The 71,339-nt window shown below is 46.9% G+C and overlaps 6 long non-coding RNA genes across 6 annotated transcripts; 2 read left to right on the top strand and 4 right to left on the bottom strand.

Moving 5' to 3' along the window:
* Nucleotides 1-6,241: 6,241 nt before the first annotated feature.
* LOC132245639 (uncharacterized) lies at nt 6,242-8,851 on the top strand. The gene is made up of 2 exons (XR_009457343.1): nt 6,242-6,448; nt 8,170-8,851. It is a non-coding gene; the product is annotated as an uncharacterized LOC132245639 (long non-coding RNA).
* A 14,319-nt stretch (nt 8,852-23,170) lies between these two features.
* Nucleotides 23,171-25,618, top strand: LOC132245665 (uncharacterized). The gene is made up of 2 exons (XR_009457366.1): nt 23,171-23,229; nt 24,722-25,618. It is a non-coding gene; the product is annotated as an uncharacterized LOC132245665 (long non-coding RNA).
* A 9,774-nt stretch (nt 25,619-35,392) lies between these two features.
* Nucleotides 35,393-37,151, bottom strand: LOC132245789 (uncharacterized). Its single transcript, XR_009457499.1, has 2 exons — nt 37,063-37,151; nt 35,393-36,054 (listed from the first exon to the last, which is right to left on the bottom strand). It is a non-coding gene; the product is annotated as an uncharacterized LOC132245789 (long non-coding RNA).
* A 7,536-nt stretch (nt 37,152-44,687) lies between these two features.
* On the bottom strand, nt 44,688-46,420 carry LOC132245778 (uncharacterized). Its single transcript, XR_009457493.1, has 2 exons — nt 46,357-46,420; nt 44,688-45,349 (listed from the first exon to the last, which is right to left on the bottom strand). It is a non-coding gene; the product is annotated as an uncharacterized LOC132245778 (long non-coding RNA).
* Nucleotides 46,421-53,874: 7,454 nt separating this feature from the next.
* On the bottom strand, nt 53,875-55,649 carry LOC132245686 (uncharacterized). Its single transcript, XR_009457388.1, has 2 exons — nt 55,545-55,649; nt 53,875-54,536 (listed from the first exon to the last, which is right to left on the bottom strand). It is a non-coding gene; the product is annotated as an uncharacterized LOC132245686 (long non-coding RNA).
* A 7,529-nt stretch (nt 55,650-63,178) lies between these two features.
* Nucleotides 63,179-64,953, bottom strand: LOC132245682 (uncharacterized). Its single transcript, XR_009457385.1, has 2 exons — nt 64,849-64,953; nt 63,179-63,840 (listed from the first exon to the last, which is right to left on the bottom strand). It is a non-coding gene; the product is annotated as an uncharacterized LOC132245682 (long non-coding RNA).
* Between the last annotated feature and the right edge of the window lie 6,386 nt (nt 64,954-71,339).

The raw sequence follows: 71,339 nt of genomic DNA, 5'->3' as shown, positions 1-71,339 counted from the left end.
CTCCTCAAACCCACAGACCACTATCCCATGCTCCTAATTCATGTGGGCACCAATGACACGACTCGGAGTGCTTCCAGACGGGTCATGAGGCACTACAGGGATTTGGGAGAGGGGCTAAAGGGTCTTGGGGCACAGGTGGTGATCTCGTCGATCCTCCCAGTCTCAGGCTATGGGCCGAGGAGGGAGAGGAGGATCCACATGGTCAACCAAAGACTGCAGCGCTGGTGTCGTTGGGAAGGCTTTGGCTTTCATGACCACAGCCCGCTCTTTGGCGAGAGAGGTAGCAAGCTGCTGGGAAGAGATGGCCTCCACCTCTCTCCCCTAGGGAGGAGGCTCTTCTCAGCCAGACTGGCTGACCTGCTCCACCGGGCTTTAAAGTAATCCTGCTGGGGGACGGGGGCACTACTGCCACTGCTGGCCCGCTGAGCAATCCTTGCAAAGCCAGCAGGTCAAGGCACCCCTGTCCCAGCCCTGGCAAAATCTGTGGGCAAGGAAGGAGCCCCCCAGGGGGCACTTGCTTGCCTGTACACAAATGCCGGAAGCTTGGGAATAAGCAGGAGGAACTCATCCTCCTGCTCAATGCAAATAATTATGATGTCATAGGGATAACGGAGACCTGGTGGGACTCCACCCATGACTGGACCACGGGTATAGATGGCTATACCCTGTACAGGAGGGATCGTGTAGAGAAAAGGGGTGGGGGTGTAGCTCTCTATGTCAAGGAAAGCTACGCATCCCTGCAAGCCGATATTGGGGACCAGGGTGGATGGCTGGAGACCCTCTGGGTTAAAATCCATGGGGAACACAGCACGGGGGACACAATGGTGGGAGTCTACTACAGACCTCCCACCCAAAGTCCTGAGCTTGACCAGGAGTTTGCCCGGGAACTGGCTGAGGCCGCATGCTCCAGGACCATGGTTGTCATGGGTGACTTCAATTACCCAGACATCTCGTGGGAGGAAAGCTCAGCAAAATCTGAGCGGTCGCAGAGCTTCCTCTCGTGCGTGGATGACCTCTACCTGACTCAAGAGTTCTATGGGCCAACGAGAGGCAAAGCGCTGCTCAACCTGGTGCTGGCTACTGGGGATGACCTAGTCAGCGACCTAGTGATCGATGGGAAGCTGGGTGACAGCAACCACGAGCTGATCACCTTCACCATCTGCCGAAAAGCTGGCACGTCAGTCAGCAACACGGAAGTCCTTGACTTCAGGAAAGCCGACTTTGACAAGCTCAGGAGGCTTGTCAGTGAGGCCCTAAGGGACCATGACCATGGAGAAAGGGGAGTTCAAGAAGAGTGGTTGCTCCTCAAGGGAGCGATCCTCAATGCACAAACTAAGTCTATTCCATCTCGGAGGAAAGGCAGCAAGAGGGCACAGCAGCCCCCCTGGCTCTCCAGGGACCTAGCAGAGCTCCTGAGGCTAAAAAGAAAGGCCTACAAAGGATGGAGGGTGGGAGTCACCTCCAAGGAGGATTATTCTGCACTGGTCCGGTCCTGTAGGGAGCAGACCAGGAAAGCCAAGGCTGCAACTGAACTCCAACTAGCTTTGAGCATCAAGGACAATAAAAAGTCCTTTTTCAGATATGTGGGGAGCCGTAGGAAAAGCAGGGGCAACGTTGGACCCCTGCTGAACCAGATGGGACAACTGACAACTGACGGCCAGGAAAAAGCCAATCTATTAAATAGGTACTTTGCGTTGGTCTTTCATCAGTCCCATGGGACGCCCGTGCCCGCTACGGGACAGGGAAGTCCGGGTGAGGGTGATCCCCTGCCCTCCACTGATGCTGACTTCGTGAAGGAACATCTTGAGAAGCTGGATACCTTCAAGTCAGCTGGCCCTGACAATCTTCACCCCAGGGTACTCAAGGAGCTGGCGAGCATAATAGCCCAGCCTCTAGCGCAGATCTTTGAAAACTCTTGGCGCTCTGGTGTAGTGCCCGAAGACTGGAAGAAGGCCAATGTGGTGCCTATCTTCAAGAAAGGGAGGAAAGTGCATCTGGCTAACTATAGGCCCATTAGCCTGACTTCTATCCCAGGGAAGATCTTAGAAAAGTTTATCAAAGAGGCCATCCTTAATGGACTGGCCGATGCCAACATCTTAAGGGATAGCCAGCACGGGTTTGTTGCGGGTAGGTCTTGCTTGACCAATCTCATTTCCTTCTATGACCAGGTGACCTATCACCTGGACAAGGGAGAAGCGATTGATGTCATATATCTTGACTTCAAAAAAGCCTTTGACCTGGTTTCCCATAATCACCTCTTAGAGAAACTGGCCAATTGTCACCTTGGGTCCTCCATGATCCACTGGCTGGAAAACTGGCTCCGGGGTCAGACCCAGAGGGTAGTAATTGATGGAAGTCACTCATCGTGGTGTCCTGTGACCAGTGGGGTCCCTCAAGGCTCTGTCCTTGGACCCATACTGTTCAACATCTTCATTAATGATGTGGACAATGGAGTCAGAAGTGGACTGGCCAAGTTCGCCGATGACACCAAACTTTGGGGAAAAGTATCCACACCAGAAGACAGGAGGGTGATCCAGTCTGACCTGGACAGGCTCAGCAAGTGGACAGATGAGAATCTGATGGTGTTCAACGCCGATAAATGCAAGGTTCTCCACCTTGGGAAGAAAAACCCGCAGCATCTTTATAGGCTCGGCAGTGCTATGCTGGCTAACACTATGCAAGAAAGAGACTTGGGGGTCATCATTGACCACAAGATGAACATGAGCCTGCAGTGCAATGCTGCGGCTAGGAAAGCGACCAAAATACTGGCTTGCATCCATAGATGCTTCTCAAGCAAATCCCGGGACGTCATTCTCCCCTTGTACTTGGCCTTAGTGAGGCCGCAGCTGGAGTACTGCGTCCAGTTTTGGGCTCCACAATTCAAAAAGGATGTGGAGAAGCTTGAGAGAGTCCAGAGAAGAGCCACGCGCATGATCAGAGGTCAGGGAAGCAGACCCTACGATGACAGGCTGAGAGCCCTGGGGATCTTTAGCCTGGACAAGCGCAGGCTCAGGGGTGATCTGATGGCCACCTGCAAGTTTATCAGGGGTGACCACCAGTATCTGGGGGAACGTTTGTTCACCAGATCACCCCTAGGGATGACGACTAGGTCGAATGGTTATAAACTACTACAAGACCGTTTCAGGCTGGACATAAGGAAGAATTTCTTTACTGTCCAAGCCCCCAAGGTCTGGAACAGCCTGCAACTGGAGGTCGTTCAAGCGCCTTCATTGAACACCTTCAAGAGCAAACTGGATGCTTATCTTGCTGGGATCCTATGACCCCAGCTGACTTCCTGCCCTTTGGGCAGGGGGCTGGACTTGATGATAATCCGAGGTCCCTTCCAGCCCTAACGTCTATGAAATCTATAAAATCTCTGCTTCTTTCCTATTAGTGTTGCTGTATGTGTAATACATGTGCAAATACCTGCTGGATTCCTTCACAGGGTCAGTGGCTGGATTAATTGGGATTGGAAGGAAATTTGGATTTGATGAACTTGAACCTGAGGACATTCAGGAGTTGATCGATTCCAACAGGAAGGAATTGAGCAATCGAACAGCAAATTGAATGAGCAATTTGACCTCATTCAAATCAGACAGCAGAGATGCCGTGATGAGGAGGAAGATATTTGACCAACAAGGACCTTAACCAGCAAAGGCATGGCTGAAGCTTTCAAACATCTCGAAGCTTTTCTTTCCTACTTTGATGACAATTACCCTGACATGCCGCACAGTTCTGCAGTTGCAAGAGGAGTTAACAATGAAGTCAGTTGTTACAGGATGCTTTACGATGATGAAAAGAAACCCAAAGTGCAGCTATCAATGTATTCCTTCTTCAGGAAGTGCACAAGTCCGGCTTCAACCCCTACAGCCCCACATCAAAAAAATCCTCAGCCAACGCATTTTAAAATCCCCCGAACTGGCACGAACCCTGACAGCCCTGATCCGGAGTGCTGAAGGGAGCAAAAAGTGAAAGTGCATCTGTGCATAGAGTTCATTACTTTATTTTGTAATTTTATACATTATTTCAAAGCTCAAAATCTTAAATAAAGTATTTACATACTATTAGATGTTTGAATTAATTGATTTTATAATACTAGTGGGGGATTTCAGTGATTTCATAGTACTAGCAGGGAGCTTCAGGAACAAATGATCTCTACTTACATTCATTCCCATGGGACAACTGGTTTTACTTAATGCTGTTTTGCTTAGTGCTCGGTTTTTCCCTAACCAATTAAGAGTGCTAGGGGGAAGTGTCTTTCTCTCTGTCTCTGTTTCAAGAGCCCTACAAGTTTATTTCTGTGCATGGTGATACCACCCACAGATATGGCCCATGAACTTTGAAAGAAAATTGTTTACAAAAAAGAGCGGGAAACCACCGCTTCTTTTACGTGCAAATTAAAAAGCCCTAATTTCCAAGGCTATAATTCATGACCTAATTAAGGTCTAAAAAGCAGTGAGTTTGATTTGCATTTTTAAAGTGTCTGTATTGCTACATACAGGAGTGTCTTCCAGTAGGAAAGTATGAACTTTGCAGTAATGTAATGATTTGGCCCTGTAACAGCTTTAATGAGTCTTAATGAGGTGCTTTGATATGCTAAATTCTGAGAATACGAGAATATCCACTGTCTGTGACTAGTCTTGTTTTCTAGGCGATGGCTGGGGATGGCTGTAGGAGAAAAGAAAGTGCGGGGTCTTAGGAGAACTCTGGTTTACAGCCTTGAAGATGTATGGGATGAATGTCCTCATGTTTATCCTTGCAGAGCCAAGTCAGGTGTTGCTCCTATGTTCAAAAGACCAAGCCTAGGAAGATATGCAAGAGAGAGAGAAAACCAATCCTGGTTGTGTGGACGCTGCAGAGGGAGAGGGGCAGGGGAGAGAAGAGGGTGGTTTTGTTCTGCTTCAATATTCTTCCCTTTAACATGGCCTCTGCTGCTGTAACACTCCTGAGACCTTCTGGATGGACCAATGATCTGTCCCGTGTGGCATTTCTTGTATTCCTAATGAGGTGAAGTGTGCTGAGATGACTGAGCTAATCTGAACACTGACCAGACTTGCTGTGTGGTGGGAGCCATGTTTTGCAAAGAGCTTCCCACCTTTTACAGAACAACACCCCAACAAAGTTGTCTAATTTCAGAGAGAAGAAGAATCTCTCTCTCTCTCTCTTGCTTTTTAAAGTGTACTTGATTGCTGTGTTAGGCGATAGCACCAGCAGAGCTGTCCTGTGAACTTTTAAAGAAAATTGTTAACAAAAAAGAGAGCGAATCCTGCCCCTCCTTTTTCAATGCAAATTGAAGGTCCCCGATTTCAAGACTATCATTCATGACCTAATTAAGGCCTAGAAATGAGTGCGCTTGATCTACATTTTTAAAGTATCTGTATTGCTACATACAGGGGTTTCTTCCTGTAGGAAAGTATGAACATTGTAGGGATGTAGTGATTTGACCCTGTAAGAGATTTAATGAGCGTTAATGAAGTGCTTTTAGTTCCCAAGTTCTGAGAACAAGCGAATAACCGGTGCCCTCTTCTCTGTTCAACTAAGTAGTGGCACACTGAGGTGGAGGTCACTTTATTGGCAGTAAATGATTTTAGACACCCCATAGTCCTGACTGCTCCATGTGCAACTTGCAACCGACTGAGTGAGGCCTGTGAGATTGTGTTCAAGATCACTTTGGTGGTCTGCCCGCTTCATTAACATCTGGTATTTTGGGCTTCTAAATGTATCATGAACAAGATTATAATTATTTCAGAGCAATGCCCATGTTTGGCTTTCATGCTTCTTGGTTTTCTGGGCCCAGCTTCTTCTGGACCATCTTCTGAAGTACCCCGTGACCGCAGGCATCATGTTGCCATCTCCTTTCACTTCACCTATTTGTGCAGGAAGAGGAGAAATCTGCTGAGGAAAAAGCCAGTGTGGACATTTCTTATCTGCTAGTGGAGATGGCACATGGATAAGTTCAGTAGATAGTACAAAGTGGAAAGCTTTGTTATAAGAGGTTACAGGTTGCTCAAATGAAAAAATATATATATATACTTCTACTCTGCAGTTGACAGTTCCTAAAAAATCAAATCTTAATGGGAAAGTCCACTCACCTTAAAACATCGCAAACTCTGATTGTCAGCAATTTTGACCCTCCCCTCCCAGTGTCACCTCTCTGAAGTCATCTCCATAAGACCAGGAATGTAGTTGGCCAAGACATTTTTTGAATGGAAAACTTGGAATGTGCACATGGTATACCAGGAAGCAGACAACAGATACTGATCATGAAAAAAACAAGGAAAACAATTGTTTCAATTAAAGGCGTGACATCCACAACAGAACGTTTTGCATCTGATGAGCAAAAACAAGGGTGTTTCAGATGCAGCAAGCAGTGTAAGAAGCTATATAAAAGGACTTGCAAACCAGTGCTCTCTACTTGCCTTTTTCGTTCTACTCTGTAGGAAATCAGGTAAGTCCAATTCACCTCAATCTCTTTTAACTATGGGGATACTGGGTTAAACAATCTTTTAACATTAGGACTGAATCTTGTACATATACTCTAGGATATTTTAGGGTACTAACGGGTACTAAAGAACTGTAGAAGCTTTCAAAGAAAAGGCAGGAATTTGAAAGAAACATGGGAATTTGGGATGCTTGTTGTTATTTTTCTCACTAAAAGTTTTTGTGATTTAATCATTTTGACTGAAAAACATCACAACCAGCTTTTAACTTAGTTGTGTACAGAAGACATTCCACAGGGCATCCTTTCCATATTATCTGCCTGCTTTCGGAAGCAAGAGCTACTCGGTATTATTGGAGAAGGGATAAATGATGAAGAGAATCACTTGACCTGCTGGGTTTTGTGTGTGTGATTAGAAATATCAAGTACAAATTCTCAGATGCTCAGAGTCACTGAAATTGCTTTGAAACCAACTGCTAGCTCTGCCATTTTCCTCCCAGAAGACCCATTTTCTTATGTATTCCTTGCTGACCCACAAGGGGTCAATGTCTAAACATTTTCCTCACATGCCCCTACCCCAGCCTGCATGAAACATTTTCCAAACTTGATGTGAAGTGGCAATTTTCCCTGAAATGAAGGCTGGGTTCCCCCATGTCAGTAAGGGCTTTGAGGGTAAGGGGGCTGGAGAGGGGCTGGTTGCAGAGAGGCTTAAGGAGGCTGCAGCAAGGGACAGAGAAAAACTGGTACCCAGTTGGCCTTTCTATGACTGTCATTGCAACCAGCAATAAGGTTTGACTCTTAATGCACTTAGACCTCCTGTATTGCTCAGGGTGTTTCCCTTATTAATGTTGCTTTCATTGCAGTTGGCGGGTGGCAAGTATTAGGGAGCCCACAGCTGAAGTCGGTATTTCAAGGGCATCTGGGACACTAATGGCCTGAGTGCAAGAGGGACGCAGCTGAGGTGATGCTGTGCCATGTTTTGTGCAAAGTGTAGAAGTGCAAAGTCAGGAGTGACAAGCCAAATCCCGAGTCTGATATCCAGGGCATCCTTAGCTCAGTTGCAGAGACTCATGCTCCTTCAATCCAAACCAGGCAGCATGTGCAGCCTTTGCAAATCCCACAGGATATGGAATAATATCCAACATCCTTTCTTCCCAACTGGGGTGATTCCCTGCAGCCCAGACTTTGCCCAGGATTGTCGGAGCCATAACTGCAAACTGCCTAAACACAAATTCTCCTGCAGTGCAACAAGCATAAGGGGTGTAATCCACCTTCACCCCCCAGATCTCAGCAGTAGGAGACGGAAAGAGGAAGACTTGGGTTCTGGGTCCTGAAGTGAATGCACGTTCCCCACGTCCCAGGACTGTGCCTGCACCATCGGGCCAGGGGCTGCCTAGGCCTGGACTAAAGGCTCCCTCCCTCACTCCTGCTGCAGCTGCCCCACGCAGCCCTGGAGCCTGCTATCCAGCTAGCATTTTGCAGGCATAGGAAGACTTCAAAGTTGTTGTTTGGGGGAGAAGGTGAGCGCAAGTGGAGCATAGAGAAGAGGTGGAGGAAAGGAGAGCAGCAACACAGGCAGAAAGGAGGACTGAGGTCTGCATTTCCCTGCTCCATCCCCCAGTCTGTGGGTCCCTGCCAGATTTCCTTCCGAGTTGCAGCCAGGTTTTGACCCTTGAGTCTTTAAGAACTGCAGATGTGTCATGTTTCCCCTGCTCCCTGCTGTGTTTCAGGTTCGCCTCCAGCACAGCAAGATGTTTGACAGCCTGGACATGATTGAAGACCTGCATTACCCGGGCCAGCTTGACTGTAGACCCCCCTACCCAGGAAGGCGATATTGGTGTTGCTGCTATGACCGATACGGATGCCTAGTTTGGCAGGGCCCATGCTGTTATCCAGGCCCCTGGTGTCGCCGTTAGGAACAGCTCTGGAAGGTGGTGGCAATGCTGAATCCAGCTCAAGCATCCACTGTCCTGGGGGAAAGAAGAAATGAAAAGAAAGATACAGATTCACGGCTCACCTGAAGGACATGGCTTTGAGCAGTGCTAAGCACTCAGCACCTCCGTTGTGATGGGCTTCACATTGCTAGATGACTCCCTCCCCCACACATGTGTTTCCTACACCTCACTTTGCCACTCTAGGAACCTCAAATTCTCCGCACTGTTAAGCAGTACGACCTCTTCTTTGTGTACTGCCATTTAAAAGGAAGCCTCATCCTCCTTATAGTCCATTTGTAATCCATTGCAGACCACTTGACACAGCCACAAAGGCGTACAAGAGGTTTGGTGTCAACAGGCCTAGAATCCCGGTTGTGGCCCCTTGGACAGTCTTGGGAATATTGGCTCTCTCTTCTGTATCCCTTCTGTGCCTTTACACGCAAGTTCTTCTGTGCATTAAAATCCCTTTGTAGCATAATATTTGCCTCCTGAGTTTTTTCCCCTCCATTTCTTATTTGCAAACCCACTGGTGAAATTCTTCCTGTGCAGACCCCCACACCCAGCATGACTCAATTCCCACTGAAGAGTCCTACACAGAGATAACATCAGGCCTGGAGCATGTCTGTGTGCCCTGGTCTGTCCTCCTACCCCAGATTGGGTGTTTGCTATTCTTGCTCAGATAGAGCACCTGGTCCTTTTCCACCAGGCCGCATGACTGATAATACCTCACCTGTGCTACATTTCAGAAACATAATCCCAGCCCTCAAATCCCTCCAGCCCTTCCCTGCTATACTATTAAAAACAGAAAGCATGTCTCCCTTCCAGTCACTGTACCCACCTAACCTGGTTTGGATGAAAGCTTGTCAATATTAAGACAAATCAATCCTAAACAGAACTGATCTGCAATCCCGGATTTGAAACAAGTCTCTATGAAGAAGAGGAAGCCCAGGGCCTGTCTACACCCCAGTGTGTACATGCAAATGGAGGCAATAGTGCCCAATCCCATTTCCCCAGAACTCATATTCGGAAGGTCTGTTTCCCTGGTACAGTGACACCTATTTTCTACTTTGGTAGACTAATGGAAACAGTTCCTAAACATGAGTATATATAAGCCAAGTCTACCCTTTATTTTTCCGCTCTGCATGCCTAGACTCTCTGTGTTCTCCACTTCTTATTCTTATGAACAATTTTGCTGCATGACTATCTCCTGTGTCTGGTTTCTTTTTCTCAGTCCTGTCCCTTGTTTCTACAACACCAACTTGCATGCCATCTGCCCAACAGGAATCTCTGATTTTGAGTGTCCCTGATTTGGGTCCAATTTGAATCTGAATCGTATAGGCCCCGTTTCACACAGCCCTACTTAGCAGTAGTATTGGCAGATAGCTTTCATGTGACTTTAACTGTGCAGTTGTTCATTACTAGTGAACTGTGACATCGCGTCATGGTTCCTGCAACACAACGCCACTGTGCAGTAGTAATGCACTACTGCGCAGTCAGTATGTCATGAAGACAAGGAGTATTTAGCAGCTGCCAAGCTTATAAATCGGGAGCTTCGAGTGCTCATTATTTCAGACCTGTCAGCCTGTATAATTAGACCTATTTTCATATCATATTTGCCTGTCAAATTGGGAAAGTGAGTTCATTGACTAGGGAGGTGTCTCTGTTACCAGATCATTAAGAAGTTTATTCATCATTAGTTGTTGTGTCCACATGAGACACTAAATGGATAGTAGATTAATTTGCCTGCACATTAGCACATCCCAGCAAAAGCCGTGCTAATGGGCTATTGCACAGCAGAACCACCATAGTGCACATTCGGGTGACTAAGAAGGCATGTGCCACTACTACTGTGGAGTAGCGCCTGTTACTACGCTTTGAGTTAGTACCTGTTACTGGAGGTACTATACTAAATGTGTTGTAGCTATGGCACATTAATGTACATGTAGAGGTGCGCAGTTTGTCTTTTATGCTGCTGCTTCAAATGTATCTTTGACCCCTCTATCCTGAATGTCAAGGGGAGTGGTGTGTAGAGGAAGAGGAATGCCCTTGGTGGTGAAGAGAGAATGGCGGATGTGCAGCTCGGTTGTCTAAGTTGGGTTTTCTGTGAAAGTTCATAAGGGATGTAATCCTCCTGCTTCAGGGCACCACCCAGTAATAAGGCTAGGCCTACATCTGTGGCAGCAAGGGGAAATTATTTTTAGATTCAGATTATCCTATAATTATAATCCACAGGGCTTCTTACAACATTGCCTCAAGCACAAGGCATGAACACTTTCAGGATTACAGACCATATATTTTACAAGACATTACAACACCTTGACTCCCACTATCATGTGACTGGAGTTAATGAGTACTGTGTCTCATTTCCAAAATATGTCTGATATGGGTAGGCCTGTAATAGGAAAGTGGAGGAGAACACGACAGTTATTCTAGTTACAGGCTGGCCGTGAGTGACTTTATGGTGAAGATGCAACAGGATTTCAGTTTAGGGTGTACTTATTCCAAAGACCCAAAGGCATGTGCAGCAAGATTGGTTTGCAGATTCAGTTTATGACATAAGCTAGCAAGACGGATCCATGTGCTAACAGTTCCTCTACATTACATATAAAAAAAAGATTGGCTAACAGATTTTTCCCAGGGCTAACCTGTAATTACTATATTTCTGCTGAAGCAGGCAAAACATCTGGAAATGAAGCGTTACGGACCAGTGGTAGTGGCTTGAAGGTTTCAGGGTCAGAAAGAGTTTTTTTGAGAGACAAAAAGTGTCCACACACTCAAAAAGTCAAGTTATCCTCTGGACATCCTAGAAAAAACAGTAGGGCAATCTAAAGGAAGGAGATCAAATTAACGCTTCCCTAACAAAGTGTTTTGATGATGAATTTTCTTTCACTTGTGGAAATTTAGGATGTGCCCTGGAGATGATGTATACAGGAGCTGAACTAGAAGTATGGCTCTGAAGCTTTCACCAAGACATATTTTATAGGGAATACCAACAGTATGAATCCTAGAACAAGCATTTAGTCCTGAAAGCCCTGGACAGAGGAGTCCTCCAAGAGGACTTGAATTGTTCTTCTGTTCCACATGGAGTTTCCTGTTTTTCTGGGATCAGGAACCAGAACCTAGGGACCCCCCGCTCCAGCTTCTGTGCCTGAAGAGTGGGACCAAGGTCACCCATTGCCTGGGGGAATGCCTACCGCTGTTCATAAGGTGGGCACTAGCACCCTCCCTGCATGGGACATATCCTCAGAAGTAAGGTGAGGCAGTACGGAGGTGCCCTAGTGAGCTGCAAGTCACATGTGAAAGCACTTGAGATGGGTGGCAGTGAAGAAATGACACCGCTTTAGCATTTCTCTGGGTGATTTCTAAGTACTCATGGGCTGTCTAATTGGTTCCCAGGGCGGTGCCTACCATCTCCCCATTCTCTGCACACATACACTGAACCCCTCTTTACAGGCACCAGTGTCTCCGCATTGTCTGCATAAAGATCCTAAACCCATTCACACTGAACCACCCTGCTGGGATAAAGAGCCCAAGGTTTCAGTGATTGCCTCGCTATGCATTATGTAAAAGGGATATTTAGATGTGCATTAATGTGCTTTGTTTTGTGCGCATTAAATTTAGTACCTGTCAGGTACTAATTTAATGGGCAGTAATAGCAGTACTGAACAGTATTGCCAGCACACATCTTTTAAGTGGCGCATTAATGCATCAGTGCGGCTTTGACCATTCTGTGCTAATGTGTACTAGAATAAGTGCAGAGGCAGCACAGGAAATCTTCCAAATCTGAGATATGGGGCAATGGCATCGGGCACTGCTGCCTCCAATGACATGAAGACTCAGGGATCCAGAACGGCCGGGGCTCATCCTTCTGCTTAAGATGCATTTGTCTTACTAGGAAAAGGCTTTCAATCAACCTAGGGTGGCAATAGCTGGAAAGATTTGAGGATTTCCATTATTTCTCTGGAATGTAGAGAGCGCAGTATTAACTGTGCCACTTGGAGCCCAGCTGGAAAGGACCAGGTGCTGAAAACGAGAAACAATAGCAAAGCCCTCATGTGCACTAGGAGGAAAGACCAGGACACACAGACATGTTCCAGGGCTGAATTTCATCTCTCTGTAGGACTACAGAGGAAATGGAGCCATGCTGGGTGTGGGCCTCTGTGCAGGAGAGAATTTCACCAGCACGTTTGCAAATAAGGAATGGAGGGAAAAAACCCAGGAGGGAAATATTATGCTGCACAGTAATTTTAATACAGTGAAGAACTAGAGTTATACAGATACAGAAGGGATCCTGGGGAGAGAGCAAATACTGCCAAGGATTTCCAAAGGGCCACAACCGTGATTCTATGCCTGGCCCATTTTGTACAAGGTGTGCTAATTTCTTTGCAGCTGCTGACTTTTACTTCTAAGCTGTTTCCATTGATTTATTTACAACTTTTCTCCCTGAATAATGTCACATGAGGAAAAGCACCAGGTAAGGAGGAGAATAAGCAGCTTCTACATGATAAAGTTTCTGTGGCCAAGATTTTAGTTAGAAGCAAAGAATAAAACAGCTTCTCTTTGTGTTGATACCAATTCCCTTTCACACCACTGTGGCTGTGTCACGTGGTCTGCAATGGGTGAGAAGTGGATTCTAGGGAAGCAGACGCTTCTATTTATATAACTGCACAGCATGAAGAGGCCTTAATGCTTAACATGCTTAATGCTTAATGTGGAGAATTCAAGGTTCCTGGAGTGACAAAGCTAGGCATAGGAAACGTGTATAGGAGAGGGAGTTTTCTAGCAGTGTGAAGCCCTCCCTGTGAAGGTGCTGAGAGCTTAGCACTGCACCAAGCCATGTCTTTCCTGTCAGCTGTGAATCTATATCTGGCTTTTGATACCTGTGTTGTTCCAAGTGCCATGGATATTGAAGCTGGTTGTAGCATGGCCAGCAGCCTCCAGAGCTACCCTGATGCCACCACCAGGGGGGACGGACCAGCAGCAACCTTGCCAGACCAGCCTTCCGCATTGGTCACAGCAACAACACATATATCATGGTCTTCTACGCTGGTAGGGAAAACAGTCAGACTGGCCCTGGTAAGACAGGTCTTCGATCATGTCCAGGCTGTCAAACATCTTGCTGTGCTGGAGGTGAACCTGAAACACAGCAGGGAGCAGAGGAAACATGACACGTCTGCAGTTCTTGTGGGATCAAGGGTCAAAACTTGTGTGCGACTCTCTCAGACATCTGGTAGGGACCCAGGGACCGGGAGATGCAGAGGACCTCTCTGTTATTGTCAGTGCTCTCCTTTCCTCCCCCTTGTCCTTTGCTGCCCTTGCCCTCAGCCTCCCCCTAAACAAAAGCTTTGAAGCCTTCTCAATGTCTTTCCCTTTGGGACAGCTGCAGCAGGGACAGGGGAGGGAGCCTTTAGTCCAGGCCTAGGCAGCCTCTGACCCGATGGCGCAGACACAGTCCTGGGATGCGGGGAACGTGCATTCACTTCAGGACCCAGAACCCAAGTCTTCCTCTTTCTGTCTCCTGCCACCGGGATCTGGGGGCAAAGGTGGATTCCACCTCTGAAATTTTTTGCACTGCAGGAAGGATTATACTGTAGGCAGTTTCCTGTTATGGGTCCCACAATCCTGAGCAAAGACTGGGCCACAGGGAATCCCCTCAGTTGGGGAGAGAGGCGGGATGTTGGATATTGCTCCATATGCTGTGGGCTTTGAAAAGACTGAAGGAACATGCTGCCTGGTTTGGATTGGAGCAGCTGACTGTGCACACCCACACTTTGCACAAGACATGGCACAGCATCGCCTCAGCAAGTCCCTCTTTCATTCTTGCCTTTAGTGTCCCAAATGCCCTTGAATTGCCAGCCTCAGCTGTGGGCTCCCTAATGCCGGCCACCCACCTACTGCAACAAAAGCGTCAAAAAGAAAGAAAGACCCTGAGCGTGGCAGAAGGTGCCGTGCAGTAAGAGCCAGACCTTAGTGATGGCTTTAAAGACAGTCATAGAAAGGCCAAGATCAGGGATGTGATGACCTACTCCCTCTGCTTCTGGTCACATGTTGGGTCCCAGTTCTTCTTCTCTGTCCCGTGCTCCAGTCCCCTTAAGCTGCTTTGCTGACCAGTCCCACGCCAGCCGCCTTATCTGCTAATTTCTAATAGCACACACAAAAACCCAATGGATCAGAACAGCAATTCTGTTAATCTTTACGCCCCAGTATCACCAAGTACCACTTGCTTCTGAAAGGAGGAAGGACACTTGGGAAGGGTGCAATGTGGAAATTCTTCTGTGCACAACGAAGTTAAAAGCTGGGAGTGAAGTTTGTCAGTCTCAATCATTCAAACACCCAGTACTTATTATAAAAATCAGACTGAGCACCCCAAATTCCCATGTGTCTGTCAAATTGCTGCCTTTCCTTGCAAAGCTTGGGCAGTTCTTCAGTGCTTCTTAATACCCTAAAACATCCTAGAGTATATGTAGAAGAAACAGCCCTAATATTAAAAGATTATTGAACATAATATCGCCCCAGTTAAAAGAGATTGAGTTGCATAGGACTTACCTGATTTACCACGGAGAGTAAAGCAACCGAAGTGAGTAAAGAGCACTGGTTTGCATGTCATGGTGCATGCAAGACACCCATTTTTCCCTTATCAGATGCAAAACATACTGTTGTGGATGCCACGCCTTCACTTGAAATAATTGTTTTCCTCGTTGCTTGTGATTATTAATTTTGTCCTCTGCCTCCACATGCATATTGTATGTTTAACCATCCTAAACATTTCTGGGTCAACTACATTCCTGGTCTTTTGGGCATGACTTAATAGATGTATACCAGGAGGGTAGGGAAAACTGGCTGAAACTCAAGGTTTGCTTTTTGGGGAATTTCTTCAGCAATTTGAAATTGGCATTGAGAGTGATTCAGAACAGAAGCCAATATTTTCACTATTTACCACAAAGTTAGCGCTAACAGGCTGTTTTCTACACATGTTGACATTGAAATCTTTGGGAACATTTCCACAAAGACTCAATGAACTGCAAGGAAGGGGGAGGAGTGTCCAAGAGCTCCCGACACACACTCAGAAAGTGTTCAGGGTCACTCAGATGCTGGGTTGTACCTTAGAGAAGGGTTTTCATTGTCCCCGTCTCCTCTTCTGACAAGGCCACCGCACTCAAATTCCTCTCCATACACTTCAAGTCCATCCTCAAAAACCTGCACAGATCAAGTGTTCACGTTCCTAGAGGAACTAATGGGATGTTTTCAGGTGAGTAGGACTTCCCATTAAGATTTAATTTTTTAGGAACTGTCAACCGCAGAGGAGAAGTAGAGTTTTGTTTTTTTTCATTTGAGCAACCTGTAGCAACTTATAAAAAAGCTTTCCACTTCGCATTATCTACTGAACGTGTCAATGTGACATCTCCACTAGAAGATAAGAAATGTCCATACTTGCTTTTTTCTCACTAGAATTCTGCTCTTCCTGCACAAATAGGTCAAGTGAAAGGAGATGGCCACATGATGTCTGCAATAAGAAATTTCCACAATTGCTTTTTCCACAGCAGTGTTTTCCTCTTCCTGCACAAAGTAGGTGAAGTGAAAGAAGATGGTCACATGATGTACTTCCTCATCCTTTACTTTAGAAGATGGTCCAGGAGAAGCTTGACCCAAAAAAACAAGAGACATGTAAGCCAAACATGGACGTGGCTCTGAAATAATTATACCCTTGTTCATGACAAATTTAGAAGTCCAAAATGCCAAACCTTATTTAATAGCACATAGCGTAAAGTTATCTTGAGGCACAATCTCACAAGCCTCATGCGGTTGCAGGTTCACGTGTAGCAGTCAGAAATATCAAATTTATTAACTAATTTACTGGCAATAGCGTGACTTCACCTCACCCTGTGCCAACTTAGTTTCACTGAAAACAGGGATTATAACAGGCAGCGTGGATATTCTAATGGTCTCAAAATTTAGAAAATCAAAATGCTTTATTAACAGTCATTAAAGCTATTACAGGGCAGAATCGTTACATCACTACAAAGTTCATACTTTCCTTCTGGAAGACACCTCTGTATGTAGCAAAATGGCCACTGTAAAAAGGGCTAATAACTGAAGCACTTCATTCACTGTCATTAAAGCTCTTGCAGGACAAAATTGTTCCATTTCTACAAAATTCATACTTTCCTAGTGGATACACCCCTGTATGTAGCAATAGAGATATTTTAATTATGCAAATCAAATTGACTTGATTGGATTTTTAAATCTTAATTACGTCATGTGTTATTATAGCCTTGGAATTTGGGGCTTTCTAAATTGCATTTTAAAAGCAGTGGCCAATTTCTCTCTATTGTGTGTAAAGCAACTTTATTTTAATCTTCACAGGCTAGATCTGCTGGTGGTAGCACTCAACACAGCCATCAACTTCTAAGACTCTTGAAAGAGAGAGAGAGAGAGGCTTTGTTGGAGACCTGTTCTGTAAAAGGGTGGGAAGCTCTTTGCAAAACGTGGCTCCCACCACTTGCCAAGTCTGGGCAGTGTTCAGATTAGTTCAATCATCTCAGCACATTTCACCTCAGTAAGAAGACAAGAAATGCCACAGGGGACAGATCCTGGGTCCATGAAGAAGGGCGCAGGTGTCTTCCAGTGGCAGAGGGCATGCTAAGGAGAAGAATATGAAACAGAACGTAGCCGCACTGTTCTCTCCCCTGATCCTCCCTCTGCAGCTCCCAGATGAGCAGGAACGGGGTTTCTTTGTCTCTTATTGGTGTATCTTCCCAGGTTTTGTATTTGGAACATATGAGCTTGCCAAAAACTGTCTTGGCTCGGCATGGAAAAAGTCAAAGACGTTCATCTCATAGAGCTTCAAAGCTGGTATTCAGACCTTTCTAAGACCCCATGCTTTCTGTTCTCCTACAACCATGCCCTGCCATCACCGGCAAGCATCACAGCAATAGGCTTCTGCCGTGAACCCTGCTGTTGCTGCATTGGTGAAACCACTGGAGATTAATGAATAAATAAGAAATAAATCTCTAATTGACGTAAGGGGGGAATTCAGCCCAGAGACAAAAGCAAACCCAAACCCCCATCAAAAAAACGCTTAACTAAAAATTAAATAATACGAAGTCAAAGTTTAAGGCACTCCAGAATTTTTGATATTTGGTAGGTGGGTTTCACAAGACGTATGAAGTCCTTCCACGGGTCAATGGGCTGACATCCATGGGTTTTGGTGGGCACTGAATCAGAAAATTTCAGGTGCGCACCTGAGCATACTAAACTATGTCTCCTTCTCCTGTTCGAGTTACAGAAATGCCCCTCTCCCCACCACATAAAAGCATGAATCAAACTGGATTCATGCACATGAGAGCCAATGGTCCCACCAACGACTGCTGTGCGTACCCTGCAGACATCCCCCAAATCCTCCAACTCCAATGAAGTCCATAGAGCAAGACCAGGAAGAAGGTTGACCCATAAACTTTTAATTTAAAAGACACCTATGCAGGTGTAGTTTGCCAGCCCTAAGCTATATTAAAAAACACAATAATTACAAACATGGAACAAAACAATTACAGTATTTTTCGGGTTGGCACACACGACACACGCATGTTTTGTCACTAACAAGGACCTGAAGGACAGAAGATGCCGGAAATGCTCCCGGCGGTCTGAGAACTGTATAAAAGGTCGCACAAATGAGGAGGTTTTAATCACTTCTTGACTCCTCTCTTTGGTGAGCCAGGTAAGTCCAATTCAGCTTCATCTCTTCCAAGTATCTCTCTTTCAGCTGTAATATAAAAACTGATATTCTACTTCTGTTCATTGGTTTTGAGCATTGCTCAGGGTCTTTCTCTTGCTTATGCTGCTTTTGATGCAGTTGGTAGGTGGCAGGAATTTGGGAGTCAAAGCCTGTGAGGTTGGCATTTCAAGGGCATTTGGGACAGTAATGGCCAGAGTGAAAGGGGCTCCAGCTGAGGTGTGCGCAGTCAGGAGTGACAATCAAAATCCTGAGTTAGGTGTCCATGGCCCCCTTAGCTTAAAAGCAGAGACTCAAGCTCCTCCAATCCAAGCCAGGCCACAAGTTCAGCCACTGCAAAGCCCAGAAGGTAGGGAGCAGCATCCAAAATCCCACCTCTTTCCCCAACTGGGATTATTCCCAGCAGCTCTGACTTTGCCCGGGATTGGAGAATCCACAACTGGAGTCCACAATCCAAAACTGCCTACGGCTGAATCCCTCCTGCAGTGCAACAAGCATCAGAGATGCAATCCATCTTTGGCCAGCAGATCCTAGCGGTAGGAGACAGAAAGTGGAAAACTTGGTTTCTGGGTCCTGAAGTGAAGACAGATCTGCCACGTACCAGGATTGTGCCTGCAACGTTGCCTAGGGGCTGTCTAGGCCTGGACGAAAGGCTCCCTCCCCCACCCCTGCTCAGCTGCCTGACAGGAGCAGGGAGCCTACTTTCCAATCAGCATATTGCAGCCAAAGGAAGTGAGAAGTCTTCCAAAGTGTTGTTTAGGGGAGAGGCTATGGGCAAGTGGAGCAAGGGAGAGGAGCAACAGTGGCAGAAAGGAGGGCTGAGGTCAGCATTTCCCTGCTCCATCCCCCAGGCTCACTTAATTTTGGACCCTTCAATTATCAGAACTGCAGATGTGTCACGTTTCCCCTGCAGATGTGTCATGTTCCCTCTGCTCCCTGTTGTTCCAGGTTCGCCTCCAGCACAGCAAGATGTCTGACAGCCTGGACATGCTGGAAGACCTGCACTACCAGGACTCATCTTGTTGTTGGAGACCCCCCTGTAGAAGGCGATGTTGGTGTTGTTGCTATGATCCATGCACTGGACAGCTAATTTGGCAGGGATGGTGCTGGTGCCCTGGGTGGCGCAGTAGGGGCAGATACGGAAGGTGCTGGCCATGCTAAATCCAGTTCGAATATTGACGGCACTTGGAGCAACACGGACATAAAAAGCAAGATACAGATTCTCGGCTGACCCAGAGGACATGGCTCGGAGCAGTGCTAAGCGCTCAGCACCTCCAGTGTGAGGCCTCAGCATTGCTACAAGACTCCCTCCCCCATTCTCCTGTCTCCTACCCTTTGCTTTGTTACTCCAGGAACTTTGTATTCCCCGCACTGTTAAGCATTAAGGCCTCTTCATGCTGTGCTGTCATTTAAAAGGAAGCCTCTGCTTCCCTAGAGTCCACTTGTAACCCACTGCAGACCGCTTGACACAGCCACAGACGTGTAGAAGATGTTTGGTGACAACAGGCATATAATCCCGGCTGCGGACCTTTGGAAAACCTTCAAAAAATTTCCTGTCACCTTTGTAACCCTTCTGTGTCTGTATTCTCAATTTCTTCTGTACATTAAACTTCCTCTGCAGCATAATATTTGTCTCCTGGGTTTTTTCCCCTCCGTTCCTTATTTGTAGATGTGCTGGTAAAATTCCCTTCTGTGCAGAGCCCCGCACCCAGCATAACTCAATTCCTAATTAAGTGCTACATAGAGATGAAAATCGGCCCTGGAGCATGTCTGTGCACCCTGGTCTTTCCTCCTAATCCAGGTAGGATGTTTGCACTTCTGTCTCATATAGAGCCCCTGGTCCTTTTCAGCTGTGGCTCCAGGAGTGATAATATGCACTTTCCACATTGCAGAAACAGAATATCAGCCATCCAATCACTCCAGCCCTTTCCTGATATACTATTAAAAGCAGAGAGCGCTCTCATGCCTCCCTCCCAGTCATTCCTACCTCCAGCCTGGGTTGGGCAAAAGCATGTCCAAATTAAGACAAATCAATCCTAAACAGAACTCATCTGCAATCCTGGATTGTAAACTCAGCTCTCTGAAAATGGGGAAGCCCAGGCCCTTTCTGCATCCTTGTGTCTATCTGTTACTGGAGGCAGTAGTGCCCCATGCCATTTCCCCTGAACACTGATGATGAAGGTTTCCTCCTGTAGGGTTACAGGGGAGAATGGAGACTGCCGAGCTGCTTGAAAGCCCTGGAGTGACGGAGTTGGAAATGAAAAGTCAGATACAAATTCACGGCTGAGTTTACCGGCATGGCTTTCAGCAGTGCTCAGCACCCAGGTCTGTCCACGTCGTATGTGACAGTCCTGAGGACGCAGCAGCTCTGCAAGGTGTCTGATCTATGTATCTCCAATATTCGGATGCATGATTGTTTCCTCAGGTGCTTTCAGTGACGTCGTTGTTTCTAATCTGGTAGAATAATGGAAACAGTTTCCTTATGGGGAGCACATATAACATCAAATCTAGTCTTACAGGCCCCATTTATAGTTTTCATTTGGACTCTCAAACTCTCCAGTGACAACAATCGGACGAGAAACACCAGTTTCTCCATTCTCTTACATGTGGGGGGTTCTGAAATTCAAAGTGGGGAAGGAGCCATTATTTATTATGCTCGGATACAAACCCAAAATTTTCTGATTCAATGGCTAGCAGCGCTAGCTAACGCCCATTCACCGGTAGAAGGACTTCAAATGCCTCAAGGCGTACAGAATCCCACTTAAAAAAAAAAAAAAAGAAAAGAAAAATCTGGATGGACTTCAGTGACTTTACCATTGCCTACTCCCCCCCCCTCCCCCAGCTGAATTCTCCTCATGTCAAGTGCAAATTCTTTTCTTTATTGAGCTCCAGTGGTTTCACCGGTATGGCAGAATCAGGATTCATGGCAGAAGCCTATTGGTGATCTGCCTGCTGGCGATGGCTGGGGATGGTTGTGGGAGAAAGGAAAGCACGGAGTCTTATGAAAGCTTTGAGTTACAGCCCTGAAGCCGTAAGTAGTGAAAGAATGAGGTGAAGTGTGTTGAGATGATGGAGCTAATCTGAACCCTGCCCAGACCTGGTGCAAGGTGGGAGCCATGTGTTACAAAGAGCTTCCCACCCTCTGACAAAACAACACCACAACAAGGTTTTCTTTTTATTTCAGAAAGGAGAAAAGTCTTTCACCTTTTTCTCTTGTCCTAGAATTTGATTGCTGTGTTAAGTGATACCACCAGCAGATCTGCTGAATGGAATTTAAAAGAATTTTTTTTCACAAAAAGAGGAAGAAACCTGCACTGGTTTTTAAATAGCAATTACATTCAAATTAAAAACCTCAAAAATTTAATGCTATAACAACACAGGACCTAATTAAAGCTTATAAATGAATGAGTGTGGCCAGGGGTGTAGGCTGTAGCCGTGTTGGTCTAAGGACATAGGCAGACAAGGTTCCTTGGGTGAATCTGATATCTTTTATTAGACCAACCCAAATAGTTTGAAAATAATTATTAGGCAAGCTTTCAGGTTCAAAAACCCATCATCAGGCTAAGGAAGTTGCAGCAGTTGGTATGTGCTCTTACAGTTTCATTCTGCATTTCATTTCTGCATTTTCATTTCTGCCCTTTTAGAGACTCTATTGCTACATACAGGGGTGTCTTCCAGTAGGCAAATATGAATTTTGTGGTAAGGTAACAATTTTCCCCTGCAACAGCTTTAATGAGTGTTAATGAAGAGTTTTGATTTCCTAAATTGTGAGAACATTAGAATATGCACCGTGGCTGTTATTATCCTTATTTACTATGAAACTAAGTGGTGGCACATTGAAGGGAAGGACACATTATTGCCAGTGAATGACTTAATATAAGTTGATAGTCCTGACTGCTATGTGTGCCACCAGCCACTGTAAGCCCTGTGAGATTGTATTGTGAAATAAGAACAGTGCTATCCCCGAATAAATTAGATTTGGCATTTTGGACTTCTACATGTGTCATGAATAATAGTATAATTATTTCAGAGCCATGTCTATGTTTGTCTTTCATATCTCTTGTTTTTCTGGGTCAAGATTCTTCCGAATCATCTTCTGAGGTAACCCATGATCACGTACATCATGCTGCCAGCTCCTTACACTTTTCCTTCTTTGTGCAGAAAGAGGAGACTACTGCAGAGGAAAGAGCAAGTGCAGGAGTTCCTCAGCTGCTAGTGGAGATGTCAAGTTCAGTAGAGAGTACAAAATAGAGAGCTTTGTTATAGGATGTCACATGTTGCTCAAATGAAAACTGTCCACCTCTCCTCTGCAGTTGACAGTTTCTAAAAATGAAATCCTCAATGGGAAAGTCCTATTCACCTTAAAACATGCCATTAGTTCCTCCAGGAACATGAACACTTAATCTATGCCGGCATTTGGAGATAGAGTTCAGTTGTCTTGAGTGAAATTTGAATGCGGTAGGCTTGCCAGAAGAGGGGACGGGGAACGTGAAAACCCTTCTCTAAGGTACAACCCACCATCTGAGTGACTCTGAACACTTTCTGAGTGTGTGTCGGGAGCTCTGGGGCACTCCTTCCCCTTCCTTGCAGTTCTTTGGGTCTTTGTGGGACTATTATACGCAAAAATAATTTATGGAAGTGTTTTTTAAGATTTCAATGTCAAAATGTTTAGAAAACAGCCGGTTAGTGCTACCTTTGTGGTAAATGGTGAACATATTTGCTTCTGTTCTGAATCAAGCTCAGTGCTAAGTTCGAAGTGCTGAAAATTTTCCCCCCACAAGGAAACTCTGAGTGTCAGCAGGTTTGACCCTCCGCTCCCAGTATCACTTGTCTTAAGTCATCTCAATAAGACCATGAATGTAGCTGGGCAAGAAATGTTTTGCATGGAAAAAACTTGGACGGTGCATGTGGAACACCAGGAAGCAGACAACAGATACTAATTAGAAAAAAACAAGGAAAACAATTATTTCCACTAAAGGTGTGGCATCCACAACAGAACGTTTTGCATCTGATAAACACAAACGGGTGTTTCTGGTGCACCAGGTAGTTTCAGAAGCTGTATATAAGGCCTTGCAAACCAGTGCTCTCTACTCGCTTCTCTTGTTTTACTCCCTGTAGAAAATCAGGTAAGTCTGATCCAACTCTATCTCTTTTTAGCCATGGGGATTCTGAGTTCAACAATAATTTAACATTAGGACTGAATCTTGCATATCTACTTTGGGATATTGTAGGACACTAAGGGGTACTACAGAACTGCAGAAGCTTTCAAAGAAAAGGCAGGAATCTGACAGACACATGGGAATCTGGGATGGTCGTTCTTATTTGTCACTATGGATTGGGGGATTGAATGATTGAGACTGACAAACTTCACGCCCAGCCTTTAAATTAGTTGTGTACAGAAAAATCTCATGGTGGATCCTTTCCAAGTTTTCTTCCCGCTTTCAGAACAAGTGCTACTTGGCATTACTGGGGACAGGACAAAGATTACCAGAATGGTTGTTCTGATCCATTGGGGTTTTGTGTGTGAGATTAGAAATACCAGCTGCAGTTTCGCAGCTGCTTAGAGCTAGTTAAATCCCTTTGAAACCAGCTGCTAGTTTTGCTGTTTTCATGCCATAAAAGCCTCTTTTTTCATGTATTCATTAGGAAACATGCTGGCTCACAAGGGGTCAAGGGCTAAGAGTTTTACCCACATGTCCTTACCCCCAGCCTGCAAGAAACTTTTTCCAGAATTGATGGGAAGTGGCACTCTTCCCCAAAACAAGGGCTGGCTTCCCCAGTTTCAGTAAGTGCTTCGAGGAGAAGGGGGCTGGAGAGGGGGTGGGCAGCAGAGCAGTGTACAGGGACTCCATGGAGCAAGGGACAGAGAAGAAGAGCTGGGACCCAAGTTGTGACCAGAAGCAGAGGGCTTTGGTCATCACATCCCTGATACCTCATTGTTTGTAAGTTGGCCTTTCTACGGCTGTCATTTCAGCTATGAATAATGCTTGAGTTTAGCTGCACTGCCCGTTCTGCATTGCTCAGGGTCTTCCCCTACTTTTTTCTTTTGTTGCAGTTGGTGGGTGGCAGTCATTAGGGAGCCCATAGGTGTGGATGGCATTTCAAGGGCATCTGGGACACTAATGTCTAGAGTGGAGAAGGGACAAGCTGAGGTGATGCTGTGCCATGTCTTGTGTGTAGGTGTGCCCAGTCAAAATCCTGAGTTAGGGGTCCACGTTCCCTTTTGCTCAAAGGAAGAGAATCAAGCTCCTCCAATTCAAACCAGGCAACATGTACAGCCCTTGCAAAACCTGGGAGAGAGGGAGCAACACCCAATATCCCACCGCTCTCCCCAAATTGGGTGATTCCCTGCAGCATTTTGCAGGCTAAGAAACTGAGAAGTTTTTGAAGCTGTTATTTAGAAAAGAGGCTGAGGGCAAGTGGAGCAAAGATATGAGGTGGAGAAAGGAGAGCAGCAGCACAGGCCAAAAAGGAGGGCTGAGGTCAGCATTTCCCTGCTCCATCCCCCGATCTCCAGGTCCCTACCAGATTTCCCTGAGAGTCGCACCTAGGTTTAACCATTGTTTCCATCAGAACTGCACATGTGTCGTGTTTCCTCTGCTCCCTGCTGTGTTTCAGGTTCACCACCATCCCAGCAAGATGTTTGACAGCCTAGACACAGTTGAAGACCTGTTTTACCCAGGCCAGTCTGATTTTCGTTGGCCCCAGTACCCTCAAAGGCGATATTGGTGTTGCTGCTATGACCGATATGGATGCCTAGTTTGGCAGGGCCCATGCTGTTATCCAGGCCCCTGGTGTCGCCGTTAGGAACAGCTCTGGAAGGTGGTGGCCATGCTAAATCCAGCTCAAACATCCACAGCACTGCGATGAACGAAGACATTAAAAGCAAGATACGGATTCACTGCTCACCCAAAGGACATGGCTTTAAACGGTGCTAAGCGCTCAGCACCTCCCTTGTGAGGCCTCAGCACTGCTACAAGACGCCCTCCCCCATACACCTGTTTCCTACACTTTGATTTGTCATTCTAGGAACCTTTAATTCTCTGCACTGTTTAGCATTAAGGTCCATACATGCTGTACTGTCACTTAAAAGGAAGATTCTGCTTCCCTAGAGCCCACTTGCAATCCACTGTAGACCCCTGGACACAGCCACAGTGGTGTCAAAGGGCTTTGGAGTCAACAGGACAGAGATGGTCTTTTATTGTTTGCTGCTAACTAGAAACTTGGTTATACAAACTGTATCATGGAGAAGTGGCTGATTCTCCTCCTTACATGGTGCTTTGCCTCATGTGACATTATTCAGGAAGAAAAGAATTGAATAGGTAGATGGAAACAGTTTGGTAGTAAAATCATCAGCAGCAAAGAAAGAAGCTCACCTTGTAGAAATGGGCCATGTGTAGAAACCCGTTTGTGGCCCTTTTGGCAAACCTTGGGAATATTTGCTGTCTCCTCTGTATCCCTTCTGTGTCTGTACACTCAATTTCTTCTGTGCATTAAACTTCCTCTGCAGCATAATATTTGCCTCCTGGGTTTTTTCCCCTCCGGTCCTTATCTGTAGATGTGCTGGTAAAATTCCCTCCTGTGCAGAGCCCCACACCCAGCATGACATGACTCAATTCCCACTGAAGTCCTACACAGAGATGAAAATCAGCCCTGGAACATGTCTGTGTGCCCTCTTCTTTCCTCCGACCCCAGTTTGTTATTCTTCCTCATATACAGCACCCATCCTTTTCAGTCACAGCTCCATGAGCAATAATACTGCACTTTCTACTTTCCAGAAATATAATAGCAGCACTGAAATCTCTCCAGCCCTTTCTTCCTCAAATATTAAAAAGAGAGAGGAGCCTCAGGATTTGCTCCCAGTCATTCCAACCTCCAACCAGATTTCCCCAAAACATGTCCACATAAGAAAAATCAATTGTAATTAGAACTCATAGAATCATAGCCAAGGAGGGTGGGAAGGGACCTCAGGAAGTCAGATCTAGTCCTACCCCCTACTCAAAGCAGCACCACCCCAAAATAGATTATCCCTGCCAAAGCTTTGCCTAGCTGGGTTTTGGAAACCGCCAAAGATGGAGCTTCCATCCCCGCTCTGGGGAGCCTGCGCCAGGGTGTTACTACCCTCCTAATGAGAAAGTTCTTTCTTAAAGCTAACCTAAACTTCCCTTGCTGCCAACTGAGACCATTGCTCCTTGTTCTGTCATCTGCCACCACTGAGAATAGCCTAGCTCCATCCTCTTTCGAACTACCCGTCATGTAGTTGAAGACTGCTATTACGTCTCCTCTCAGTCTCCTCTGTCATGACCCAATGATTGTGTGTGCACTTCATCACTGCAGAATTATTTCCCGCCCCATGGAGCTTTCTTTGCACAGTGCAATTCTTAGCTGCAGAGAGAAAACCCAGGTGCAAAGGAGTTCCCACCACCCGTATGTAAATTTTTTTCCCACTATTGACTGTTTCTAAATTATTCCCACGTGGTGGCTAGCGATTGGCTTGCTAGCCATATAAGAGGTTTGAGCAGTTTCCGTCCAAGTTGTAGAGGACTCCACAACCATCTCGTGGGGACTCTGAGCACGTGGCAGAGTAATAGAAACTTTGTGTGTGTCTTAGAGGAATTCGGCGGCCTGATCAACCACCAACCTCTTCCCATCTCATTCGTTAAATTCTTAAGACGTATCTACGGTTTTTTTGCGCACTTGTCAAGAGTATCCAGAGCTCTGTCGTGTTTGTTTTGTGGAGCCTAGAAAACTCCATGTGTATGTCTTCGGTGGAGCCTAGCAAACTCCACGTGTGTTTGTCTGTAACTGCAACGTAAGCAAGTTTTTCACCGTAGATGGTCTGCCTGCACCGCGACCATCTACGGTGTAAGTAAAGTTTTCTTTGTTCAACCGCTAGGAGTCCGTGCCTAATTCTAGTCCGTCATGCAAAAGTATCCGCCCAACCATTTCGGGCTACCGGCCACAGCCTGCTGCGTGCCCCCGAAAGCTTCGGACCACTCCCAGCCCGCACATGGCGACGAGGATGGGATCCGGGGAAAGCACGATGGAACTAGAATTAATTAAGAACTGCCCTTGGCACAGTGGAAAATGCCAAGTAGAAAACATCATGGAACTGGAGGTGCATATCGCTTACCACCAGGTGGGCGGAAAGGGTGAAAGGTTTATCATCGGACACCTTTTGCTGAAGGGAGAAGAGGGAGCTTCCGAAGACGGAGCCCTAAGAGAGAGGGAGGTGTATCTTCACCCCGCAGCATTTGGGTGTATAATGAATAGTGAGCTGGTCTTATTTAAGCCCCTGAAGACTGTGTCCCTTGCTAGGGTCAACCCGGCAGGTGCAGTAAACCTGACCCTCACTCAGGAGTGTGCCCGTTGCTCGCGATGTGCTCGGGAGAGTGAGGAACCGGTGCTGATCAACCAGTTCGCCCCCTTTATGGTGGTGTCTAGATTGAGGAATCGCGAGCTTCCATCCGAGCTCCATAAAGATCTGGAGACGAAGAGACGCGCCGCAGCTGAGAGGGTAGCCCCAAAATACAACAAGGGGAGAATGTTAACTGCAACATTTCATATTCTAACTGATCTAATGCACAAAAATGCAAGTTTGAAAGCCCAGCTGCTCCTGGCCGTTCAAGCAGTCAAAGAGGCGGCTGCGAAAGAAAATCTTGAAACGCCACTCCAAGAGGGCGCCGAGCAAGAGGGAGACCGTGTGGAAGAACCGGAAAAGAAAGGTGGAGCTTCGGAAGAACACGCGAGAGTTCAGCCGGTGACCCCGCCCACCGACGGAGCGTCGCTTCCGGCGACCAAGCCTTCTTCCTGACGGGAGGGAGCATCGAGCGGAGGAGTGCATCCACCCCTCCTGCCAGAAGCAATAACAGCAGCAATGACTCCCGCAGTAACAGCTCATCCTGTGGCCACAATCAACCCAGTGACTGATGCACAGGGTGCAGGTTGTGCTGCCACCTGTCGCACTCATGTTTGGGTGGAGCTACAGCAGCTTTGTGGAGAATCTGGGACGGAATCCGACGAGGCTGTAGTCTCATGGCTAGGACTCATGTCCATGGAGTTTGAGTAATCTTCTTCATCAGTTATCACGACTGTGTATCCTGATGGAGCCAAGAATATCCAGCAATCGGGAACATCAATACTCAATCAAGGCTTAAGATGCAAGACGTCGCAAATCCGACCTTCCAACATTGCCATAGAGAACACCAGAGGAGCGATTCATGTTTGGATTCCTCCTACAGCATTCTGGACTCAATAAGCGGCAACTTCGGATTTTAGGAGACGCAGGCCAATGGCAACTGGCCTATGAGTTAGGTTTTCATTATTTAGAAGAACGGGATGACGAATCAACAACACTTTTATCTTGTTGAGTGTACAAGAGAGGGTTGTCCAGAGTAGAGTCGTGTTCAAACACCTGTATTATATGTTTTAGGAGTAATAGTGAGTTTAATTGACCGCCTTGTCGTGCGGTGCCATGTGAATTTTGTAATATTAGTGAAATAACTGTTTTAAGAGAATTCTTTTCACAGATCCGGAATTCAGAGTGCGTGGCGGAGAGAAGCCCCAAGAAGGACAACATCATCGAAGAAGTGAAGGCTTGACACGCGACTTCGCCATGACGCCCATTGAAGCCCTAATAGTTCAATTTTTTGTTATGAACCTGGTTATGTGTGTATGTATTTGTGTCGGCTATTATTTAATTTGATCCCTGGAGGACGAATTTCTTATGTTGTCTGATTTTGTGTTTACCCGTTTAGTTCAACAACCCGTTGTAAGAGCTATTGGTGACCCGAGTGATGAGCATGTGGTATAATTCAGCTGTGCCTTCAGCAAGGGGGGATGTCATCACCCAATGATTGTGTGTGTGCTTCGGCACTGCAGAATTATTTCCCGCCACATAGAGCTTTCTTTGCACGGTGCAATTCTCAGCTGCAGAGAGAAAACCCCGGTGCAAAGGAGTTCCCACCATCCGTATGTAAATGTGTTTCCCACTATTGGCTGTTTCTAAATTATTCCAACGTGGCGGCTAGCGATTCGCTTGCTAGCCATATAAGAGGTTTGAGCAGTTTCCGCCCAAGCTGTAGAGGACTCCACAACCATCTCGTGAGGACTCTGAGCACGCGGCAGAGTAATAGAAACTTTGTGTGTGTCTTAGAGGAATTCGGCGGCCTGATCAACCACCAACCTCTTCCCGTCTCGTTCGTTAAATTCTTAAGACGTATCTACAGTATTTTTGCGCGCTTGTCAAGAGTATCCAGAGCTCTGTTTGTGTTTGTTTTGCGGAGCCTAGCAAACTGCGTGCGTGTGTCTTCGGTGGAGCCTAGCAAACTCCACGTGTGTTTGTCTGTAACTGCAACGTAAGCAAGTTTTTCTGCCTGCACCACGACCATCTACGGTGTAAGTAAAGATTTCTTTCTTCAACCGCTATGAGTCCGTGCCTAATTCTAGTCTGTTGTGCAGAAGTACCCGCCCAACCATTGCGGGCTACCGGCCGCAGCCTGCCGCGCGCCCCTGAAAGCCTCGGACTGCTCCCGGCCCGCACATCCTCTTCTCTAAATGAAATAAGCCCAGGTCCCTGAGTCTTTCCCCACAAGATTCCAGATGTGGCCTTGTGGGCACTATACCCAGCAGGGCACGGGTGCTGAATTTTAAGAAAGGTAACTGGTGAGTCTGACCCTGGATGAGATGAAGGGTGTTTGGTGAGTGTCTCATGTCCGGGGAGCAATTGGAGGTGGGTGTGTATCCCAGAAAGAGCAAGACTCCCTGGTGAGCCCTCTGGGACTGCAGCCGTAGACCAGAACCGGTGCTGGTGGGCAGCATTCTTGCAGTAACATGTCACCCATTGCCTGGATGGAAGGAGAGGGAGTTCCCTGTAGAGGGGTAAATATCCTGGGTAGGCGGGGTGGGGAACCTATGCCCTTCTCATTGTAAGCACAGTCCGAAGGCCTGTCTCAGTGAGGCGCTCTGTGTCTGTGCCAGTGTCACGTGCTGCATCGTCCACAACTCCAAACCGAGGGTCTGCGTTCTGTTCATTTCTGTTCTGTCCTCTCTCTCTCACTGAATCCATGATGGCTGTTCCTAATCTCCCTTTTCTCCTCCAAGTCTTTACAAATGGATTCCTTGAGGATCTGCTCCATGATTTTTCCAAGTACTGAGGTGAGACTGACTGGTCTGTAGTTCCCCAGATCCTCCTTCTTCCCTTTCTTAAATATGGGCACTATGTTTGCCCTTTTTCAGTCATGCTGGACCTCTCCTGATTACATGAGTTTTGAAAGATGATGGCCGATGGGTCTGCAATCACATCAGTCAATGGCCTCAGCACCCTCAGGTACATGCCATCCATCCCATGTACTTGTACACATCCAGATTTTCTGAGTAGTTTCTAACCTGTTCTTTCACAACTGAGGGTTGCTCTGGTCTGCAGTCCTGGTTTTTGAACAAGTCTTTTTGAAAAGGAGGAACCTGGGGCCTGTGTGCAACCCTGTGTCTGCATGTCATTGGAGGCAGCGCCCTATTCCATTTCCCCAGAACTCATATCTGGTAGGTTTACTCTGGTAGGATTACAGGGGAGAATAGAGACTAGAGCTGTGCGAAATTTCATCGGCTGTTTTGATTAAACAGTGTTTCAAATCATTTCGAGCTCAAAACAGCGAAATCAAATCAAACCAAATCAAATCAAATCAAAGGGCTTTGAAACAGCCTTGAAACAAAATGAGGCTAGTCAAAACATTTCAAAAGTCTCAAAATGTTTTGAGTTTCAAAGCCAGCAGCAAGGTGGTGGGAAACAGGGGAGAACCAGGGCTTCACTCCCAGTATCAGCCGGGAGCACAGCCCTGGCTCTCCCCATCTTCTGCCACCAGACTGCAGGAAGCTGATCACAGCACAGCGGAAGGGAACTGAGGCTGGGCTCACTTCCCCTCCCAAGTGCTGTGATGAGGCTGGGGAAAGAAACTGAGCCTCATCGCTCAGTTCCCCTCCTCAGCCCTACGATCAGGCTGGGGATGGGAACTCAGCCCAGCTTGGCTGACTGAGCCAGCAAAACCAGCTTCCCTCCCTCATCTGGCAGGCAGATCAGGGTCTCATTGTAAGCACAGTCCTAAGGCCTGTCTGTCTCAGTGAGGCGCTCTGTGTCTGTGCCAGTGTCACGTGCCGCATCGTCCACAACTCCAAACCGAGGGTCTGCGTTGTGTTCATTTCTGTTCTGTCCTCTCTCTCTCACTGATTTCTTACTTATCAGTGTAAATAGACATGTAATTCTTGTAAGTTTTGTTGTTGTCTGTTATCATTGATACACTCCTGTGGTTTCCAGTTTAAATAAAATGTGTATTCATTTGTTTGGGATCTCTGATTTTGAGTAGTTCCAGGTGTTAGTACCTGACTTCATACAGTCTGGCTGCATCTACTTGAGACACTGACTGCACACTTCTTACTGCATGGTCTATTAGTACTTGTTTTAATGAGTACTAAATGACTGTGTAAGAACTGGAGTTACTGAGCAGTAGCATCAGCAAATGGCTTTCATGTGACACTGAATGCACAGTAGTTCATTCCCAGTGCACAGAAGCATCATATCATGCTTTCTGCCAGATGTTACAACAGCTTGAATCCCATTGAAGTGTGACTGGAATTAGAGTACTGTGTCTCATTTCCAAAATCTGTCTGGTACCAGTAGGCCTGCAATAGAAGTTGGAGGAGAACGTGACAGATATTGTAGGTATAGGCTAGTTGCTAGTGACTTTATAGTGAAGATGCAACAGGATTTCTGTTTGGGATCCACTTATTCCAAAGGCTTGCAAACATGTACAGAAAGATTGGATTTCAGATTCATATTATGACAGAACCTAGCAATGCAAAGGTTCTGCAAGAGATAAAGTGTGGGCACGTGGAATGCTAGAGCTGGGGCTAATACAGCCTTTGTTAAGTCCTTACGCCAGCCCTGCGGTACTCGTCCAGAGGCAGGATGGGACCATCAGGTTCTGTGTGGACTACAGGAAGCTAAATGCTATTACCACCCCCAACACTTACCCAATACCAAGGATGGACTCTCTGCTTGATACCCTGGGCTGAGCCAAGTGCATCTGTACTCTTGATTTATCCAAGGGGTTCTGGCAGATGGCACTGGATGTGGACGCCATGGCCAAAACCTACCACACCTTTGGGACTGTATGAGTTCACTGCTTTATCTTTTGCTATGAACAATTCTCCCGCTTCTTGTCAAAGACTGATTCATAACTTGCTACAAGGATGTAAGCAGTGAGCAGTGGCTTACATCGATAACATTGCCATCTTCAGTCAAGACTTTGAATCACAACTGATTCATCTCACCACTGTGTTAAACAAAATTGACATTGCAGGATTGCAGATCAGCTCTGCTTAGTATGGATTTCTCTTAATATTGACATAATTTTGACCAAACCAGGGTGGCAGTGGCTGGAGAGATTTGAGGGCTGGCATTATCTTTCTGGAATGTGGAGAGCGCAATAGTAACAGTGCCAGCTGAAGCCACAGCTGAAAAGGACCAGGTGCTCTATAGGAGAAAGAATAGGAAGCACCCCATGTTGGGTAGGAGGAAAGTCCAGGGCACACAGACATGTTCCAGGGCTATTTTTCATCTCTGTGTAGCACTTCAGTGGATATTGAGTCATTCTGGGTGCTGGGCTCTGCACAGGAAGGCATTTCACCAACAGGTTTGCAAATAAGGCATGGAGGGAAAAAAACTCCAGAAGGGAAGTATGATGCAGAGTAATATTAATGCATGGAAGAAACTGAGTATACAGATACAGAAGGGATACAGAGCAGAGGGCAAATAACCGGGATTCTACGCCAGGCCCATTTTGTACAAGGTGTGCTAATTTCTTTGCAGCTGCTGACTTTTACTACCAATCTGTTCCCATCTATTTATTTACTACTTTTCTCCCTGAATAATGTCACATATGAAAAAGGACCATGCAAAGAGGAGGATAAACAGTTTCTTAATGATGCAGTGTCTGTACTAAATTCTTCAGTTAGAAGCAAAGAATAACCAAGTTTTGTTTCCTGTTGACACTAACACCCTTCTACACCACTGGGGCTGTGTCCAGTGGTCTGCGATGGCTTGCAAGTGGACTCTAAGGAGGCAGAGGTTTCCTTTTAAATGACAGCACAGCATGAAGAAGCCTTAATGTTTATCAAACATCTTGCTGTGCTGGGGTCAAACCTGAAACAAGGGAGCAGAGGAAACATGACACATCTGCAGTTCTGATGGGATCATAGGTCTAAAGCTGGGAGCAACTCTCATGGAAATCTGGTAGGGAATTGGGGAATGGGGGATGGAGCAAGGAAATGCTGACCACAGTCCTCCTTTCTGCCTGAGTCACTGCTCTTTGCCTCCACCTCATAAATTTGCTCAACTTGCCCTCAGCCTCTCCCTGAAACAACAGCTTCGAAGGCTTCTCACTTTCTATGCCTCAAAAATCCTATCTGGAAAGCAGGCTCCAGGCCCCTGTGGGGAAGCTGCAGCAGGAGTGGGGCAGGGAGCCTTTAGTCCAAGCCTAGGCAGCCCCTGGCCCGATGATGCAGGCACAGTCCTGGGATATGGGGAATGTGCATTCACTTCAGGACCCAGAACCCAAGTCTTCCTCTTTCTGTCTCCGACCCCTGGGATCTGGGGGCCAAAGGTGGATTCCACTTCTGCACCTTGTTGCATTGAAGGAAGGATTCATCCTTAGGTAGGCAGTTTCCAGTTAGGATCCCACACTCCTGGGGAAAATCTGGGCTGTGGGCTATCACCCCTGTTGGAAAGAGTGGTGGATTGCAGATATTGCTCCTACTCTTTGGGGCTTTGCAATGGCTGAACATATGGCCTGGTTTGGATTGGAGGAGCTTGAGTCTCTTTGTTTGAACTAATGGGGCCCTGGATACCTCACTCTGGCCATTAGTGTCCCACATGCCCTTGAAATGCCAAACTAACCTGTTGGCTCCCTAATGCATGCCAACAAACCAAATGCAGCAAAAACAAAAAACAAAAAAACCAAAAAAAATAGAAAGCCCGTAATCATTACTGAAAACCAATAAATACAAGTCCAGGATCCATTTCTAAATGTAATACTTAAAGGAAAATACCTGCAAGCGATCAAGCTGAAGTGAACTTACCCGGCTCAACTAAGAGAAAAGACGAGAAGTAATAAAACAGCATCATGTGCTAGCCCTTTTATACAGTTGTCAGACCTAAGGGACCATTTGAGGTATCGTCTATGTTGGGTCCTTATTAGCAACAAATCATATATGTGTCGTGTGTGACAACCCTTCAACTGCTGTAATTGTTTCACTCTGTTTTTGGAATGATTGTGCTTTTAAATTTAGCGTATGACGGGCAAATTACACCCTCCCCTAAAGCTATCTTTTAAATTAAAAGTTTATGGGTCAACCTTCTTCCTGGCCTTGCTCTATGGAATTCAGTGGAGTTGAAAGATTGGGGGTAAATCTGTAGGCAAGAAGAAAAGAAAGCACCTGAGGAAACAATCATGCCTGAGGAATATTGGAAATACATAGATCAGGCACCTCGCAGAGCTGCTGAGTCCTCAGGATTGCCACTTGTGTCGGGGGCCATCCTGGGTGCACAACATGCCTGAAAGCCATGCCATTAAACTCAGCCGTGAATTTGTATGTTGCTTTTCATTTCCAGCTCTCCGGCACTCCAGGGCGTTCAAGCACTCGGCAGTCTCCATTCTCCCCTGTAATCCTACAGGAGGAAACCTTCATCATCTCTGTTCAGGGGAATGGCATGGGGTACTACTGCCCCCAGTTTCATGTAGACACAAGGATGCAGACAGGGCCTGGGCTCCCCCGTTTTCAGAGAGCTGCGTTTACAATCCAGGATTGCAGATGAGATCTGCTTCGGATTGATGTGCCTTAATTTGGACATGCTTTTGCACAACCCATGTTGAAGTTAGGAATGACTGGGAGGGAGGCATGAGAGCGCTCTCTGTTTTTAATAGTCTATCAGGAAAGGGCTGGAAAGATTTGAGGGCTGATACTCTGTTTCTGCAATGTGGAAAGTGCAGTATTATCACTCCTGGAGCCACGGCTGAAAAGGACCAAGGGCTCTATATGAGAGACAAGTGCAAACACCTAATGTTGGGTAGGAGGAAAGCCCAGGGCACACAGACATGCTCCAGGGCTGATTTTCATCTCTGTGTAGCACTTCAGTAGGAATTGAGTCATGCTGGGTGCGGGGCTCTGCACGGGAGGGAATTTCACCAGCATGCCTGCAAATAAGGAACGGAGGGCAAAAAACCTAGGAGGCGAATATTATGCTGCAGAGGAAGTTTAATGTACGGAAGAAATTGAGAATACAGACACGGAAGGGATACAGAGGAGAGAGCGAATTTCCCCAAGGTTTTCCAAAGGGTCACAGCTGGGATTATACATCTGTTGTCACCAAACATCTTCTACACGTCTGTGGCTGTGCCAAGTGGTCTGCAATGGATTACAAGTGGACTGTAAGGAGGCAGAGGCATCCGTTGAAATGACAGCACCGCATGAAGAGGCCTTAATGTTTAACAGTGCAGAGAATACAAAGTTCCTAGAGTAACAAAGCAAAGCGTAGGAGACAGGAGAATGGGGGAGGGAGTCTTGTAGCAATGCCAAGCCCTCACACTTAGCACTGCTCTGAGCCATGTCCGTCGGGTCAGCCAGGAATCTGTATCTTGCTTGTCATGTCCGTTGTGCTCCAAGTGCCGTGGATATCCGAGCTGGACTTAGCATGGCCAGCACCTTCCGTATCTGCCCCTACCGCCCCACCCGGGGCAACAGCACCATCCCTGCCAAATTAGCTGTCCAGTGCATGGATCATAGCAACAACAATAACATGGCCTTCTGCGGCGGGGTCTCCAACAACAATCTGGACTCTGGTAGTACAGGTCATCCAGCATGTCCAGGCTGTCAGACATCTTGCAGTGATGGAGGCGAACCTGAAACACAGCAGGGAGCAGAGGAAACATGACACATGGGCAGTGCTGATTGATCAAAGGGGCCTAACTTGGATGCGAGTCTCAGAGCAATCTGGCAGGGACATAGAGACTATGGGATGGAGCATGGAAATGCTGACCTCAGCCCTCCTTTGTCCCGGTGTCACAGCTCTCCTTTCCTCCACCTCCTTGCTTTCCTCTACTTCCCATCAACCTCTCCCCCCAACAACACCTTTGAAGCCTTCTCACTTCCTTTGCCTTCAAAATGCTGGCTGGAAAGCAGGCTCCAGGGCCCTGTGGGGCAGCTGCAGCAGGAGTGGGGCAGGGAGCCTTTAGTCCAGGCCTAGGCAGCCCCTGCCCGATGGTGCAGGCACAGTCCTGGGACGTGGGGAATGTGCATTCACTTCAGGACCCAGAACCCAAGTCTTCCTCTTTCTGTCTCCTACCACTGGGATCTGGGGGCGAAGGTGCATTGCACCCCTGAAGCTTGTTGCACTGCAGGAAGGATTCAGCCTTAGGCAGTTGGCAGTTGTGGATCCCACAATCCCGGGACATGTCAGGGCTGCCGGGAATCACCCCAGTTGGGGAGAGAGGTGGGATTTGGGATATTGCTCCCTCTCTTCTGAGCTTTTCAGTGGCTGAACTTGCTGCCTGCTTTAAATTGGAGGACCTAAAGTCTCTTCTTTGAGCTAAGGGGGCCTTGGGCATCAGGGTCAGGATTTGGATTGTCACTCCTGACTGCGCACTCCTACACCTTGAACAACACATGGCACTTCATCACTTCAGCTGGGTGCCTCTTTCATTCTGGCCATTACTGTCCCAAATGCCCTTGAAATGCCAACCTCAGCTGGGGGGCCCTAATTCCTGCCACCCACCAGGTTCAGTAAAACAACAAAAACAAGTGAAAGACCCTGAGCATTGTGAAAAACAATGAACACAAGAGCAAGTTCAGTTTTTAAATTACAGCGGAAAGAAAGATACTTGGAAGAGATGAAGCTGAATTGGACTTACCTGGCTCACTGAAGAGAGAAGTCAAGAAGTGATTAAAATATCCTCACTGTGCAACCTTTTATACAGTTGTCAGACGGACGGGAGCATTTGCAGCATCTTCTGTACTTGACGTCCTGGTTCGTGACAAAACGTGTGTGTGTCACGTGTGCCAATCCGCCAAATACTGTAATTGTTTCACTCTGTGTTTGTAATTATTGTGTTTTTAATTTAGTTTAGGACTGGCAAATTACACCCCTCCAGGTGTCTTTTCAATTAAAAGTTTATGGGTCAACCTTCTTCCTGCTCTTGCTCTATGGACTTCATTAGAGCTGGAGGATTTGGGGTACGTCTGCAGGGTACGCAGAGCAGGTGTTGGTGGAACCATTTGCTCTCCTGTGCATGAATCCAGTTTGGTCCATACTGTTATGCGGTGGGGAGCGGGGTGTTTCTGAAACCCAAAGAGGAGAAGGAGCCATTGTTTAGTATGCTCAGGTGCGCACCTGACATTTTCGGATTCAGTGCCCACCAAAACCCATGGATGTCAGCACATTGACTGGGGGAAGGACTGACATGCTTCATACGTCTTGCGAACCCCACCTATGGGTTTTATAACTTCTGGAGTGCCTTCAACTTTGACTGTGTATTATTTTACTTTATGTCAAGGTTTGGTTATCTTTTTGTCTCTGGGTTCAATTTCCCCCTCATCTCAATTAGAGATGTATTTCTTCATTAATATTCAGTGGTTTCACCAATGCAGCAAAGGCAGGGTTCATGGCAGAAGCCTATTCCTGTGCTGCTTGGTGGCAATGGCAGGGCATGGTTGTAGGAGAACAGAAAGCATGAGGTCTTACAAAAGGTCTGAGTACAGCTTTGAAGCTGTATGAGATGAACATCCTTGACTTTTTCCACACCGAACTAAGAGAGTTGTTGGAAAGTTCACGATGGACCTCTGATCTGTCCCACGTGGCATTTCTTGTGTTCTTACTGAGGTGAAGTGTGTTGAGTTGATTGAGCTAATCTGAACCCTTTAGCTTCCCACCCTTTACAGAACAACACCCAAACAAAGTTTTCATTCATTTGAGAAAGGAGAGGCATCTTTCCCTCTTTCAAATGCCCTAGAAATTCATTACTATATTAAGTAACACCACCAGCAGATCTGGCCAGTGAAATTTTATCAAAAAACAGAGAAACCTGCCACTGCTTCTTCAATGCAAATCAAAGAGCCCCAAATTCCAGGAGTACTATTCATGACCTAATTAGTGCTTAAAAACAAGTGAGCTTTATTTGCATTTTTAAGGGGGCTGCCTAGCTACATACAGGAGTGTCTTCCTGTACGAAATTATGAACTTTGTAATTATGTAATGGTTACTGCCCTGTAACAGCTTTAATGACAGTTAATGAAGTGCTTCAATTTTCTAAATTCTGAGAATATTAGAATATCCACCGTGTCACTGATTAGCCCTAGGTTCAGTGAACCTAAGCTATGACAGGGTGAGGTAAAGTCATGTTACTGCTAGTCAATTAGTTAATAAATGTGATAATTCTGAGTGCTACACGTGAACCTGAAAAAGCATTCAGCTTCTGACATTGTTTTGTGACATAACTTTATGCTATATGCTATTAAATAAGGTTTGGCATTTCGGACTTCTAAATATGTCATAAACAAGGGTATAATTATTTTAGAGCCACTTCCATGTTTGGCTTTCATGTCTCTTGTTTTTTTGGGTCAAGCTTCTCCTGGACCATCTTCTGAAGTAAAGGATGAGGAAGTGCATCATGTGGCCATCTTCTTTCACTTCACCTACTTGGTGCAGGAAGAGCCGAACCTGCCACCGAAAAAGCAAGTGTGGCAATGAGCTAGGTGCTGGGGAGATGTCACCTTGACAAGTTCAGTACAAAGTGGAAAGCTTTTTTATAAGAGGCTACAGGTTTCCAAATGAAAAATAGCTCTACTTCTTCTCTGCGGTTGACAGTTCCTAAACAATAAAATAGTAATGGGAAAGCCCTGTTCTCCTTAAAATATCCCGTTAGTACCTCTAGGAACGTGAACACTTGATCTGTGCAGGTTTTTTGAGGATGGAGTTGAAGTGTGTGGAGTGAAATTTGATTTTGTTGGTCTTGTTAGAAAAAGGGCTGGGGAGCGTGAATACCCTTCTCTAAGGTACAACCCAGCATCTGAGTGACTCTGAACACTTTCTGAGTGTGTGTCGGGAGCTCTGGGACACTCCTCCCCCTTCCTTGCAGTTCATTGGGTTTTTGTGGCACTATTATACACAAAATTCAATTATGGAAATGTTCTCAAATACTGACTTCTTGTCTGAATCAAGCTCAATGCCCAGTTCAAAGTGCTGTAGAATATCCCCAAAAAAGGAAACCTTGAGTTTCAGCAAGTTTTTCCCTACCCTCCCAGTACTACACCTATTAACTCATGTCCAGAAAACCCAGAAAAACTGGGACCAAACACGTGACCACAAGCAGAGGGAGTAGGTCATCGCATCCCTGATTTTGGCCTTTCTACGACTGTCTTTACAACCATCACGAAGGTCTGGCTCTTACTGCACGGCACCTTCTGTCTTGCTCAGGTCTTTCTTTCTTTTTGTTGCTTTTGTTGCAGTAGGTGGGTGGCCGGCATAAGGGAACCCACAACTGAGGTTGGCATTTTAAGGGCATTTGGGACACTAATGGCCAGAGTGGAAAAGGGACCAGGTGAGGAGATGCTGTGTCATGCCATGTGCAAAGCATAAGTGTGCCCAGTCAGGAGTGACAATCCAGATCCTGAGCTAGGTGTCCAGGAGCCCCTTAGATTGAATGAAGACACACAAGCCTCTCCAATCCAAACCAGACAGCATGTTCCTTCACTCCTTTCAAAGCCCACAGCATATGGAGCAATATCCAACATCCTGCCTCTCTCCCCAGCTGGGGGCATTCCCTGCACCCCTGTCTTCCAGGGAGTGTGGGATCCAAAACTGGAACCTGCCTAAGGCTGAATCCTTCCTGCACTGCAACAAGCATCAGATGTGGGAGGCACCTTTGCCCCCGAGATCCCAGTGGTAGGGGACAGAAAGAGGAAGACTTGGGTTCTGGAGCCTACTTTCCATCCAGCCTTTTGCAGGCAAAGAAAGTGGTGAGAGGCTGAGGGCAAGTGGAGCAAAGGGACAAGGGGGGGAAAGGAGAGCACTGACAGTGACAGATGGGTCCCCTCCATTTCCTGGTCCCTGGGTCCCTACCAGATGTCCCAGAGAGTCGCACACAAGTTTTGAGCCTTGATCCCATCACTACTGCAGATGTGTCACGTCTCCTCTACTCCCTGATGTGTTTCAGGTTCGCCGCCAGCACGGCAAAATGTTTGACAGCCTGGACACGATCGAAGACCTGCCGTGCCATGGCCAGTCTGGCTGTTTTCCCCACTACCGTAGAAGGCCACCATACACGTGTTGTTGCTGTGACCAATGCAGAAGGCTGGTCTGCCAAGGTTGCTGCTGGTCCATACCCCACTGGTGGTGCCGTCAGGTTAGCTCTGGAGGCTGCTGTCCATGTTAAATGCAGCTTGAATATCCACAGCACTTGGAGCAACACAGATATGGAAAGGGAGATACAGACTCACAGCTGACGTGAAGAACATGGCTGGGAGCAGGGCTAAGCACTCAGCACCTCCACTGTGAGCGCTTTGCATTGCTAGAAGACTCCCTCTCCTATACACGTGTTTCCCATGCCTTGCTTTGTCACTCTAGGAACCTTGAATTCTCCACACCGTTAAGCAGTAAGGCCTCTTCATGCCGTGCACTTTTATAAACAGAGGCCTCTGCTTCCCTAGAGTCCACGTGTAATCCATTGCAGACCACTTGACACAGCCACAGTGGTGTCAAAGGGGTTTGGTATCAACAGGAAAGAGAAGCTGTTTTATTTTTAGCTTCTAGCTAAAATATTGGCTACAGGAACTTTCTCATGGAGAAGCTGCTTATTCGCCTCCTTACATGGTGCTTTTCCTCATGTGGCATTATTCAGGGAGACAAGTAGTAAATAAATCGATGGAAACAACTCAGAATTTCAAGTCAGCAGTTGCACAGAAAGAAGCACACCTCGTACACAATGGGCCAGGAGCAGAAACCCAGTTGTGGCCCTTTGGAAATCTTTGGGAGTATTTTGTCTCTCCTCCGGATCCCTTCTGTGTCTGTATATTCAAGTTCTTCACTGCATTAAAATGACGCTGTAGCATGATATTTCCCTCCTGGGCTTTTTCCCCTCCATTCCTTATTTGCAACCGTGCTGGTGAAACTCTCCTGCACAGAGACCCGCACCCAGCATGGCTCAATTTACCCCACAGGTACTAAATATAATGCACAGTAGTTAAAGCACATTAATGCATATGTAGCCATTCCCCTTTTCTAATGCAAAGCGATGCAATCACTGAAACCTTAGCATCTTTATCCGAAGAGATTGGTTCCATGTGAATGGGTTTAGGATCGTTCTGCAGACAACGAGGAGACACTGGTGCCTGTGAAGAGGGGTTCAGCATCGGGTGCCTTGGCTCTGTGTGCAGAGAATGGAGAGATGGTAGGCACCCCGCTGGGGACCATCTTGACAGCCCACGAGTACTTAGTAATCACCTACCTAAATGCTAAAGGAGGGGGCAGTTCTGCACTCCCACCCAGCTCAAGAGCTTTTACACCTGCCTTGCAGTTTGCTAAGGTGCCTCCGTTCAGCCAGTGAGGGAGCTAGGGCCCACCTCTTGAACACCGTCAGGCATTCACCCAGCAAGGGGTGACCTGGGTGCCTGACTCTTCAGAGACGCTGCACTGGGGAGTGCTTGCGTTCTGGTCCCTGCCCCACAGAAACAGAAAGAACCAGGTAGAATACAACAACTCTTCAAGTCCTTTTCTTGGGCTCCTCTTTCCAGGGCTTTCAGGGCTATATGCCTGTTTTCACCTTCAGACTGCTGGCCTTCTTCCAAGTAAGATATGTCTAGGTGAAAGCATCAGAGCCATACTGTGCACATCTTTCCCAGGACACATCCCACTTTTCCACAAGTAAGAGAAAATTCATCACCAAAACACTTCATTACAAACGGGGAAATTTAATCTTCTTTATATTGCCCTAGTGTGTTGTTTTTTTTTAACATGTCCTGAGGATATCTTTTTGAGTGTTTGGACACTTTGTCCCCAAACAGAAACCTTTTCTAACCTTGAAAACTGAAAGCCACTATCACTGGTCCATAAAGCTTCATTTCCAGATGTTTTGCCTGCTTCAGCAGAAATTCGGTAACTACAGGCCAGGCCTGGAAAAAGTCTATTAGCCGATCTGTTTGTTATATGTAATGTATAGGAACTATTAGCACATTGCTCCATCTTGCTCACTTACATCATTGGGGTGAATCTGCAAACCAATCTTGCTTTACATACGTTCAAACCTTTCTTTAGAACGAGTGCACCCGAAACACAAATCCTGATGCATCTTCACCGTAAAGTCACTCGCGGCGGCCTACAGCTAGAATAACTGTCGCGTTCTCCTCCGCTCTCCTATTACAGGCCTACCCATACCAGGCAGATTTTGGAAAGGAGACACAGTACACATTAACTCCAGTCACACGGTAGTGGGAGCCAAGGGGTTGTAATGTCTTCTAAAATATATGGTCTGTAATCCTGAAACTGTTTATGCCTTGGGCTTGTGGCAATGGTGTAAGAAGCCCTGTGGATTATAATTATAGAATAATCTGAGCCTAAAAATTATTTCCCCTCACTGCCACAGACACAGGCCTAGCCTTCTTATTGGGTGATGCCCTGACGAAGGAGGATTACATCCCTTATGAACTTTCACAGAGGAAATCCAGCTCAGACAACAGAGCTGCACATCCGCCATTCTCTCTTCACCACCGAGGGCGTTCCTCTTCCTCTACACACCACTCCCCTTGACGTTCAGGAGAGAGAGGTCAACAATAAGTTTAAACAGCAGCAAAGAACCCAAGCATTATGCATTAATGCACCGTAGTTATGGTGCATTAAGTTTAGTACCTGTAGTCATAGGAACTAACTCAATGCGCGGTAACGGGCACTACTGCAGAGTAGCGCAGCACGCGCCTTCTTAGTGATGCTAATGCACACTAGACTAATTCTCCTGCGCATCAGCCCATTAGCACAGCTTTTGCCGTGACAGACTATGAGCAGGAGAAATGCTCTACTGTGCATTTAGCATCTCGTGTAGACGCGCCCACTCACGATGAATTAGCTTCTTAACAATGTGAGGCCACAGGGCACAGGCACCTCCCCAGCCCCTGAACTCAGCCTCCCGCCATCACAGGGAAATATGATCTGAAAATAGGTCTAATGATACAGGTCTGAGATAAAAGCAATCTGGCTGTCCATGGATTTGAAATGTCTGAACGCTTTCCTGCGGTGGGCTCATTAAATCCTTCCACAATCTATGAAATAATATTAACATAGCTATCCCCACAGCATGTTGAATGAAGTTGCCAAGCTCCGGGGAATGACGAGGAAACATAAGAGAAGAAAGAAAAAGCTAAGACAATAATACCAAAAAAACCAAACCCCAACATAATGATTTCACACGAGTTCATGCACCTTCCCCACTTGGAGTTTCAGACGCGCCCGCACATCAGAGCGTGGACTGAACTGGGGGCTCTTCTCTGCTTGCTGTTGCCGGAGAGTTGGAGAATCCAGCTGAAAATGAGGAATGGGCCCATAAGGCTTGGCTTGGTGATATATATGCTCCCCAGAAGGGAACTGCTTCTGCTTCCATCATTGTACCAAAGAAGAAAAAACGGCGTCACTGTAACTGGGACACAGGCTGTCAACATCAATCACAGAGCAGGCAAGAGGAAAAGAAAGCACCTGAGGAAACAATCATGCCTGAGGAATATTGGAAATACATAGATCAGGCACCTCGCAGAGCTGCTGAGTCCTCAGGATTGCCACTTGTGTCGGGGGCCATCCTGGGTGCACAACATGCCTGAAAGCCATGCCATTAAACTCAGCCGTGAATTTGTATGTTGCTTTTCATTTCCAGCTCTCCGGCACTCCAGGGCTTTCAAGCACTCGGCAGTCTCCATTCTCCCCTGTAATCCTACAGGAGGAAACCTTCATCATCTCCGTTCAGGGGAATGGCATGGGGTACTACTGCCTCCAGTTTCATGTAGACACAAGGATGCAGACAGGGCCTGGGCTCCCCCGTTTTCAGAGAGCTGCGTTTACAATCCAGGATTGCAGATGAGATCTGCTTCGGATTGATTTGTTTTAATTTGGACATGCTTTTGCGCAACCCATGTTGGAGGTAGGAATGACTGGGAGGGAGGCATGAGAGCGCTCTCTGTTTTTAATAGTCTATCAGGAAAGGGGTGGAAAGATTTAAGGGCTTATACTCTGTTTCTGCAATGTGGAAAGTGCAGTATTATCACTCCTGGAGCCACGGCTGAAAAGGACCAAGGGCTCTATATGGGAGACAAGTGCAAACACCTGATCTCGGGTAGGAGGAAAGCCCAGGGCACACAGACATGCTCCAGGGCTGATTTTCATCTCTGTGTAGCACTTCAGTAGGAATTGAGTCATGCTGGGTGCGGGGCTCTGCACGGGAGGGAATTTCACCAGCATGCCTGCAAATAAGGAACGGAGGGCAGAAAACCTAGGAGGCGAATATTATGCTGCAGAGGAAGTTTAATGTACGGAAGAAATTGAGAATACAGACACGGAAGGGATACAGAGGAGAGAGCGAATTTCCCCAAGGTTTTCCAAAGGGTCACAGCTGGGATTATACATCTGTTGTCACCAAACATCTTCTACACGTCTGTGGCTGTGCCAAGTGGTCTGCAATGGATTACAAGTGGACTGTAAGGAGGCAGAGGCATCCGTTGAAATGACAGCACCGCATGAAGAGGCCTTAATGTTTAACAGTGCAGAGAATACAAAGTTCCTAGAGTAACAAAGCAAAGCGTAGGAGACAGGAGAATGGGGGAGGGAGTCTTGTAGCAATGCCAAGCCCTCACACTTAGCACTGCTCTGAGCCATGTCCGTCGGGTCAGCCAGGAATCTGTATCTTGCTTGTCATGTCCGTTGTGCTCCAAGTGCCGTGGATATCCGAGCTGGATTTAGCACGGCCAGCGCCTTCCGTATCTGCCCCTACCGCCCCACCCGGGGCAACAGCACCATCCCTCCCAAACTAGCTCTCCAGTGCATGGATCATAGCAACAACAATAACATGGCCTTCTGCGGCGGGGTCTCCAACAACAATCTGGACTCTGGTAGTACAGGTCATCCAGCATGTCCAGGCTGTCAGACATCTTGCTGTGCTGGAGGCGAACCTGAAACACAGCAGGGAGCAGAGGAAACATGACACATGGGCAGTGCTGATTGATCAAAGGGGCCTAACTTGGATGCGAGTCTCAGGGCAATCTGGCAGGGACTCAGAGACTATGGGATGGAGCAGGGAAATGCTGACCCCAGCCCTCCTTTGTCCCGGTGTCACAGCTCTCCTTTCCTCCACCTCCTTGCTTTCCTCTACTTCCCCTCAGCCTCTCCCCCCAACAACACCTTCGAAGCCTTCTCACTTCCTTTGCCTTCAAAATGCTGGCTGGAAAGCAGGCTCCAGGGCCCTGTGGGGCAGCTGCAGCAGGAGTGGGGCAGGGAGCCTTTAGTCCAGGCCTAGGCAGCCCCTGCCCGATGGTGCAGGCACAGTCCTGGGACGTGGGGAATGTGCATTCACTTCAGGACCCAGAACCCAAGTCTTTCTCTTTTTGCCTCCTACCACTGGGATTGGGGGCGAAGGTGCATTGCACCCCTGAAGCTTGTTGCACTGCAGGAAGGATTCAGCCTTAGGCAGTTGGCAGTTCTGGATCCCACAATCCCGGGAAATGTCAGGGCTGCCGGGAATCACCCCAGTTGAGTAGAGAGGTGGGATTTTGGATATTGCTCCCTCTCTTCTGAGCTTTTCAGTGGCTGAACTTGCTGCCTGCTTTAAATTGGAGGACCTAATGTCTCTTCTTTGAGCTAAGGGGGCCTTGGGCAACAGGGTCAGGATTTGGATTGTCACTCCTGACTGCGCACTCCTACACCTTGAACAACACATGGCACTTCATCACTTCAACTGGGTCCCTCTTTCATTCTGGCCATTACTGTCCCAAATGCCCTTGAAATGCCAACCTCAGCTGGGGGGCCCTAATTCCTGCCACCCACCAACTCCAGTAAACCAACAAAAACAAGTGAAAAACCCTGAGCATTGTGAAAACCAATGAACAGAAGAGCAAGTTCAGTTTTTAAATTACAGCGGAAAGAAAGATACTTGGAAGAGATGAAGCTGAATTGGACTTACCTGGCTCACTGAAGAGAGAAGTCAAGAAGTGATTAAAATATCCTCACTGTGCAACCTTTTATACAGTTGTCAGACGGACGGGAGCATTTGCGGCATCTTCTGTACTTGACGTCCCGGTTCGTGACAAAACGTGTGTGTGTCACGTGTGCCAAGCCGCCAAATACTGTAATTGTTTCACTCTGTGTTTGTAATTATTGTGTTTTTAATTTAGTTTAGGACTGGCAAATTACACCCCTCCAGGTGTCTTTTCAATTAAAAGTTTATGGGTCAACCTTCTTCCTGCTCTTGCTCAATGGACTTCATTAGAGTTGGAGGATTTGGGGTACGTCTGCAGGGTACGCAGAGCAGGTGTTGGCGGAACCATTTGCTCTCCTGTGCATGAATCCAGTTTGGTCCATACTGTTATGCGGTGGGGAGCGGGGTGTTTCTGAAACCCAAAGAGGAGAAGGAGCCATTGTTTAGTATGCTCAGGTGCGCACCTGACATTTTCGGATTCAGTGCCCACCAAAACCCATGGATGTCAGCACATTGACTGGGGGAAGGACTGACATGCTTCATACGTCTTGCGAACCCCACCTATGATTTGTATAACTTCTGGATTGCCTTCAACTTTGACTGTGTATTAGTTTACTTTATGTCAAAGTTTGGTTATCTTTTTGTCTCTGGGTTCAATTTCCCCCTCATCTCAATTAGAGATTTATTTCTGCGATGCTTGCCGGTGATGGCAGGGCATGGTTGTAGGAGAACAGAAAGCATGGGGTCTTACGAAAGGTCTGAGTAGCAGCTTTGAAGCTGTATGAGATGAACATCCTTGACTTTTTTCATACCGAGCCAAGACAGCTGTTGGAAAGTTCACAATGGACCTCTGATCTGTCCCATGTGGCGGTTCTTGTGTTCTTACTGAGGTGAAGTGTGTTGAGTTGATTGAGCTAATCTGAACCCTTTAGCTTCCCACCCTTTACAGAACAACACCCAAACAAAGTTTTCATTTATTTGAGAAAGGAGAGGCATCTTTCCCTCTTTCAAATGCCCTAGAAATTCATTACTATATGAAGTAGCACCACCAGCAGACCTGGCCAGTGAAATTTTATCAAAAAACTGAGAGAAACCTGCCACTGCTTCTTCAATGCAAATCAAAGAGCCCCAAATTCCAGGAGTATTATTCATGACCTAATTAGTGCTTAAAAACAAGCGAGCTTTTCTTGCATTTTTAAAGAGGCTGCCTCGCTACATACAGGAGTGTCTTCCGGTACGAAATTATGAACTTTGTAATTATGTAATGGTTACTGCCCTGTAACAGCTTTAATGACAGTTAATGAAGTGCTTCAATTTTCTAAATTCTGAGAATATTAGAATATCCACCGTGTCAGTGATTAGCCCTAGGTTCAGTGAAACTAAGCTGTGACAGGGTCAGGTGAAGTCATGTCACTGCTAGTCAATTAGTTAATAAAAGTCATATTTCTGAGTGCTACATGTGAACCTGAAAAAGCATTCAGCCTCTGAGATTGTTTTGTGAGATAACTTTATGATATCTGCTATTAAAATAAGGTTTGGCATTTCGGACTTCTAAATATGTCATGAACAAGGGTATAATTATTTTAGAGCCACGTCCATGTTTGGCTTTCATGTCTCTTGTTTTTTTGGGTCGAGTTTCTCCTGGACCATCTTCTGAAGTAAAGGATGAGGAAGTGCATCATGTGGCCATCTTCTTTCACTTCACCTACTTTGTGCAGGAACAGCAGAATACCCTGCCACAGAAAAAGAAGTCTGGAAATGAGCTAGGTGCTGGGGAGATGTCACCTTGACAAGTTCAGTACAAAGTGGAAAGCTTGTTTATAAGAGGCTACAGGTTGTTGAAATGAAAAAAACCCCTCTACTTGGATGGAGATGAAGTGTATGGAGTGGAATATGAGTGTGTTGGGCTTGTCAGAAGAGGTGCCAAGGAAAGTGAAAACCCTTGTCTAAGGTACAACCCAGCATCTGAGTGACTCTGAACACTTTCTGAGTGTGTGTCGGGAGCTCTGGGACACTCCTCCCCCTTCCTTGCAGTTCATTGCGTCTTTGTGGCACTATTATAAACAACAGTATTTTATGGAAAAGTTCTCAAAGATTTCAATGTCAAAATGTGTAGAAAACAGCCTGCTAGTGCTACCTTTGTGGTAAATGGTGAAAACATTGACTTCTCTTCCGAATCAAGCTCAATGCCAAGTTCAGAGTGATGAAGAATATCCCCCAAAGAGGAAACCTTGAGTTTCAGCAAGTTTTTCCCTACCCTCCCAGTAGGAAATCTATTAAGTCACGTGCAGAAAACCTAGAAGAACTGGGACCGAACACGTGACCACAAGCAGAGGGAGTAGGTCATCACATCCTTGATTTTGGCCTTTCTAGGACTGTCTTTATAACCATCACTAAGGTCTGGCTCTTACTGCACGGCACCTTCTGCCTTGCTCAGGGTCTTTCTTTCTTTCTGCTGCTTTTGATGCAGTAGGTGGGTGGGTGGCCAGCACAAGGGAGCCCACATCTGAGGTTGGCATTTTAAGGGCATTTGGGACGCTAACGGCCAGAGTGGAAAAGGGACCAGGTGAAGAGATGCTGTACCATGCTGTGTGCAAAGTGTAGGTGTGCCCAGTCACGAGTGACAATCCAGATCCTGAGCTAGGTGTCCAGGAGCCCCTAAGATTAAATGAAGAGACACAAGCTCCTCCAATCCAAACCAGGCAGCATGTTCCTTCAGTCTTTTCAAAGCTCACAGCATATGGAGGAATATCCAACATCCCGCCTCTCTGCCCAACTGGAGGGATTCCCTGCAACCCTGACACTTCCCCGGATGCAAACCTGGAACCTGCCTAAGGCTGAATCCTGCCTGCAGTTCAACTAGTGTCTGACGAGGGAGGCACCATTGCCCCCGAGATCCCAGTGGTAGGGGACAGAAAGAGGAAGACTTGGGTTCTGGAGCCTACTTTCCATCCAGCCTTTTGCAGCCAAAGAAAGGGAGAGGCTGAGGGCAAGTGGAGCAAAGAGACGAGGTGGAGGAAAGGAGAGCACTGACAGTGACAGATGAGTCCCCTCCATGTCCCAGTTCCTGGGTCCCTACCAGATGTCCCAGAGAGTCGCACACAAGTTTTGAGCCTTGATCCCATCACTACTGCAGATGTGTCACGTCTCCTCTACTCCCTGATGTGTTTCAGGTTCGCCGCCAGCGCGGCAAAATGTTTGACAGCCTGGACACGATCGAAGACCTGCCGTGCCATGGCCAGTCTGGCTGTATTCCCCACTACCGTAGAAGGCCACCATACACGTGTTGTTGCTGTGACCAATGCGGAAGGCTGGTCTGCCAAGGTTGCTGCTGGTCCATACCCCACTGGTGGTGCCGTCAAGTTAGCTCTGGAGGCTGCTGGCCATGCTAAATGCAGCTTGAATATCCACAGCACTTGGAGCAACACAGATATGGAAAGGGAGATACAGACTCACAGCTGACGTGAAGAACATGGCTGGGAGCAGGGCTAAGCACTCAGCACCTCCACTGTGAGCGCTTTGCATTGCTAGAAGACTCCCTCTCCTATACACGTGTTTCCTATGCCTTGCTTTGTCACTCTAGGAACCTTGAATTCTCCACACCGTTAAGCAGTAAGGCCTCTTCATGCCGTGCACTTATATAAACGGCGGCCTCTGCTTCCCTAGAGTCCATGTGTAATCCATTGCACACCACTTGACACAGCCACAGTGGTGTCAAAGGGGTTTGGTATCAACAGGAAAGAGAAGCTGTTTTATTTTTAGCTTCGAGCTAAAATATTGGCTACAGGAACTTTCTCATGGAGAAGCTGTTTATTCGCCTCCTTACATGGTGCTTTTCCTCATGTGGCATTATTCAGGCGGACAAGTAGTAAATAAATCAATGGAAACAACTCAGAATTTCAAGTCAGCAGTTGCACAGAAAGAAGCACACCTCGTACACAATGGGCCAGGAGCAGAAACCCGGTTGTGGCCCTTTGGAAATCTTTGGGAGTATTTTCTCTCTCCTCCGGATCCCTTCTGTGTCTGTATATTCAAGTTCTTCACTGCATTAAAATGACGCTGAAGCATGATATTTCCCTCCTGGGTTTTTTCCCCTCCATTCCTTATTTGCAAACGTGCTGGTGAAACTCTCCTGCACAGAGACCCGCACCCAGCATGGCTCAATTTCCCTTGCAGGTACTAAATATAATGCACAGTAGTTAAAGCACATTAATGCATATGTAGCCATTCCCCTTTTCTAATGCAAAGCGATGCAATCACTGAAACCTTAGCATCTTTATCCGAGGAGATTGGTTCCATGTGAATGGGTTTAGGATCGTTCTGCAGACAACGAGGAGACACTGGTGCCTGTGAAGAGGGGTTCAGCATTGGGTGCCTTGGCTCTGTGTGCAGAGAATTGGGAGTTGGTAGGCACCCCACTGGGGACCATCTTGACAGCCCACGAGTACTTAGTAATCACCTACCTAAATGCTAAAGGAGGGGGCAGTTCTGCACTCCCACCCAGCTCAAGAGCTTTTACACCTGCCTTGCAGTTTGCTAAGGTGCCTCCGTTCAGCCAGTGAGGGAGCTAGGGCCCACCTCTTGAACACCGTCAGGCATTCACCCAGCAAGGGGTGACCTGGGTGCCTGACTCTTCAGAGACGCTGCACTGGGGAGTGCTTGCGTTCTGGTCCCTGCCCCACAGAAACAGAAAGAACCAGGTAGAATACAACAACTCTTCAAGTCCTTTTCTTGGGCTCCTCTTTCCAGGGCTTTCAGGGCTATATGCTTGTTTTCACCTTCAGACTGCTGGCCTTCTTCCAAGTAAGATATGTCTAGGTGAAAGCATCAGAGCCATACTGTGCACATCTTTCCCAGGACACATCCCACTTTTCCACAAGTAAGAGAAAATTCATCACCAAAACACTTCATTACAAACGGGGAAATTTAATCTTCTTTATATTGCCCTAGTGTGTTGTTTTTTTTTAACATGTCCTGAGGATATCTTTTTGAGTGTTTGGACACTTTGTCCCCAAACAGAAACCTTTTCTAACCTTGAAAACTGAAAGCCACTATCACTGGTCCATAAAGCTTCATTTCCAGATGTTTTGCCTGCTTCAGCAGAAATTCGGTAACTACAGGCTAGGCCTGGAAAAAGTCTATTAGCCGATCTGTTTGTTATATGTAATGTATAGGAACTATTAGCACATTGCTCCATCTTGCTCACTTACATCATTGGGGTGAATCTGCAAACCAATCTTGCTTTACATACGTTCAAACCTTTCTTTAGAACGAGTGCACCCGAAACACAAATCCTGATGCATCTTCACCGTAAAGTCACTCGCGGCGGCCTACAGCTAGAATAACTGTCGCGTTCTCCTCCGCTCTCCTATTACAGGCCTACCCGTACCAGGCAGATTTTGGAAAGGAGACACAGTACACATTAACTCCAGTCACACGGTAGTGGGAGCCAAGGGGTTGTAATGTCTTCTAAAATATATGGTCTGTAATCCTGAAACTGTTTATGCCTTGGGCTTGTGGCAATGGTGTAAGAAGCCCTGTGGATTATAATTATAGAATAATCTGAGCCTAAAAATTATTTCCCCTCACTGCCACAGACACAGGCCTAGCCTTCTTATTGGGTGATGCCCTGACGAAGGAGGATTACATCCCTTATGAACTTTCACAGAGGAAATCCAGCTCAGACAACAGAGCTGCACATCCGCCATTCTCTCTTCACCACCGAGGGCGTTCCTCTTCCTCTACACACCACTCCCCTTGACGTTCAGGAGAGAGAGGTCAACAATAAGTTTAAACAGCAGCAAAGAACCCAAGCATTATGCATTAATGCACCGTAGTTATGGTGCATTAAGTTTAGTACCTGTAGTCATAGGAACTAACTCAATGCGCGGTAACGGGCACTACTGCAGAGTAGCGCAGCACGCGCCTTCTTAGTGATGCTAATGCACACTAGACTAATTCTCCTGCGCATCAGCCCATTAGCACAGCTTTTGCCGTGACAGACTATGAGCAGGAGAAATGCTCTACTGTGCATTTAGCATCTCGTGTAGACGCGCCCACTCACGATGAATTAGCTTCTTAACAATGTGAGGCCACAGGGCACAGGCACCTCCCCAGTCCCTGAACTCAGCCTCCCGCCATCACAGGGAAATATGATCTGAAAATAGGTCTAATGATACAGGTCTGAGATAAAAGCAATCTGGCTGTCCATGGATTTGAAATGTCTGAACGCTTTCCTGCGGTGGGCTCATTAAATCCTTCCACAATCTATGAAATAATATTAATTAACATAGCTATCCCCACAGCATGTTGAATGAAGTTGCCAAGCTCCGGGGAATGACTAGGAAACGTAAGAGAAGAAAGAAAAAGCTAAGACAATAATACCAAAAAAACCAAACCCCAACATAACGATTTCACACGAGTTCATGCACCTTCCCCACTTGGAGTTTCAGACGCGCCCGCACATCAGAGCGTGGACTGAACTGGGGGCTCTTCTCTGCTTGCTGTCGCTGGAGAGTTGGAGAATCCAGCTGAAAATGAGGAATGGGCCCATAAGGCTCGGCTTGGTGATATATATGCTCCCCAGAAGGGAACTGCTTCTGCTTCCATCATTGTACCAAAGAAGAAAAAACGGCGTCACTGTACCTGGGACACAGGCTCTCAACATCAATCACAGAGCAGGCAAGAAGAAAAGAAAGCACCTGAGGAAACAATCATGCCTGAGGAATCTTGGAAATACATAGATCAGGCACCTCGCAGAGCTGCTGAGTCCTCAGGATTGCCACTTGTGTCGGTGGCCATCCTGGGTGCACAACATGCCTGAAAGCCATGCCATTAAACTCAGCCGTGAATTTGTACGTTGCTTTTCATTTCCAGCTCTCTGGCACTCCAGGGCTTTCAAGCACTCGGCAGTCTCCATTCTCCCCTGTAATCCTACAGGAGGAAACCTTCATCATTTCAGTTCAGGGGAAATGGCATGGGGTACTACTGCCTCCAGGTTCATTTAGACACAAGGATGCAGACAGGGCATGGGCTCCCCCGTTTTCAGAGAGCTGCGTTTACAATCCAGGATTGCAGATGAGATCTGCTTAGGATTGATGTGCCTTAATTTGGACATGCTTTTGCACAACCCATGTTGGAGGTAGGAATGACTGGGAGGGAGGCATGAGAGCGCTCTCTGTTTTTAATAGTATATCAGGAAAGGGCTGGAAAGATTTGAGGGCTGATACTCTGTTTCTGCAATGTGGAAAGTGCAGTATTATCACTCCTGGAGCCACGGCTGAAAAGGACCAAGGGCTCTATATGAGAGACAAGTGCAAACACCTAATGTTGGGTAGGAGGAAAGCCCAGGGCACACAGACATGCTCCAGGGCTGATTTTCATCTCTGTGTAGCACTTCAGTAGGAATTGAGTCATGCTGGGTGCGGGGCTCTGCACGGGAGGGAATTTCACCAGCATGCCTGCAAATAAGGAACGGAGGGCAAAAAACCTAGGAGGCAAATATTATGCTGCAGACGAAGTTTAATGTACGGAAGAAATTGAGAATACAGACACGGAAGGGATACAGAGGAGAGAGCGAATTTCCCCAAGGTTTTCCAAAGGGTCACAGCTGGGATTATACATCTGTTGTCACCAAACATCTTCTACACGTCTGTGGCTGTGTCAAGTGGTCTGCAATGGATTACAAGTGGACTGTAAGGAGGCAGAGGCATCCATTGAAATGACAGCACCGCATGAAGAGGCCTTAATGTTTAACAGTGCAGAGAATACAAAGTTCCTAGAGTAACAAAGCAAAGCGTAGGAGACAGGAGAATGGGGGAGGGAGTCTTGTAGCAATGCCAAGCCCTCACACTTAGCACTGCTCTGAGCCATGTCCGTCGGGTCAGCCAGGAATCTGTATCTTGCTTGTCATGTCCACTTTCCTCCACGTGCCGTGGATATCCGAGCTGGATTTAGCATGGCCAGCACCTTCCGTATCTGCCCCTACCGCCCCACCCGGGGCAACAGCACCATCCCTGCCAAATTAGCTGTCCAGTGCATGGATCATAGCAACAACAATAACATGGCCTTCTGCGGCGGGGTCTCCAACAACAATCTGGACTCTGGTAGTACAGGTCATCCAGCATGTCCAGGCTGTCAGACATCTTGCAGTGATGGAGGCAAACCTGAAACACAGCAGGGAGCAGAGGAAACATGACACATGGGCAGTGCTGATTGATCAAAGGGGCCTAACTTGGGTGCGAGTCTCAGAGCAATCTGGCAGGGACATAGAGACTATGGAATGGAGCATGGAAATGCTGACCTCAGCCCTCCTTTGTCCCGGTGTCACAGCTCTCCTTTCCTCCACCTCCTTGCTTTCCTCTACTTCTCATCAACCGCTCCCCCCAACAACACCTTCGAAGCCTTCTCTCTTCCTTTGCCTTCAAAATGCTGGCTGGAAAGCAGGCTCCAGGGCCCTGTGGGGCAGCTGCAGCAGGAGTGGGGCAGGGAGCATTTAGTGCAGGCCAAGGCAACCCCTGGTCCGATGGCGCAAGCACAGTCCTGGGATGCGGGGAATGTGCCTTCACTTCAGGACCCAGAACCCAAGTCTTCCTCTTTCTGTCTCCTACCACTGGGATCTGGAGGCAAAGGTGGATTGCACCCTGAAGCTTGTTGCACTGCAGGAAGGATTCAGCCTTAGGCAGTTGGCAGTTCTGGATCCCACAATCCCGGGAAATGTCAGGGCTGCCGGGAATCACCCCAGTTGGGGAGAGAGGTGGGATTTGGGATATTGCTCCCTCTCTTCTGAGCTTTTCAGTGACTGAACTTGCTGCCTGCTTTAAATTGGAGGACCTAAAGTCTCTTCTTTGAGCTAAGGGGGCCTTGGGCATCAGGGTCAGGATTTGGATTGTCACTCCTGACTGCGCACTCCTACACCTTGAACAACACATGGCACTTCATCACTTCAGCTGGGTGCCTCTTTCATTCTGGCCATTACTGTCCCAAATGCCCTTGAAATGCCAACCTCAGCTGGGGGGCCCTAATTCCTGCCACCCACCATGTTCAGTAAAACAACAAAAACAAGTGAAAGACCCTGAGCATTGTGAAAACCAATGAACACAAGAGCAAGTTCAGTTTTTAAATTACAGCGGAAAGAAAGATACTTGGAAGAGATGAAGCTGAATTGGACTTACCTGGCTCACTGAAGAGAGAAGTCAAGAAGTGATTAAAATATCCTCACTGTGCAACCTTTTATACAGTTGTCAGACGGACGGGAGCATTTGCGGCATCTTCTGTACTTGATGTCCTGGTTAATGACAAAACGTGTGAGTGTCACGTGTGCCAACCCGCCAAATACTGTAATTGTTTCACTCTGTGTTTGTAATTATTGTGTTTTTAATTTAGTTTAGGACTGGCAAATTACACCCCTCCAGGTGTCTTTTCAATTAAAAGTTTATGGGTCAACCTTCTTCCTGCTCTTGCTCTATGGACTTCATTAGAGTTGGAGGATTTGGGGTACGTCTGCAGGGTACGCAGAGCAGGTGTTGGTGGAACCATTTGCTCTCCTGTGCATGAATCCAGTTTGGTCCATACTGTTATGCGGTGGGGAGCGGGGTGTTTCTGAAACCCAAAGAGGAGAAGGAGCCATTGTTTAGTATGCTCAGGTGCGCACCTGACATTTTCGGATTCAGTGCCCACCAAAACCCATGGATGTCAGCACATTGACTGGGGGAAGGACTGACATGCTTCATACGTCTTGCGAACCCCACCTATGGGTTTTATAACTTCTGGAGTGCCTTCAACTTTGACTGTGTATTATTTTACTTTATGTCAAGGTTTGGTTATCTTTTTGTCTCTGGGTTCAATTTCCCCCTCATCTCAATTAGAGATGTATTTCTTCATTAATATCCAGTGGTTTCACCAATGCAGCAACAGCAGGGTTCATGACAGAAGCCTATTGCTGTGCTGCTTGGTGGCAATGGCAGGGCATGGTTGTAGGAGAACAGAAACCATGGGGTCTTACGAAAGGTCTGAGTACAGCTTTGAAGCTGTATGAGATGAACATCCTTGACTTTTTCCACACCGAACTAAGGGATTTGTTGGAAAGTTCACGATGGACCTCTGATCTGTCCCATGTAGCATTTCTTGTGTTCTTACTGAGGTGAAGTGTGTTGAGTTGATTGAGCTAATCTGAACCCTTTAGCTTCCCACCCTTTACAGAACAACACCCAAACAAAGTTTTCATTCATTTGAGAAAGTAGAGGCATCTTTCCCTCTTTCAAATGCCCTAGAAATTCATTACTATATTGAGTAACACCACCACCAGATCTGCCCCATGGAATTTTATCAAAAAACTGAGAAAAACCTGCCACTGCTTCTTCAATGTAAATCAAAGAGCCCCAAATTCCAGGAGTACTATTCATGACCTAATTAGTGCTTAAAAACAAGTGAGCTTTATTTGCATTTTTAAGGGGGCTGCCTCGCTACATACAGGAGTGTCTTCCTGTACGAAATTATGAACTTTGTAATTATGTAATGGTTACTGCCCTGTAACAGCTTTAATGACAGTTAATGAAGTGCTTCAATTTTCTAAATTCTGAGAATATTAGAATATCCACCGTGTCACTGATTAGCCCTAGGTTCAGTGAACCTAAGCTATGACAGGGTGAGGTAAAGTCATGTTACTGCTAGTCAGTTAGTTAATAAATGTGATAATTCTGAGTGCTACACGTGAACCTGAAAAAGCATTCAGCCTCTGAGATGGTTTTGTGAGATAACTTTATGCTATATGCTATTAAATAAGGTTTGGCATTTCGGACTTCTAAATATGTCATAAACAAGGGTATAATTATTTTAGAGCCACTTCCATGTTTGGCTTTCCTGTCTCTTGTTTTTTTGGGTCAAGCTTCTCCTGGACCATCTTCTGAAGTAAAGGATGAGGAAGTACATCATGTGGCCATCTTCTTTCACTTCACCTACTTTGTGCAGGAAGAGCCGAACCTGCCACCGAAAAAGCAAGTGTGGCAATGAGCTAAGTGCTGGGGAGATGTCACCTTGACAAGTTCAGTACAAAGTGGAAAGCTTTTTTATAAGAGGCTACAGGTTTTCAAATGAAAAATAGCTCTACTTCTTCTCTGCGGTTGACAGTTCCTAAACAATAAAATAGTAATGGGAAAGCCCTGTTCTCCTTAAAATATCCCGATAGTACCTCTAGGAACGTGAACACTTGATCTGTGCAGGTTTTTAGAGGATGGAGTTGAAGTGTGTGGAGTGAAATTTGATTTTGTTGGTCTTGTTAGAAAAAGGGCTGGGGAGCGTGAATACCCTTCTCTAAGGTACAACCCAGCATCTGAGTGACTCTGAACACTTTCTGAGTGTGTGTCGGGAGCTCTGGGACACTCCTCCCCCTTCCTTGCAGTTCATTGGGTTTTTGTGGCACTATTATACACAAAATTCAATTATGGAAATGTTCTCAAATACTGACTTCTTGTCTGAATCAAGCTCAATGCCCAGTTCAAAGTGCTGTAGAATATCCCCAAAAAAGGAAACCTTGAGTTTCAGCAAGTTTTTCCCTACCCTCCCAGTAGTACACCTATTAAGTCACGTGCAGAAAACCCAGAAGAACTGGGACCGAACACGTGACCACAAGCAGAGGGAGTAGGTCATCGCATCCCTGATTTTGGCCTTTCTACGACTGTCTTTACAACCATCACGAAGGTCTGGCTCTTACTGCACGGCACCTTCTGTCTTGCTCAGGGTCTTTCTTTCTTTTTGCTGCTTTTGTTGCAGTAGGTGGGTGGCCGGCATAAGGGAGCCCACAACTGAGGTTGGCATTTTAAGGGCATTTGGGACACTAATGGCCAGAGTGGAAAAGGGACCAGGTGAGGAGATGCTGTGTCATGCCATGTGCAAAGCATAGGTGTGCCCAGTCAGGAGTGACAATCCAGATCCTGAGCTAGGTGTCCAGGAGCCCCTTAGATTGAATGAAGACACACAAGCCTCTCCAATCCAAACCAGACAGCATGTTCCTTCACTCCTTTCAAAGCCCACAGCATATGGAGCAATATCCAACATCCCGCCTCTCTCCCCAACTGGGGGCATTCCCTGCACCCCTGTCTTCCAGGGAGTGTGGGATCCAAAACTGGAACCTGCCTAAGGCTGAATCCTTCCTGCAGTGCAACAAGCATCAGATGTGGGAGGTACCTTTGCCCCCGAGATCCCAGTGGTACGGGACAGAAAGAGGAAGACTTGGGTTCTGGAGCCTACTTTCCATCCAGCCTTTTGCAGGCAAAGAAAGTGGTGAGAGGCTGAGGGCAAGTGGAGCAAAGGGACAAGGGGGGGAAAGGAGAGCACTGACAGTGACAGATGGGTCCCCTCCATTTCCTGGTCCCTGGGTCCCTACCAGATGTCCCAGAGAGTCGCACACAAGTTTTGAGACTTGATCCCATCACTACTGCAGATGTGTCATGTCTCCTCTACTCCCTGATGTGTTTCAGGTTCGCCGCCAGCATGGCAAAATGTTTGACAGCCTGGACACGATCGAAGACCTGCCGTGCCATGGCCAGTCTGGCTGTTTTCCCCACTACCGTAGAAGGCCACCATACACGTGTTGTTGCTGTGACCAATGCAGAAGGCTGGTCTGCCAAGGTTGCTGCTGGTCCATACCCCACTGGTGGTGCCGTCAGGTTAGCTCTGGAGGCTGCTGGCCATGTTAAATGCAGCTTGAATATCCACAGCACTTGGAGCAACACAGATATGGAAAGGGAGATACAGACTCACAGCTGATGTGAAGAACATAGCTGGGAGCAGGGCTAAGCACTCAGCACCTCCACTGTGAGCGCTTTGCATTGCTAGAAGACTCCCTCTCCTATACACGTGTTTCCTATGCCTTGCTTTGTCACTCTAGGAACCTTGAATTCTCCACACCGTTAAGCAGTGAGGCCTCTTCATGCCGTGCACTTATATAAACGGAGGCCTCTGCTTCCCTAGAGTCCACGTGTAATCCATTGCAGACCACTTGACACAGCCACAGTGGTGTCAAAGGGGTTTGGTATCAACAGGAAAGATAAGCTGTTTTATTTTTAGCTTCTAGCTAAAATATTGGCTACAGGAACTTTCTCATGGAGAAGCTGCTTATTCGCCTCCTTACATGGTGCTTTTCCTCATGTGGCATTATTCAGGGAGACAAGTAGTAAATAAATCGATGGAAACAACTCAGAATTTCAAGTCAGCAGTTGCACAGAAAGAAGCACACCTCGTACACAATGGGCCAGGAGCAGAAACCCAGTTGTGGCCCTTTGGAAATCTTTGGGAGTATTTTGTCTCTCCTCCGGATCCCTTCTGTGTCTGTATATTCAAGTTCTTCACTGCATTAAAATGACGCTGTAGCATGATATTTCCCTCCTGGGCTTTTTCCCCTCCATTCCTTATTTGCAACCGTGCTGGTGAAACTCTCCTGCACAGAGACCCGCACCCAGCATGGCTCAATTTACCCCACAGGTACTAAATATAATGCACAGTAGTTAAAGCACATTAATGCATATGTAGCCATTCCCCTTTTCTAATGCAAAGCGATGCAATCACTGAAACCTTAGCATCTTTATCCGAAGAGATTGGTTCCATGTGAATGGGTTTAGGATCGTTCTGCAGACAACGAGGAGACACTGGTGCCTGTGAAGAGGGGTTCAGCATCGGGTGCCTTGGCTCTGTGTGCAGAGAATGGAGAGATGGTAGGCACCCCGCTGGGGACCATCTTGACAGCCCACGAGTACTTAGTAATCACCTAGAGAAATGCTAAAGGAGGGGGCAGTTCTGCACTCCCACCCAGCTCAAGAGCTTTTACACCTGCCTTGCAGTTTGCTAAGGTGCCTCCGTTCAGCCAGTGAGGGAGCTAGGGCCCACCTCTTGAACACCGTCAGGCATTCACCCAGCAAGGGGTGACCTGGGTGCCTGACTCTTCAGAGACGCTGCACTGGGGAGTGCTTGCGTTCTGGTCCCTGCCCCACAGAAACAGAAAGAACCAGGTAGAATACAACAACTCTTCAAGTCCTTTTCTTGGGCTCCTCTTTCCAGGGCTTTCAGGGCTATATGCCTGTTTTCACCTTCAGACTGCTGGCCTTCTTCCAAGTAAGATATGTCTAGGTGAAAGCATCAGAGCCATACTGTGCACATCTTTCCCAGGACACATCCCACTTTTCCACAAGTAAGAGAAAATTCATCACCAAAACACTTCATTACAAACGGGGAAATTTAATCTTCTTTATATTGCCCTAGTGTGTTGGGTTTTTTTAACATGTCCTGAGGATATCTGTTTGAGTGTTTGGACACTTTGTCCCCAAACAGAAACCTTTTTCTAACCTTGAAAACTGAAAGCCACTATCACTGGTCCATAAAGCTTCATTTCCAGATGTTTTGCCTGCTTCAGCAGAAATTCGGTAACTACAGGCCAGGCCTGGAAAAAGTCTATTAGCCGATCTGTTTGTTATATGTAATGTATAGGAACTATTAGCACATTGCTCCATCTTGCTCACTTACATCATTGGGGTGAATCTGCAAACCAATCTTGCTTTACATACGTTCAAACCTTTCTTTAGAACGAGTGCACCCGAAACACAAATCCTGATGCATCTTCACCGTAAAGTCACTCGCGGCGGCCTACAGCTAGAATAACTGTCGCGTTCTCCTCCGCTCTCCTATTACAGGCCTACCCATACCAGGCAGATTTTGGAAAGGAGACACAGTACACATTAACTCCAGTCACACGGTAGTGGGAGCCAAGGGGTTGTAATGTCTTCTAAAATATATGGTCTGTAATCCTGAAACTGTTTATGCCTTGGGCTTGTGGCAATGGTGTAAGAAGCCCTGTGGATTATAATTATAGAATAATCTGAGCCTAAAAATTATTTCCCCTCACTGCCACAGACACAGGCCTAGCCTTCTTATTGGGTGATGCCCTGACGAAGGAGGATTACATCCCTTATGAACTTTCACAGAGGAAATCCAGCTCAGACAACAGAGCTGCACATCCGCCATTCTCTCTTCACCACCGAGGGCGTTCCTCTTCCTCTACACACCACTCCCCTTGACGTTCAGGAGAGAGAGGTCAACAATAAGTTTAAACAGCAGCAAAGAACCCAAGCATTATGCATTAATGCACCGTAGTTATGGTGCATTAAGTTTAGTACCTGTAGTCATAGGAACTAACTCAATGCGCGGTAACGGGCACTACTGCAGAGTAGCGCAGCACGCGCCTTCTTAGTGATGCTAATGCACACTAGACTAATTCTCCTGCGCATCAGCCCATTAGCACAGCTTTTGCCGTGACAGACTATGAGCAGGAGAAATGCTCTACTGTGCATTTAGCATCTCGTGTAGACGCGCCCACTCACGATGAATTAGCTTCTTAACAATGTGAGGCCACAGGGCACAGGCACCTCCCCAGCCCCTGAACTCAGCCTCCCGCCATCACAGGGAAATATGATCTGAAAATAGGTCTAATGATACAGGTCTGAGATAAAAGCAATCTGGCTGTCCATGGATTTGAAATGTCTGAACGCTTTCCTGCGGTGGGCTCATTAAATCCTTCCACAATCTATGAAATAATATTAATTAACATAGCTATCCCCAAAGCATGTTGAATAAAGTTGCCAAGCTTCAGGGAATGACGAGGAAACATAAGAGAAGAAAGAAAAAGCTAAGACAATAATACCAAAAAAACCAAACCCCAACATAACGATTTCACACGAGTTCATGCACCTTCCCCACTTGGAGTTTCAGACGCGCCCGCACATCAGAGCGTGGACTGAACTGGGGGCTCTTCTCTGCTTGCTGTCGCTGGAGAGTTGGAGAATCCAGCTGAAAATGAGGAATGGGCCCATAAGGCTCGGCTTGGTGATATATATGATCCCCAGAAGGGAACTGCTTCTGCTTCCATCATTGTACCAAAGAAGAAAAAACGGCGTCACTGTACCTGGGACACAGGCTCTCAACATCAATCACAGAGCAGGCAAGAGGAAAAGAAAGCACCTGAGGAAACAATCATGCCTGAGGAATCTTGGAAATACATAGATCAGGCACCTCGCAGAGCTGCTGAGTCCTCAGGATTGCCACTTGTGTCGGTGGCCATCCTGGGTGCACAACATGCCTGAAAGCCATGCCATTAAACTCAGCCGTGAATTTGTACGTTGCTTTTCATTTCCAGCTCTCTGGCACTCCAGGGCTTTCAAGCACTCGGCAGTCTCCATTCTCCCCTGTAATCCTACAGGAGGAAACCTTCATCATTTCAGTTCAGGGGAAATGGCATGGGGTACTACTGCCTCCAGGTTCATTTAGACACAAGGATGCAGACAGGGCATGGGCTCCCCCGTTTTCAGAGAGCTGCGTTTACAATCCAGGATTGCAGATGAGATCTGCTTAGGATTGATGTGCCTTAATTTGGACATGCTTTTGCACAACCCATGTTGGAGGTAGGAATGACTGGGAGGGAGGCATGAGAGCGCTCTCTGTTTTTAATAGTATATCAGGAAAGGGCTGGAAAGATTTGAGGGCTGATACTCTGTTTCTGCAATGTGGAAAGTGCAGTATTATCACTCCTGGAGCCACGGCTGAAAAGGACCAAGGGCTCTATATGAGAGACAAGTGCAAACACCTAATGTTGGGTAGGAGGAAAGCCCAGGGCACACAGACATGCTCCAGGGCTGATTTTCATCTCTGTGTAGCACTTCAGTAGGAATTGAGTCATGCTGGGTGCGGGGCTCTGCACGGGAGGGAATTTCACCAGCATGCCTGCAAATAAGGAACGGAGGGCAAAAAACCTAGGAGGCAAATATTATGCTGCAGACGAAGTTTAATGTACGGAAGAAATTGAGAATACAGACACGGAAGGGATACAGAGGAGAGAGCGAATTTCCCCAAGGTTTTCCAAAGGGTCACAGCTGGGATTATACATCTGTTGTCACCAAACATCTTCTACACGTCTGTGGCTGTGTCAAGTGGTCTGCAATGGATTACAAGTGGACTGTAAGGAGGCAGAGGCATCCATTGAAATGACAGCACCGCATGAAGAGGCCTTAATGTTTAACAGTGCAGAGAATACAAAGTTCCTAGAGTAACAAAGCAAAGCGTAGGAGACAGGAGAATGGGGGAGGGAGTCTTGTAGCAATGCCAAGCCCTCACACTTAGCACTGCTCTGAGCCATGTCCGTCGGGTCAGCCAGGAATCTGTATCTTGCTTGTCATGTCCACTTTCCTCCACGTGCCGTGGATATCCGAGCTGGATTTAGCATGGCCAGCACCTTCCGTATCTGCCCCTACCGCCCCACCCGGGGCAACAGCACCATCCCTGCCAAATTAGCTGTCCAGTGCATGGATCATAGCAACAACAATAACATGGCCTTCTGCGGCGGGGTCTCCAACAACAATCTGGACTCTGGTAGTACAGGTCATCCAGCATGTCCAGGCTGTCAGACATCTTGCAGTGATGGAGGCGAACCTGAAACACAGCAGGGAGCAGAGGAAACATGACACATGGGCAGTGCTGATTGATCAAAGGGGCCTAACTTGGGTGCGAGTCTCAGAGCAATCTGGCAGGGACATAGAGACTATGGAATGGAGCATGGAAATGCTGACCTCAGCCCTCCTTTGTCCCGGTGTCACAGCTCTCCTTTCCTCCACCTCCTTGCTTTCCTCTACTTCTCATCAACCGCTCCCCCCAACAACACCTTCGAAGCCTTCTCTCTTCCTTTGCCTTCAAAATGCTGGCTGGAAAGCAGGCTCCAGGGCCCTGTGGGGCAGCTGCAGCAGGAGTGGGGCAGGGAGCATTTAGTGCAGGCCAAGGCAACCCCTGGTCCGATGGCGCAAGCACAGTCCTGGGATGCGGGGAATGTGCCTTCACTTCAGGACCCAGAACCCAAGTCTTCCTCTTTCTGTCTCCTACCACTGGGATCTGGAGGCAAAGGTGGATTGCACCCTGAAGCTTGTTGCACTGCAGGAAGGATTCAGCCTTAGGCAGTTGGCAGTTCTGGATCCCACAATCCCGGGAAATGTCAGGGCTGCCGGGAATCACCCCAGTTGGGGAGAGAGGTGGGATTTGGGATATTGCTCCCTCTCTTCTGAGCTTTTCAGTGACTGAACTTGCTGCCTGCTTTAAATTGGAGGACCTAAAGTCTCTTCTTTGAGCTAAGGGGGCCTTGGGCATCAGGGTCAGGATTTGGATTGTCACTCCTGACTGCGCACTCCTACACCTTGAACAACACATGGCACTTCATCACTTCAGCTGGGTGCCTCTTTCATTCTGGCCATTACTGTCCCAAATGCCCTTGAAATGCCAACCTCAGCTGGGGGGCCCTAATTCCTGCCACCCACCATGTTCAGTAAAACAACAAAAACAAGTGAAAGACCCTGAGCATTGTGAAAACCAATGAACACAAGAGCAAGTTCAGTTTTTAAATTACAGCGGAAAGAAAGATACTTGGAAGAGATGAAGCTGAATTGGACTTACCTGGCTCACTGAAGAGAGAAGTCAAGAAGTGATTAAAATATCCTCACTGTGCAACCTTTTATACAGTTGTCAGACGGACGGGAGCATTTGCGGCATCTTCTGTACTTGATGTCCTGGTTAATGACAAAACGTGTGAGTGTCACGTGTGCCAACCCGCCAAATACTGTAATTGTTTTACTCTGTGTTTGTAATTATTGTGTTTTTAATTTAGTTTAGGACTGGCAAATTACACCCCTCCAGGTGTCTTTTCAATTAAAAGTTTATGGGTCAACCTTCTTCCTGCTCTTGCTCTATGGACTTCATTAGAGTTGGAGGATTTGGGGTACGTCTGCAGGGTACGCAGAGCAGGTGTTGGTGGAACCATTTGCTCTCCTGTGCATGAATCCAGTTTGGTCCATACTGTTATGCGGTGGGGAGCGGGGTGTTTCTGAAACCCAAAGAGGAGAAGGAGCCATTGTTTAGTATGCTCAGGTGCGCACCTGACATTTTCGGATTCAGTGCCCACCAAAACCCATGGATGTCAGCACATTGACTGGGGGAAGGACTGACATGCTTCATACGTCTTGCGAACCCCACCTATGGGTTTTATAACTTCTGGAGTGCCTTCAACTTTGACTGTGTATTATTTTACTTTATGTCAAGGTTTGGTTATCTTTTTGTCTCTGGGTTCAATTTCCCCCTCATCTCAATTAGAGATGTATTTCTTCATTAATATCCAGTGGTTTCACCAATGCAGCAACAGCAGGGTTCATGACAGAAGCCTATTGCTGTGCTGCTTGGTGGCAATGGCAGGGCATGGTTGTAGGAGAACAGAAACCATGGGGTCTTACGAAAGGTCTGAGTACAGCTTTGAAGCTGTATGAGATGAACATCCTTGACTTTTTCCACACCGAACTAAGGGATTTGTTGGAAAGTTCACGATGGACCTCTGATCTGTCCCATGTAGCATTTCTTGTGTTCTTACTGAGGTGAAGTGTGTTGAGTTGATTGAGCTAATCTGAACCCTTTAGCTTCCCACCCTTTACAGAACAACACCCAAACAAAGTTTTCATTCATTTGAGAAAGTAGAGGCATCTTTCCCTCTTTCAAATGCCCTAGAAATTCATTACTATATTGAGTAACACCACCACCAGATCTGCCCCATGGAATTTTATCAAAAAACTGAGAAAAACCTGCCACTGCTTCTTCAATGTAAATCAAAGAGCCCCAAATTCCAGGAGTACTATTCATGACCTAATTAGTGCTTAAAAACAAGTGAGCTTTATTTGCATTTTTAAGGGGGCTGCCTCGCTACATACAGGAGTGTCTTCCTGTACGAAATTATGAACTTTGTAATTATGTAATGGTTACTGCCCTGTAACAGCTTTAATGACAGTTAATGAAGTGCTTCAATTTTCTAAATTCTGAGAATATTAGAATATCCACCGTGTCACTGATTAGCCCTAGGTTCAGTGAACCTAAGCTATGACAGGGTGAGGTAAAGTCATGTTACTGCTAGTCAGTTAGTTAATAAATGTGATAATTCTGAGTGCTACACGTGAACCTGAAAAAGCATTCAGCCTCTGAGATGGTTTTGTGAGATAACTTTATGCTATATGCTATTAAATAAGGTTTGGCATTTCGGACTTCTAAATATGTCATAAACAAGGGTATAATTATTTTAGAGCCACTTCCATGTTTGGCTTTCCTGTCTCTTGTTTTTTTGGGTCAAGCTTCTCCTGGACCATCTTCTGAAGTAAAGGATGAGGAAGTACATCATGTGGCCATCTTCTTTCACTTCACCTACTTTGTGCAGGAAGAGCCGAACCTGCCACCGAAAAAGCAAGTGTGGCAATGAGCTAAGTGCTGGGGAGATGTCACCTTGACAAGTTCAGTACAAAGTGGAAAGCTTTTTTATAAGAGGCTACAGGTTTTCAAATGAAAAATAGCTCTACTTCTTCTCTGCGGTTGACAGTTCCTAAACAATAAAATAGTAATGGGAAAGCCCTGTTCTCCTTAAAATATCCCGATAGTACCTCTAGGAACGTGAACACTTGATCTGTGCAGGTTTTTAGAGGATGGAGTTGAAGTGTGTGGAGTGAAATTTGATTTTGTTGGTCTTGTTAGAAAAAGGGCTGGGGAGCGTGAATACCCTTCTCTAAGGTACAACCCAGCATCTGAGTGACTCTGAACACTTTCTGAGTGTGTGTCGGGAGCTCTGGGACACTCCTCCCCCTTCCTTGCAGTTCATTGGGTTTTTGTGGCACTATTATACACAAAATTCAATTATGGAAATGTTCTCAAATACTGACTTCTTGTCTGAATCAAGCTCAATGCCCAGTTCAAAGTGCTGTAGAATATCCCCAAAAAAGGAAACCTTGAGTTTCAGCAAGTTTTTCCCTACCCTCCCAGTAGTACACCTATTAAGTCACGTGCAGAAAACCCAGAAGAACTGGGACCGAACACGTGACCACAAGCAGAGGGAGTAGGTCATCGCATCCCTGATTTTGGCCTTTCTACGACTGTCTTTACAACCATCACGAAGGTCTGGCTCTTACTGCACGGCACCTTCTGTCTTGCTCAGGGTCTTTCTTTCTTTTTGCTGCTTTTGTTGCAGTAGGTGGGTGGCCGGCATAAGGGAGCCCACAACTGAGGTTGGCATTTTAAGGGCATTTGGGACACTAATGGCCAGAGTGGAAAAGGGACCAGGTGAGGAGATGCTGTGTCATGCCATGTGCAAAGCATAGGTGTGCCCAGTCAGGAGTGACAATCCAGATCCTGAGCTAGGTGTCCAGGAGCCCCTTAGATTGAATGAAGACACACAAGCCTCTCCAATCCAAACCAGACAGCATGTTCCTTCACTCCTTTCAAAGCCCACAGCATATGGAGCAATATCCAACATCCCGCCTCTCTCCCCAACTGGGGGCATTCCCTGCACCCCTGTCTTCCAGGGAGTGTGGGATCCAAAACTGGAACCTGCCTAAGGCTGAATCCTTCCTGCAGTGCAACAAGCATCAGATGTGGGAGGTACCTTTGCCCCCGAGATCCCAGTGGTACGGGACAGAAAGAGGAAGACTTGGGTTCTGGAGCCTACTTTCCATCCAGCCTTTTGCAGGCAAAGAAAGTGGTGAGAGGCTGAGGGCAAGTGGAGCAAAGGGACAAGGGGGGGAAAGGAGAGCACTGACAGTGACAGATGGGTCCCCTCCATTTCCTGGTCCCTGGGTCCCTACCAGATGTCCCAGAGAGTCGCACACAAGTTTTGAGACTTGATCCCATCACTACTGCAGATGTGTCATGTCTCCTCTACTCCCTGATGTGTTTCAGGTTCGCCGCCAGCACGGCAAAATGTTTGACAGCCTGGACACGATCGAAGACCTGCCGTGCCATGGCCAGTCTGGCTGTTTTCCCCACTACCGTAGAAGGCCACCATACACGTGTTGTTGCTGTGACCAATGCAGAAGGCTGGTCTGCCAAGGTTGCTGCTGGTCCATACCCCACTGGTGGTGCCGTCAGGTTAGCTCTGGAGGCTGCTGGCCATGTTAAATGCAGCTTGAATATCCACAGCACTTGGAGCAACACAGATATGGAAAGGGAGATACAGACTCACAGCTGATGTGAAGAACATAGCTGGGAGCAGGGCTAAGCACTCAGCACCTCCACTGTGAGCGCTTTGCATTGCTAGAAGACTCCCTCTCCTATACACGTGTTTCCTATGCCTTGCTTTGTCACTCTAGGAACCTTGAATTCTCCACACCGTTAAGCAGTGAGGCCTCTTCATGCCGTGCACTTATATAAACGGAGGCCTCTGCTTCCCTAGAGTCCACGTGTAATCCATTGCAGACCACTTGACACAGCCACAGTGGTGTCAAAGGGGTTTGGTATCAACAGGAAAGATAAGCTGTTTTATTTTTAGCTTCTAGCTAAAATATTGGCTACAGGAACTTTCTCATGGAGAAGCTGCTTATTCGCCTCCTTACATGGTGCTTTTCCTCATGTGGCATTATTCAGGGAGACAAGTAGTAAATAAATCGATGGAAACAACTCAGAATTTCAAGTCAGCAGTTGCACAGAAAGAAGCACACCTCGTACACAATGGGCCAGGAGCAGAAACCCAGTTGTGGCCCTTTGGAAATCTTTGGGAGTATTTTGTCTCTCCTCCGGATCCCTTCTGTGTCTGTATATTCAAGTTCTTCACTGCATTAAAATGACGCTGTAGCATGATATTTCCCTCCTGGGCTTTTTCCCCTCCATTCCTTATTTGCAACCGTGCTGGTGAAACTCTCCTGCACAGAGACCCGCACCCAGCATGGCTCAATTTACCCCACAGGTACTAAATATAATGCACAGTAGTTAAAGCACATTAATGCATATGTAGCCATTCCCCTTTTCTAATGCAAAGCGATGCAATCACTGAAACCTTAGCATCTTTATCCGAAGAGATTGGTTCCATGTGAATGGGTTTAGGATCGTTCTGCAGACAACGAGGAGACACTGGTGCCTGTGAAGAGGGGTTCAGCATCGGGTGCCTTGGCTCTGTGTGCAGAGAATGGAGAGATGGTAGGCACCCCGCTGGGGACCATCTTGACAGCCCACGAGTACTTAGTAATCACCTAGAGAAATGCTAAAGGAGGGGGCAGTTCTGCACTCCCACCCAGCTCAAGAGCTTTTACACCTGCCTTGCAGTTTGCTAAGGTGCCTCCGTTCAGCCAGTGAGGGAGCTAGGGCCCACCTCTTGAACACCGTCAGGCATTCACCCAGCAAGGGGTGACCTGGGTGCCTGACTCTTCAGAGACGCTGCACTGGGGAGTGCTTGCGTTCTGGTCCCTGCCCCACAGAAACAGAAAGAACCAGGTAGAATACAACAACTCTTCAAGTCCTTTTCTTGGGCTCCTCTTTCCAGGGCTTTCAGGGCTATATGCCTGTTTTCACCTTCAGACTGCTGGCCTTCTTCCAAGTAAGATATGTCTAGGTGAAAGCATCAGAGCCATACTGTGCACATCTTTCCCAGGACACATCCCACTTTTCCACAAGTAAGAGAAAATTCATCACCAAAACACTTCATTACAAACGGGGAAATTTAATCTTCTTTATATTGCCCTAGTGTGTTGGGTTTTTTTAACATGTCCTGAGGATATCTGTTTGAGTGTTTGGACACTTTGTCCCCAAACAGAAACCTTTTTCTAACCTTGAAAACTGAAAGCCACTATCACTGGTCCATAAAGCTTCATTTCCAGATGTTTTGCCTGCTTCAGCAGAAATTCGGTAACTACAGGCCAGGCCTGGAAAAAGTCTATTAGCCGATCTGTTTGTTATATGTAATGTATAGGAACTATTAGCACATTGCTCCATCTTGCTCACTTACATCATTGGGGTGAATCTGCAAACCAATCTTGCTTTACATACGTTCAAACCTTTCTTTAGAACGAGTGCACCCGAAACACAAATCCTGATGCATCTTCACCGTAAAGTCACTCGCGGCGGCCTACAGCTAGAATAACTGTCGCGTTCTCCTCCGCTCTCCTATTACAGGCCTACCCATACCAGGCAGATTTTGGAAAGGAGACACAGTACACATTAACTCCAGTCACACGGTAGTGGGAGCCAAGGGGTTGTAATGTCTTCTAAAATATATGGTCTGTAATCCTGAAACTGTTTATGCCTTGGGCTTGTGGCAATGGTGTAAGAAGCCCTGTGGATTATAATTATAGAATAATCTGAGCCTAAAAATTATTTCCCCTCACTGCCACAGACACAGGCCTAGCCTTCTTATTGGGTGATGCCCTGACGAAGGAGGATTACATCCCTTATGAACTTTCACAGAGGAAATCCAGCTCAGACAACAGAGCTGCACATCCGCCATTCTCTCTTCACCACCGAGGGCGTTCCTCTTCCTCTACACACCACTCCCCTTGACGTTCAGGAGAGAGAGGTCAACAATAAGTTTAAACAGCAGCAAAGAACCCAAGCATTATGCATTAATGCACCGTAGTTATGGTGCATTAAGTTTAGTACCTGTAGTCATAGGAACTAACTCAATGCGCGGTAACGGGCACTACTGCAGAGTAGCGCAGCACGCGCCTTCTTAGTGATGCTAATGCACACTAGACTAATTCTCCTGCGCATCAGCCCATTAGCACAGCTTTTGCCGTGACAGACTATGAGCAGGAGAAATGCTCTACTGTGCATTTAGCATCTCGTGTAGACGCGCCCACTCACGATGAATTAGCTTCTTAACAATGTGAGGCCACAGGGCACAGGCACCTCCCCAGCCCCTGAACTCAGCCTCCCGCCATCACAGGGAAATATGATCTGAAAATAGGTCTAATGATACAGGTCTGAGATAAAAGCAATCTGGCTGTCCATGGATTTGAAATGTCTGAACGCTTTCCTGCGGTGGGCTCATTAAATCCTTCCACAATCTATGAAATAATATTAATTAACATAGCTATCCCCAAAGCATGTTGAATAAAGTTGCCAAGCTTCAGGGAATGACGAGAAAACATAAGAGAAGA

The sequence above is a fragment of the Alligator mississippiensis genome, chromosome 15 (genome assembly GCF_030867095.1).
Source record: "Alligator mississippiensis isolate rAllMis1 chromosome 15, rAllMis1, whole genome shotgun sequence".
NCBI classification, from domain to species: Eukaryota; Metazoa; Chordata; order Crocodylia; family Alligatoridae; genus Alligator; species Alligator mississippiensis.
The sequence above is the reverse complement of the archived record's forward strand: the minus strand, read 5'-3'. Positions and strand labels throughout refer to the sequence as shown.